At 55.1% G+C, this 61,831-nt stretch overlaps 4 protein-coding genes across 11 annotated transcripts; 2 read left to right on the forward strand and 2 right to left on the reverse strand.

The window, feature by feature from the left end:
• Positions 1-5,230: 5,230 nt before the first annotated feature.
• Positions 5,231-9,904, forward strand: Mad2l2 (mitotic arrest deficient 2 like 2). Its single transcript, XM_090335821.1, has 8 exons — positions 5,231-5,311; positions 5,410-5,528; positions 7,450-7,521; positions 7,983-8,083; positions 8,346-8,440; positions 8,658-8,731; positions 9,123-9,215; positions 9,408-9,904. The coding sequence occupies exons 1-8, from the start codon at positions 5,272-5,274 to the stop codon at positions 9,447-9,449; spliced, it is 636 nt and encodes a 211-aa protein (XP_090191947.1). The 5' UTR covers positions 5,231-5,271; the 3' UTR covers positions 9,450-9,904.
• LOC150062511 (F-box only protein 6-like) lies at positions 9,210-18,128 on the reverse strand. Of its 7 annotated transcripts, none has more exons than XM_090335819.1 (9): positions 17,814-18,128; positions 17,099-17,239; positions 16,792-16,863; positions 14,843-15,131; positions 12,422-12,548; positions 11,356-11,451; positions 10,518-10,653; positions 10,182-10,417; positions 9,210-9,772 (listed from the first exon to the last, which is right to left on the reverse strand). In XM_090335819.1, the coding sequence occupies exons 4-9, from the start codon at positions 15,105-15,107 to the stop codon at positions 9,766-9,768; spliced, it is 867 nt and encodes a 288-aa protein (XP_090191945.1). In that variant the 5' UTR covers positions 15,108-15,131; positions 16,792-16,863; positions 17,099-17,239; positions 17,814-18,128; the 3' UTR covers positions 9,210-9,765. The 7 variants fall into 7 exon arrangements, with proteins under 7 accessions (XP_090191945.1, XP_090191941.1, XP_090191943.1 ...); XM_090335815.1 differs by having other exon boundaries at positions 16,792-16,883; XM_090335817.1 differs by having other exon boundaries at positions 16,961-17,239.
• Positions 18,129-18,897: 769 nt separating this feature from the next.
• Fbxo44 (F-box protein 44) lies at positions 18,898-24,784 on the reverse strand. 2 transcript variants are annotated; one of them, XM_090335824.1, is made up of 6 exons: positions 24,697-24,784; positions 23,748-24,032; positions 21,740-21,866; positions 21,511-21,606; positions 21,268-21,403; positions 18,898-19,797 (listed from the first exon to the last, which is right to left on the reverse strand). In XM_090335824.1, exons 2-6 carry the CDS (start codon positions 24,010-24,012, stop codon positions 19,645-19,647), a joined length of 777 nt encoding a protein of 258 aa, XP_090191950.1. In that variant the 5' UTR covers positions 24,013-24,032; positions 24,697-24,784; the 3' UTR covers positions 18,898-19,644. The 2 variants fall into 2 exon arrangements, with proteins under 2 accessions (XP_090191950.1, XP_090191949.1); XM_090335823.1 differs by having other exon boundaries at positions 21,740-21,869.
• A 373-nt stretch (positions 24,785-25,157) lies between these two features.
• Fbxo2 (F-box protein 2) lies at positions 25,158-31,224 on the forward strand. The gene is made up of 6 exons (XM_090335822.1): positions 25,158-25,296; positions 28,575-28,952; positions 29,180-29,309; positions 29,385-29,480; positions 30,521-30,659; positions 30,905-31,224. The coding sequence occupies exons 1-6, from the start codon at positions 25,275-25,277 to the stop codon at positions 31,037-31,039; spliced, it is 900 nt and encodes a 299-aa protein (XP_090191948.1). The 5' UTR covers positions 25,158-25,274; the 3' UTR covers positions 31,040-31,224.
• The last annotated feature ends 30,607 nt before the right edge of the window (positions 31,225-61,831 follow it).

Below are 61,831 nucleotides of genomic sequence, written 5' to 3' on the forward strand. Positions count from 1 at the left end.
AAGGACAGTTCTCAGGCCCTGAGTTCAAGCCCCAGGACTAGCAAGAATAAAAATAAAATAAAATATGGAAAGGAAAACCCAATAGGTGCAAAGTTTATAAGGCAGGGGAGGCCTTGATGTGTGTGAGGAAGGCACAGAGCTGGAGAAGTTCAGAGAGGAAACTGGCATGGCATCCAGTGAGAACAGTTTACAAGAATACCTCCACTTCCAGATTTTTGCTGGTCAGTTGGAAATTTGGTTTTTTTAACCTTAGTTTTGTCTGCCTGGGCTGGCTTCTGTGACCCTCTCTTGGGGGCCGAGTAACCCCATGTCTAATAACTTTCTGCTGAGACAAGGCAAGGCGCAAGAGACAGGGTGCAAGACTTGATTACCATTGGTTACAAATGTGTTATTGTTTATCACTCTCTGCTGGGACCTAGAGAGAGGGTATATTAGCTGGAGGGACTTCCTCAGGAGGGGGTTTTTTAGAGAGAGATTTTCCTGCCTTGATGAAGCTGTGTGGCGTCTCTGTTGGTGCTCTGGGGAAGGAAGGCTGAGTGCGGGAGGACAGTGTGCCCTCTCCTCTTGCAGCTTGGACTGGTCAGGGTTTGTTTTTCCCCATCCCTCCTACTAATCGAGAGGGACGGGGGACGAAGGACCCCAACAACCCTCAGACCCCTGCCTCTGGAGTAGCTAGGATTTTTATGAGCAGGAGCCCCAAGCAGCCGGCTGGGTTATGTGATCTTGGGTGAATACACACATGGGGCTGGGGCACCAATATATGCCACGATTTAGATGACCCTTGAAAACTTATGCCAAGTGAAGCTGTCCAGGCATAAGAGGCCCCAAATGGCAAGATCCTGTTATGTAACACTTTCAGAACTAGCCAGAGTAGAGATATTAAAAAGATCGGGGTGGGGGAGCGAGCTCCTGAGTGTAGGGGTTCTCTTTGTAAAGTTTTAAGAATGTTGTGGAGGGGGAGTGGCATTGTGGCTCAAGTGGTAGAGTGAGAGCTTTGAGAAAGCCCAAGGATGGTGCTGAGTTCAAGCCTTGGGGCTGGCAAACATAAAATGAGCAGTGTGCGGTGGCTCATGCCTGTAATCCTAGCTACTCAGCAAGCTGAGATCTGCCAGCTCAGGCACTAAAGACTGTGAGACTCTTATCTCCAACTCACCACCAGAAAACCAGAAGTGGTGCTGTGGCTCCAGGAGTAGGGTGGTAGCCTTGAGCTGAAGAGCTCAGGAACAGCGCCCAGGCCCAGAGTTCAAGCCCCCTGACTGACAAAACAAAACAGAACAAAAAAACATGCTATGGAGGGCTTAATAGTAGAGTGCTTGCCTAGCATGCATGAATGAAGCCTTGGGTTGAATTCCTCAGTACCCCATAAACAGAAAAGGCCGGAAGTAGTACTGTGGATCAAGTGGTAAAATACTAGCTAGCTTTAAACAAAAGAAACTCAGGGACAGGGCTCAGGTCCTGAGTTCAAGCCTCAGGACTGGCAGCAGCAATGGTGGCAGTGACGGCTACAGAAAAAGAAAAGGCGAAGAAGAAGGGGGGGAGGAGGAGGAGGTTGTGGAAATTGGGAGGCTGATGGCTCATGCCTGTAATTCTAACTACTCAGGATTTGTTTTTGGAAACAGCTCTCAGCACCCTCACCTACAGCCCCCAAACCCACGCTTCTTGCCCAGACCAAGCTAGGATTCAAGTGGAGTCAGGGAGACTGAGCCTGATCACAATGCACTGAAGGATTACCTCCTCCATATTCTTTTATTTTTGTGCCTATCCTGGAGCTTGAACTCAGGGCCTAGGTGCTGTCCCTAGGCTTTTTTGTTCAAGTCTAGTGCTCTACCATTTGAGGCACAGCTCCATTTCTGGCTTTTTGGTAGTTAATTGGAGACAAAAGTCTTCCCAAGGCTGGCTTTGAACTGCAATCTGTAAATCTCAGCCTCCTGAGTAGCTAGGATTACAGGAAGGAGCCACCAGCACCCAGTTCTCCATATTCTTTATTCAACCACTTAACATACATTCACTGAGAATCTGAATGTAACTAGGTGTGGGTTGAGTTGGATGGTGAGCAGAAAGAATGAGGCAGAGTCTCTGCTCAGGACTCTGACTACGTGATCCCTGAGAAGCACCAGTGAGATTTGTGCACACCCCCATGTGTGTGCATCCTGAAATCCCTAGGCAGAGTGGAACAAACTACACTTCTTAGCCAGGGCAGTGGCTCACACCTGTAATCCTAGCTACTCTGAGGATTGCAGTTCAAAGACAGACAGACCAGCACTAACTAAAGACTTTGAGGCATGAACCACCGGCACCCAGCATACCACATTTTTGGAAACTGGTTCTCAGGCTTTCTTGTAGTATCTCTTCTCCACATGTCTATTTCAATGTCTCTTGGGCGTGAGATTCCCTCTTGTCTCAATGCAGAGCCTTTGGGATTGCTCCAATAGGCCACTAAGAGCCCTCTCCTCAATATCCATCTTCCCTTCATAACCCCTCTCCTCCATGTTGATATTATGGTGAAAATCATGGAAATAACTTTGGGAAAAAGTCTCCCAGCAAACGGCTATTCCAAAATGTAGTAAATTAACCCTGTAATGTAATCTGGGCCTCCCGGGACCATCCATCATGCCGATTGGATTAAGACATGGAAACCAGATGTCGCTGAGCTCCAGGCAGAACTCCCAGAGTCCCTCTGCCCTTGCTCCTGTCCTATCCCCAAGGAAATGTCCCCTTGCCATGGCTTTTGCCATGTCACCAATGAAAAAGCTGCTTGAGTAAAAGCTGGTGAGGGAAGGGTGGGGTCCAGGGGGAGGGGGAGAGGAAGATCCTGGACTTCCCCCAAGTAACCAGATGACCGCCATGATGAAATCTCAAGGCACCCAGATCTACAAGCCAGTTAGCACTTTTACACACTGGTTCTGCATAGAACAATTCCTGTCCTACATGGTGAGCTGTGGGCAGGGTCCCTAACTCCTTCCTTCCTTCCTTCCTTCCTTCCTTTTTTTTTTCCTTTGAGGTGCCATTACTACGGTTTGAACTCAAGGCCTGGATGCTGGGCCTTAGGTTTTTCCACTCAAGGCTGGCACTCTACCATTTCAGCCACAGGTCTACTTCTGGCTTTTTTTGCTGGCTAACTGGAGATAAGTTAGCACAGGTTAGTTTCAAACTTCCATTGTCAAATCTCAGCCTCCTGAGTAGTTAGGCACGAACCACCGGTGCCCTGCTCTCAATTCTTTTTTTTTTTTTTTTTTTTTTTGGCAGTTGTAGGGCTTGAGTTCTTCAGCTCAAGGCTACCGCCCTACCCCCAGAGCCACAGTACCACTACTGCTTTTCTAGTGGTTAACTGAGATAAGAGTCTCACAGTCTTTAGTGCCCAGGCTGGCTTTGAACCATGATCCTCAGATTTCAGCCTCCTCAGTAGCTAGGATTACTGAAACCGGCTCCTGCTCCCAATTCTTGACAGGAATTGCTATGCCCCAAATGTGCTGCCAGCTACATCAGTTCTTGACACAAAATCATCCATTATTTTGGGTTATGCACTGACATTTTACAAAATGCAAACAAACTACAATGGCAAATCCCACATTCCCCTGGGGAGCTTGTTAAAGGGCCAGTGCCCTGCTGTGCATCCTGAGCTGGCAGCTGGACAGCCAAAGGTTTAATAGGTTCCTTGGGGATTCTGATGCAGATTTCCTAGAACTGCATTTTTTGAAAAAGGACTGCATTTTAAAAAAATGTCAATGGAAGTTGACATTCCTGCCTTAATCCTCCTGTTACCCTTTCCCATTAGATCTGTGCAAATGCAAGTTTGAAGGCATCAGGGACAATGGTGCAGGCACCCCAATAATGAGCTGTACACAGTCAACATTCCAACTAGATCCATATACAGCTCAGTATCTGGAACTTCCCACAGTCTCTGGCATCCCTTAGAGGCCAAAGACAGAAGTCATCTTGGTTCTGCTCCGGACTTGTCATCTGTACCTCCACACCTGCTTCTCTGATCTTGGATTCCTCATCCGTAGCATATGGTATTATAAGAAAGTTAAACCTCAATGGGTGTGGCGATTCACACCTGTAATCTCAACTACTAGGGAGATACTAGGGAGATAGAGATTGAAGGGATCTCCATTCAAAGCCAATAGGGGCAAAAAGTTGAGACCCTAACTCAATCAATAAGCCAGGTGTGATGGTGTATAGTGGTGTCCCAGCCGCCTGACTCCACCTCTGTGCCAGCAGTGCGACAGGAGAGGTTTCTTTCCCCTCTCTAAACCTCGTTAGGCTTATCTGCAAAAAGAGGGGCAACGGGATAAGAGTTACTTCCGAGGATTCAGTGGTGACAGCCCACAGGCACATTCAGCCCGTGCCCAGCACCAGGCTACAGCTTACAAAGATGAGCTTTTACATGGTTATTATTATTATTTTTAAATTGAGGTGTGCTGGGGATGAACTCGAGGGCTTTCGTACACACTTAGGCTGCACCCCAGCCTTCCCTCATCCCCGCCCCAAGACGACGGATGCGCTTTCGGTTGGGCGGCTGAGGATGGTGACGTCTGCGAGTAGCAGCACCAGTTGCAGTCCGTAGTTCCGCACCAGCCTCTTCCCGCGCCCCTAAAGCGAGAGAAACGCTCTGGAGGGGAAAATACAGGTCGATCGGAGGAGACTAAGCTGTCAGGTGTTGCACCCGCCAGAAGTCAGACCGCGGCTCACATCCGGGCGCCGCGCTCGCTGACAGCCAATGCCCGGCCCCGCCCACTGCCCGACACGCCCACAACCCGATCCCGAGGCCCTGGTTGGTCCGTTCAGGGAAGTGGGCGTGGCTAGTCGTGGCGCTAGGCCCGCGGGAGTGCGGCGGACGTCACCAAGCGGCGCCGCGGTCGCGGGTGGCGCGGGGCGCGAGGCGTGGTCGTTCCCGACCGCGGGCACCGAGCTGCTCCCTGGGGTGAACGGAGGCTGGAGCTGGCACCGGGAGAGGAGTCGGGAGGAGCGATCTGGCTGGGCCGAAGGCCGGACTTCGTTCTCCTGGCTGCGTTCTCCCGTCGTCCTGCCCTGCGCCCCGGGCCCTGCGCGTCCGCGGCCGTTTTTGTCCGAGGTGCGTGGGGAGCTCTGGCGTTTCCCGCGGACGGCGCGGGCGGCCGGGGGAACTGAAGCTTCAGATCGCGGCGCGGCTGAGGCCCCCGAGCGTGCGGCCGGGGACGAAGCGGGCCCGAGGCTGCGGCGGTGCCGCCGAGGGAAGGGGCGTCGGGGCCGCCAGAACCATCCCCTGCCCGGCCCCAGGCGGCGGGAAGGATGACCACGCTCACCAGGCAGGACCTCAACTTTGGTCAAGGTAGGGAGACGGGACCTGCAGCGCGAGTTTGGGCGGGCGTCCTCCGGGAGGGGGTCTGGGCCGCGCGGAGAGCCCACGGGCTTGCGCCTCCCCTGCAGTGGTGGCCGACGTGCTGTGCGAGTTCCTGGAGGTGGCCGTGCACCTGATCCTCTACGTGCGCGAGGTCTACCCGGTGGGCATCTTCCAGAAGCGCAAGAAGTACAACGTGCCGGTCCAGGTGAGCCCCCAAAAGCTCAGTGTAGAGGTCGGGTTTTGTAGTTGTCGTTCCTGGGCTTGAACTCTGGGCCCGAGCTCCGTCCCCGAGCTCCTGTGTGTGCCCAAAGCTTGAGTCACAGCTCTACTTCCGGATGTTTTGGGTAGTTAATTGGAGATGAGGCTCATGGACTTTCCCGCCTGGTCTGGCTTTGAACCGTGATCCTCAGATCTCAGCCTCCTGATAGAGGTGGCTTTTTCAATAACGAACCCTTGCTGGCCCCTTTCGTTTCCCACAGCCTCTGGTTGCTAGATAGGCTCCTACTACTCATCCCTGCCTCCTCTTTGTCCGCTCTTCCATCTGAAGGAAATTCAGCTGGGGAGAAGTGAAGGACTCTGAATTAGAGTCCTCTGCCTCCCATTTCACACCATGAGTTGCATGCATGTGTACATGCAGTGGGGTTAGAACTTAGGGCCTTGTGCTTTTGCCTGGTGTTTTTACTCAGGATGGCACTCTATCACGGGAGCTACAGCTTCTCTTCCAGTGCTCACAGAGCCAAGTACAAATACCTGTAATCTTTGCTACTCAGGAGGCTGAGACCTGAAGATCATGGTTTGAAGCCAGTTGGGGCAGGAAAGTCCTATGAGACTTATTTTCAATGAACCACTAAAACTCTGGAAGTAGAGCCAAGCACCAGTGGCTCACGCCTGTATCCTAGCTACTCAGAAGTCTGAGATCTGAGGATCAAGGTTCAAAGCCAACCAGGGCCTGAGATTCTTATCTCCAATTAACCTCTAGAAAACAGGAAGGGGGCCTTGTCTCAAGGTTATGGCGGCAGTCTTGAGCTCAGGGGTTCAAGCCCCATGCCCACCCCTACCCCCCTTTCGCCCCCCCCCCAAAAAAAATCTTCCAAAAAACCTGAAAGTAGAGCTGTGGCTCAAAGTGCTACCCTTATATAAGCAAAATAGCTTAGGGAAAGTGCCTGGGCCCTGAATTCAATCAAGTACAACTTATCTCCCCCCCACCCCTCCAATTTGTGCCAATATTGATTGGAGCTTGAATTCAGGTCCTGGATGCTGTCCCTTAGCTTTTTCGCTTAAGGTTGTGACTCCACCATTTGAGCCTCAGCTCCATCTTTTTTGTGCTTTAGCTGGAGGTAAGAATCTCATGGCCTTTCCTGCCTGGACCGACTTTAAACCCCTGTGTTCCGATCTCAGCCTTTTGAATAGCTATAATTAATCACTTACAGTTGACCAGTAGTGCTGAGTACTTAATACTATATATATATTTTTTTTTTTTTTAATTTTAATGTTTTGCCAGTCCTGGGCTTGAGCTCAGGATCTGAGCACCATCCTTGGACTTTCTCAAGGCTAGAGCTCTACCACTTGAGCCTCAGCACCACTTCCGGCTTTTTTCTATGCATGTGGTATGGAGGAATCGAACCCGGGTCTTCGTGCATGCTAGGCAAGCACTCTACCACTAGGCCAAACTCCCAGCCCAACTTAATATTTTAAATGCTAATGTTGAGCCAGGTTCCACTGGCTCAGGCCTGTAATCCTAGCTACTCAGGAGGCTGAGATCTGAGCTCTCCATTCAGAGCCAGCTGTGAGACTCTTATCTCCAGTGGACCACCAGAAAACTGGAAGTGGCACTGTGGCTCAAGGAGTAGTGCTAGCCTTGAGCTGAAGAGCCCAAAGGCAATGCCCAGACCCAGAGTTCAAGCCCAACGGACCACAAAAACAAAATTGCTAATGCTGAGATTTGATTTTTGTCTGTGAAGTTCTCTTCACCTGGGTAAGTTGTTAGACCTGTAGCTCTGAGTCTTTAAGGCCCAAAGTCCTAGGGAGCATCTGGGTCTTTGGGGCCAAAGCCAAAGGTAGGGTGGGAGGAAGTGGTGATCCCCACTTGTGCCTGGAGCCTCAACCATTCATGGGGTTCTGTGTAGATGTCCTGCCACCCGGAACTGAACCAGTACATACAGGATACGCTGCACTGCGTCAAGCCGCTGCTGGAGAAGGTGAGAGGCTGCCAGGCCCTTCCTGGCCCCAAGTCCTTCCTTCCATGCTCCCCTTCCCAGTCAGTGGAGTAAAGCGAGGACCATATGGGGTACCTAATTCCCCAAAGCCCGTTTCTGCACTCTGGAGACTATCCAAGCCAGTCACAAGACCCAGGTGTGTGAGCCCTTTGTGTAGTTCCTTGGGCCAAGCCAGGGACCTGGGTTAGATGGGCTGGCTCAAAACAGTCTGGATTCTTTTCATGTGCTATTTGACAGCTATCTGGGCTCCTATCCAGTCCAGATTTCACCTCTGAGACTTGCTAGGAAATGCTGGGGCCCTGTTTCCTCTCCTTCTGGCTTGACCTCTGCGGCCTGATATAACAGCAGTCAGCAGCTAGAGAGAGAAGCAGGGGCCCCTCGCCTCCCTACCCTTTGGTAGGGCGTGGACCCTGCACTCAGCGCTGGAGTCCTTACCTTTGCAGAATGATGTGGAGAAAGTGGTCGTGGTGATTTTGGATAAAGAGCACCGCCCAGTGGAGAAGTTCGTCTTTGAGATCACCCAGCCCCCCCTGCTCTCCATCAGGTACCCCCACCCCTTGGGGAATGCCTTCACTGGCCTGCTGATGTGCCTATGGTTAAAGGAGGCCACTGTAGCCAGCCCTGCTTTATTCAGTGGCTGTGTGGCATAAGGGAACCCTGTCTCCTCCAGACTTTTGTCCTGGGTCTCCCCCTCCATCCTGCCTGGGGCATGGGGCTGGCTGGACCTCAGAGGTACTGTGGGAGCTGAGGGCCCAGGGCTGCTGGGGAGGGCCATGGTGAGATGGGAGTCTTGCTCCCTTTTCCAGCTCAGACTCCCTGCTGTCCCACGTGGAGCAGCTACTCCGAGCCTTCATCCTGAAGATCAGCGTGTGTGATGCTGTTCTGGACCACAACCCCCCAGGTGTGCTCATTGCTGCCCTAGGCCTCAGCTCTTCCTTCCTGCCCTTCAGAACCCTGGGTCCCCCTCCAGGAAGCCTCTCAGGTTGATTCCACCTAGCTCCAGCCTTTCAGACTGGGACTCCCAACTCTTGGTTTACAGTGCACTCTGGGGCTTGCTGGTAGGGAAAGAGGGAGGGAGGGCAGATGGAGATAGAGGCAGACCACGCTTTCCTTTCCAGGCTGTACCTTCACAGTCCTGGTGCACACGAGAGAAGCTGCCACCCGCAACATGGAAAAGATCCAGGTCATCAAGGTGAGGCCACAGGCCACGGGGTTCTGTTCTAGGCGCTCTTGGTGCTGTTCCTGACTGCACAGCACCCAGCCGCTCCCAGCTGCTAACTCCTGGCCACTGGACCAGGCCAATGCTGCATCTGAGCATCCAGAACCTCTTACAGGAGCCCAGTGAAGCCACGGTTGCGTTACCAGCTCATCCTGGCTGTGTAGAATCAGTGGGGTGGGCCTTGGCCACCTGCTCCAAAACAGCTCAGGGCTAGAGGGTCCCTGAGGAGAAGACTGGAAGGAACATGTCTCCCTCTGGAGTCTCAGGACCCACTCTGCGGTGGTGGAGGGAGGGGGAGGTCACAGAGCAAGAGCTGGCCTGGCTCTGGTTCCGTCCCCCACCCCTCTGTCCTGTCTGCTCCCAGGACTTCCCCTGGATCCTGGCAGATGAGCAGGATGTCCACATGCATGACCCCCGGTTGATACCTCTCAAAACCATGACATCAGACATCTTAAAGGTGAGCTACGGGGGGATGAATGTTTATTTGGGGGATGCTGGGATGTGGCCAGGGCTAAGGCCTGTCACAGGGCTGGCTGTTCAGTTATGGAAACACTGTTGGGGCCATGGCAGCTCTTCCCAGGCCTGTCAGATATCTGGGCCTGAAGAGTTGGCTCCTGGCTGTTCCCCAACCCTGGCTTTCTCTCCCTAGATGCAGCTGTATGTGGAAGAGAGAGCTCATAAAAGCAGTTGAGGCTGCCCTGCCACTCACGGATGTCACAGCTGTGTCACTGGAGCCCCAGCACAGTGCAGGGACCCTGGCTCCTTGACTCCAAGTGCTCTTATCAAGCACCCTTGTATCCTCCTGGCGGGGCTGCTCAGGTTGGCTTGCCATGGTGAAGAGGGGGGTGCACTGAGGGATGCTGGGACTGCAGGTTCTCACTTCCTGGGCAGGCAGTGAGGGATGCTGGGACTGTAGGTTCTCACCTCCTGGGTGGGCAGTGAAGGATGCTGGGACCGCAGGTTCTCACCTTCTGGTGGGCAGTGAGGGATGCTGGGACCGCAGGCTCTCACCTCCTGGCGGGCAGTGAAGGATGCTGGGACCGCAGGTTCTCACCTCCTGGGGTCCAGCTGTCTACACTGTGCATCTCAACTACTGTTCTGTGAGGCATTTTAATAAAGGGCCCCAGGGGCTGACGGGCTGTGTGTAATGCGCGACAGGGCCGGTGTAGCCATGTTAATGGGGGCGCTCCTCCCATGGAACCCAGTGACCCCCCCCCACCTCACTGCAAATGCAACCCAGGCTGGGCTTTATTACAACAAAGCATCAGTAAAGCACCAAAGCTGGGCTGGAGGTTTCCCACGCTGGATGGAGGCAGGGCTCCAAGCAGGGAGGCCCTGCCGAAGTCTTGGCACCTGCCTGGAATGGCCTTTGGCTGACTAGGACAGGATGGAAGAGAAGATGGTGGATGTGGCTGTGGCTCACCAGGGCCTGAGGAAGCGCGGCGGGAAACGTGATGAGCTGCCCTCCATTCCTTGCTGCAGCCTCTCGGGAGGTGGAGGGGCAGGAGCCGGGTTCCTGGCAGGTTTGTGGCTAATGACGATGCTGCTGTTGGTGACACGAGGGCCATACCAGCCAGCCCAGAACTGGGTGTCGTGCCCCCCATGCTGGAAGAGGATGTGGCGGACACCTGGAGGGTAGTCTGAGAAGGTGTGGGAGACCTGGGGTGGGGGGGAGAGGGGAGCAAGTGAGCACGAGAGAGGGAGTCCACGAGAACTGGCTGGACTATGCCAGTCCCAGGGCAAGCAAGGGAGGCCTCACCTCTTTCCATGTGGCATCGCTCCATTGTTTTATGGTCACAGGCGGGGGCTCGAAGGATGCCAAGACGATGTAGTCAGCCGAGGCCAGCTGCACCCGGAGGTGGTAGGTGCAGCCACAGTCTGCCCGGGCAGCAAACCTGGCAAGGGCAGGGCTGAGAGCTGCATCTCCCTACCCTAAGTCTGCTCCCCGTGTCCTGCTGGGCCCTGGCTCTACCTATGTGGTCCCGCCGTCACTCCATCTGAGAAAGGGATACCCTTTGGATATTCAACTGAAGATATGACCTCATATAGCCCATCTATATTAAGACAAAGGCATGAACTGTACAAGCCGTATTTCCTCAATGCTTGGGATCATGGGGGGCAGTACACAGCGGGGCTCAGATACATGGGTCGTAGGGCTCTTCTCAGAGATCTGTGCACAGAGTAGGGCCCCCAGTTTTTTGGACAAGCTCTGATGCAGGTTTAGCACATGTGCAATCCTGGGTTTTATCCCCTGCATGACGGCAGAGATTCCTGGGATAACTGGAGAAGGCTGGGAGGCAGCAAGGAAAGTAGGTTTTCAGGAACCCCAGAGGACCAGTTCTGTCCATGATGACCCCTGGTCAGCTTCTATCCCAGCCCTGTACTGGCTAATGTATCCTGCTGACCACCTCGGGGTGTGGGGAGGTACCAGTGGAGGAGCAAGGGCTGGGCATGGGGCAGCGTGTGTGCAGGACAGCACTGGTCAGGTGGGCACTCTGGGTTCTCTGAACCAGTGGCATGCGTGTGTGCGTGCGTGCGTGCATGTGTGTTTTGGGGGGTAATGTAGAGTTGGGAGTCCAGGCAGGAACTCTACTCACCAGTCTTTCACCACTATGTCAGGCCGCACTGTATCCATGAGCTCCTCCCAGTAGCCCTCAGCCTTGAGATCCACCAGCTGGGACTTGAGGCACATGCTGAGGGCAGAGGACAAGGCTTGTGTTTCCAGCTGAGTGAGGCAAGGCTGTTACCATGCTGGGGAGGCCTTTGGGGACCAGGGAGGCAGTTCCAGGGGACCGGATGACCCCTCCCCAGCTTTCACTACTACAGGACAGGCACTGGCTGCAGTTTGCTGTCTTTCTTTGGAACTCAGCCACAAGAAACTTGTATAGAAAATCTGGACCACCTGGGCCACCAGAGAAGTTGATCCAGGCCAAAGCCTCCATGTCCAGGGGCCACCTGCCATCCCTCTGTGACTCAGCCATATCAGGGACATCTGTGGACACCCTGTCCTACCGTAGCTGCCTAGTGCCCTCCTGACAGCCTGCAACTCATGTCCCTCTCGTGCCAAGGATGAGGGACCAGGTCTAGGGGGCACTAGCTGAACCACCTTCCTGATTGTCAGGCCTTGATTTACCTATGACAAGGCTAGGTATCCTTGCACTCTGCCCTCATTTTGAGGTGTATTTTGTTGTGGGGCTTAAACCCGGGCACTGGGCACTATCCCTGAGCTTTGTTTTTTTTTTTTTTCTCTCGAGGCTAGTGCCCTACCATTTTGAATTACAAGCACCACTTCCAGCCTTTTCTGAGTAGTTTGTTGGAGGTAAGAGTCCATGGGGGACTTTGCTGCCCAGGCTGTTAAAAATCACAATCCTTAGGTCTCAGCCTCCTGAGTAGCTAGGGTTACATGTGTGAGCCACCAGCGCCCAGCTCAAATTTCTTCTTCTTCTTTTTTTTTTTTTTTTTGCCAGTCCTAGGCTTGAGCTCAGGGCCTGAGCCCTGTCCTTGGACTTTCTCAAGGCTAGAGCTCTACCACTTGAGCCTCAGCACCACTTCCGGCTTTTTTCTATGTATGTGGTACTGAGGAATCGAACCCGGGTCTTCATGCATGCCAGGCAAGCACTCTACCACTAGGCCAAACTCCCGGCCCCTCAAATTTCTTCTTACTCAAAGGATGTGACGAAGTATTTCTTGACTTTGGGATCAGGAAAGTCCGTGCCATGGGGTCCCGGGAGGCTCTCCACTTTCCAGTGGTCCCCCCCATTGGAGTCGATTCGCCATGACATCATGTCCTCTAGGAAAGACAAAAGTCTCGTTTAATATTTGTACTGGTCCTGGGGCTTGAACTCAGGGCCTGGACACTGCCCTTGAGCCGTTGTGCTCACTTAAGCCAGACTTCCACTTCCAGCTTTTTGGTGGTTAATTGGAGATGAGTGTCAGATTTTCTTGCCTGGGCTGGCCTTGAACCATGATCCTCAGATCTCAGCTTCCTGAGTAGCTTGGATTACAGGTGTAAGCCACCTATACCTGGCCTATGATGCTGTTTTAAAAAATAATTTTCATTATTTTTCAGCTCTGGGGGTTGGAACCCCGGGTCTTACACATGCTCAGCAAGTGTCTGTCATTGAGCACCAACCGCAGCTCTCCTGGAAGCATGGCAAAGTGAGCAATGTTCACTGGTCAGGTTTCTGGGGTTGTCGTCTCCTAGAGGTTAGCCTGCTTGCTCCTTCCAAAAGACCCTATGACTGACCTGCTACCTCTCCTGCTCTGTGTCAAACTGGCCTGATTCCTAAAGTACAGCCAAATATCATCATCATCATCACCACTATTTGGCAGTACTGGATTTGAATTCAGGATCTTGCTAGTTAGGTTCTCAGCTTGAGCTTCTCCTCCAGCTGTGTAGCTAGAGACACAAATAGAAACCCCAGATTCCACTTCTTCCCTTCCCTGTTGGCCTTGGGGCAGAACTAAACAAGGGTCTGAGCTGGAGCTGAAGGGGCTGTTTTCCCACACACCTATCACCTGCTCTCTGGTGCCCCCCAGTGTCCAGAAAGAGAACTAAGATTCCTGGGCTGAGACTTGGCTCCCCTTTGACAGGTGCCCTCTTCCTGGGTGGGTGTCAGGTAGGGTTACTGGAATATCCTGGGCTGATGTGCATAGCTGGTAAGAGGCTTAGGATGTCCTGTTCAGGCAGAGCCTGGTTTACCCCAGAAACAAGTTCATTACCAGATTCATTTCCAAACCACTCCACTCATCTCCACACTTACTTCCTTGTTCTCTGGGAGTTTTCCAGTAGAATTCCAGAAGCTGAGTTCATCAGCATTTAGGCTGGGGAAAGGTATAGCAAGGTTTGGACAAAGTATAGTGCAGTGCAAGGCTGGGCTGCAGCCTGGATCACAGAGCTATGACCAAACCAGGCAGGCACCTACTCCATGGAACCAGGGTCAAGGAGGGACCTTCTCCTAATCAGCCAGGACCAGATCTCTGCATATGGCTCTCTGGAAAAGTCATTTGCACAGATGGAGCATGCTTTTGTAGCTAATGGAGCTCACTCTGTCAAATGTCATCAATTCCGGGGAGCACTGGGATTAAAAAAGGAAATTGACCAGAGGAGTCTTGAACACACAGCCTAGGCCTTGTATTCTGCACTGCACAGGACATAGTAGGTGCTAAATGAAGAAGGGAAGGGAAAAATAGAGAATATTGGGGGGGACAATCACCTGTCATTTCTCCCTTCACCTAATGTGACACAGGAGGTTGGGAGACTGCATTATGCTTTACATCTGTAAAGCCTCAGCCGAGAGCCTGGCACAGCAGCCCAGGATAAACTCCAGGCAGGCAGGAGGGGGAGTGGCTCATGCTTGAAATCCTGTGACACTCTTATCTCCAATTAATCACAGAAAAAGCTGAACGTGGTGCTGTGGCTCAAGTGGTAGAGCACCAGCCTTGAACAAAAGGAGCCTAGGGACAGCACCAAGATGTAGAGTTCAAGCCCCAGGATTGGCACAAAACAAACCCCAGGCAGCTTGGACTGAACTGAGACAGGTAGATCTGTGCTATGCTTTGTAAAACATTCTTGTCACTCTGTGGGGTGACAAGATCCAAGGTGCTTAGAGAATGTGAGGTTTGCAGCAGAGGGGAAGGGTAAGCCCAAATTACTAGCAGTGTCAGCAGTACTGTTACAGAGGCGGGAGGCACTGTTTTGGATGAGTGGTCAGGGTAGGTCTCTTAATTGAGACCTAAAGAATTCAAGAGAACCGGCCGGGAGTGGCCTAGTGGTAGAGTGCTTGCCTAGCATGCATGAAGACCCAGATTTCACTCCTCAGTGCCATGTACATAGAAAAGTCGGAAGTGGTGCTATGGCTCAAGTGGTAGAGGTCTAGCCTTAAGAAAGCCCAAGGACAGTGCTCAGGCCTTGAGTTCAAGCCCCCGGAAGGGCAAAAAAAAACAAAAAACAATAAAAAAAAAACCAAATAAGGGAGAACCCAGGGAGCTTGGTAGGAGTGAGGAACATGAGAAGATGCCAGAAGGTGCAAAAGGCCTGAGGTTCAGGAAAGAAAGGACCCGTGCTGTAGCAATCCACCCCACCTTCAGCACAGGGGTTTCGCAGGAGATTCCTTTGCAGACTGCGCAGGAAGTAGAAGATCTTCCAGTCGGCCACGGGCTGGTCCCAGTCCTGGGTGATGAAGCCATCGTGCAGGCACTTGCGCTTCCAGAGCGTCATCAGGTCGATGAGGTCCCGCCAGAGGCTGCAGACCGGGCGGCAGTGCAGCAGCAGCTGGCGGGCGGGCACGTGCGTGAAGAGCTCCAGCAGGATGTTCTCGGGGAGCTCGTTGATGTTGATCCTGGCCATGGTAGGGGGGGTTCTCACTCAGGCCTGTGGGGACAGCAGCAGTGAGCCCAGAGCAGGGAGGGGACAGCAGGGACAGTTCCCCCCCCCCCCGTTGTTTTGTGTTGGTCCTAAGGGCTTAAACTCAGGGCCTGGGTGCTATCCCTGAGCTTTTCTGCCTGCTCTATAACAATTTAACCACAGCTCAATTTCTGGCTTTTTCTATGATTAATGGAAGATAAGAGTGTCATGGCCTTTGCTACCTGGGCTGCCTTCCAACTTTGAACCTCAGATCTCAGCCTCCTGAGTCGCTAAAAGGCATGAGCTCTGCGCGCGCGCGCGTGTGTGTGTGTGTAAGGCTGGAGCACTACTGCTTGAGGCACAATTCCACCTCTGGCTTTTTGGTAATTAACTGGATGTGAGCATCTTCTGGACTTTCCTGCTCGGGCTGCCTTTGAACAGATATTCTCAGAACTGCGCCTCCTGAGTAACTCGGATAACAGGCATGAGTCACCAGCACCTGGCGTTTTCCCCTCTTTTATAACAGCAAGAACATTTCATGGTCTTTCCTCAGTACTGGAGTAGGAATGTAGGGCCTCTGGCATGGGGGTAAGAGCTCCTCCACTGAGCCCTAACCCAGACAAGGGAGCATTCCAGAAGCTTTGCACTCCAGGGAAGGTCTAAAGCCCACACATTTTGGCACACACAACACAAATACGTTGGGACAATATGGTACCATGGTCTGTCCTATATACCCAGCTACCTCTGAGACTAAGATCTGAAGTTTGCAGTTCAAAGCTGACCTGGGCAGAAAAAAGTCTATGAGGCTTGAGCAGAAAAGCCAAGCAAGAGCCTAGGGTCCTGATTTGAAGCCCCAGTATATAGATGTGTGCATACACACACACATTCCAAATTTTAACAAAAGATCAAAGTCTTTAGGGTCAAGTTTTGGGGCTTTTGTTTTGTTGTTGTTGTTATATGAGGATTTGAACTCAGTGCTAGACAAGCAACTCTTATTTCAGCTACTCATCCAGCCTTAGAGCTAAAAGTAGGGTACGGTCGCTCACACCTGTAATTCTAGCTACCCAGGAGGCTGAGATCTTGGTTCAAAGCTAGCCCAGGCACTAAAGACCGAGAGACTCATCTCCAATTAACCACTAGAAAACCAGAAGTGGCTAAAGGGATAGGACGGTAACCTAGAGCTGAAGAGTTCAGAGATAACGCCCAGGTCCAGAGTCCAAGCCCCATGACTCACGAAAAAAGAAAGTCTTAAAGCCCTTTCCCTATCCTAACCTGGTATAGTGGTATAAGCCAGTAATGACCAGCCCTTGGGAGGCAGTGGCAGGAGAATCAAGAGTTTAAGGCTAGGTGAGATTACAGGAAGCTCCAGTTTTTAAATTAAAAGCAAAGCAAAAACAAGTTGGGTGGCCTGTCATCCTAGCTACTCTGGAGGCTGAGATTGAAGAATTGCAGTTCCAAGCTAGCCAGCATTAGAAAGCCTGCCAGACTCTTAGCGCCAATTAACTACCCCCAAAAAGCTGAAATGAATCTGTGTCTCAAGTGGTAGAATGCTAGCTGTGAGCAAAAAAAGCCCAGGGACAGTTCCCACCCAAGCTCTGACTTCAAGGACCAGGACAACAATAACAACAACAAAGAGAAAACAACCCACAAAACAAAACAAAAACCCAAACAACCACAACAAAAACACCTTTTGAAGCTAGTTGGGAGACTATGGAAGACGGGTAAGATCTTCCAGAGGTGATGCAGTGGGGTGCAGTTCCTGTGGGTTTGGTGATTTCACTGTCAGAATACAAAAGGCATGAATTATCGGGTAAGGGGGCTGGTATGGAGAACACGCTCTCTCCCCCATTGCTCACCTAGACAGAGATCAACTTCACTTTCCTGCAAGGGCCAGGAGTGTGGCTTGGGAGCTGAAGGTTCTACCTCAAGTTCCAGCTTCTCACGTTTGGGATGTAGGGGGGACAGGAAGCAAGGTTTTATCCCAACGGTTTTACCTGTGTCGAATGTAGTCCACCTCTGTGGCGCAACACAAGCTTTGCCTGGCTCCTCTGAGGGTGTGGAGACCAGGCCCAGGGGCAGCTTTGTCTTGTCACCCTCCTGGTCCAGGAAAAGGATCTTCGGTTCCTCTGGCTACGCTAGGGAGGGACATTTTGAACTCAGCAGAACAAAAACCAGGAACCTGGTGAAAAATGACTTGCTAGGAAAACACAAAATCGAAAAGCAACAGTGCCCTGTGGCCGGCGCTTGTAAGATGTGAGCTCTAACCCCTCTAAGAGGTTGACGGCAAAAGGATCGGGCGGCGCGTGCCTGTGACTCTCACTTCCTCGGAAGGCTGAGCCAGGAGGATCACAGTCAGCCTGGGCAGGAAAAGTCCATGAGATTCTTATCCCCAGTTAATCACCCGAAAAGCCAGAAGTGGAGGTGTACGTGGCTCAGGGGTGAAGCACCAGCCTTGAGTAGAAAGCCCGGGCTCTGAGTTCAAGCCCCAGGACCGGCACAGACACACACACACCGGTAGAACCAGCTCTGGGTCGCAGGCCCCAGGGTGCCAGGCTGGCCGCCCCGTCCGTGCCCCCTTAGTAAGCAGAGGTCCCACCGGATGCCGCCCCCGGCCGGCTGCCCGGCCTGGAGGCGGCCCAGGGGCCGGCGGGGTCACAAGCCGGCCGGTCCCCTCCTCCTCTCCCCTCCTCGCCCTCCTCCCGGCCTTACGGGGCCCAGGCTGCGGGCGATCGCCGCCGTCCGCGATCCGCTATCCGCGATCCCCTGGCGCGCGGGGGCCCGAGGTCTAACTACGGCCCTCGGCCCAGGGCCGGGCGCAGACGGCGCGGGTGGGGCCTGCTGGGACCCGCGGGCTGGAGGTCGCCCGCCCCGCCCCACCCCGCTCCTCGCTGGGCTCAGCTTAGCCTGGAGCGACGACTCCTCCGCCGACTCCTCCGGTCCGTGACTTGGGCCGGGAGCCCAGAGCCGGGGGAAACACCGCAGTTCCAGTGGGCTTGGACCTCCGCCCTTCTGCCCACGCTCGCCCCGCCCCGGCCGTCTGACGTCACACGCCCCGACCCGCCCCGCCACACGCCCCGCCCCTGACAAACGCGTCACACGCCCCGCCCCGTTACACGCTACGCCCCGCCCCGCCACACGCCCCGCCCCGCCACACGCCCCGCCCCGCCACACGCCCCGCCCCGGACAATCGCGTCACACGCTACGCCCCGCCCCGTCCCACGTTCCGCCTGGGCCGCGCGTTGCGGCCCGGGAAGCTGAGCTCCGCGAGCCCTCCGGGCCCCTCCCTCCGGGGACTCGCCCCCCCTCCGGGCGAGCGGCCCGATCCCTCGGGGTCTGCGCAGACTCAGACTTTGAAGGAGGCAGAACTGACTTCTTGCTGCCACCCTGGGGTTGGACGGGCTGAGCACTCAGTTCCAGCCAGGACTGCTGGGGGCGGGGGTCCCTGCTCACCCCGGCCCTTGGCCTTACACAGACGATGGGCACCGTTCTGGAAGCTCGGGCCTCCCCTGCGGTCACGCAGGCTATGGGGAAAGTGTGTCCAGTAGGAACTGGTGCCAAGGCGCGAGAGATGGTGCCAGGGAAACCCACGCGCGGGGCCCCCAGCCAGAGGAAGGGGCCGCGGGACGACCCGCAGTGGGGCTGGAGAAGCGGTTCTGTTGGTTAAAAGTACCAACCAGGGAAAGGAAGCATGAGGTTCGGAGAGGGAGAGGGGCTGCCTGCGGTCCGGTGCCGGCCACCCCTCCCTGTGTGGAGCACACCACAGTTCCTGCAGGCACAAACCACGGACACGGCCGACTGCCAACACCTTTCATTTGGCCGCATGCAGCAGGGCGGAGCTAGCGTGGAGGGCCCGGCTGGTGGGCGGGGAAGGGATGACAGCCCCTCTGGGGACTTGGGACTCCTGGCCTTAGTTTGTTGGGAACCCTTTACCCTTTTGATGGCTGCCACCCTGGTGAAGGATTCCCTGGCTTCCTGGGGAAACCCTGCGTTCAGCCAGCACTAGTCTGGCCTCTGTAAAGTCCCAGCCAAGACCCTACCCTTACTGTGCATTTCTGAGCAAGTCTGATCACCAGGAGGGAGAGGGCTCTGTGGGACAGAAGACCCCCAGATCTGCCTGAGGTACAGGCTCACCGGCCAGCATCTGCACTGTCGAAGCCAGTCTCTCAGGCCTGCCCTGTGTCCTGCTTGTTCCTGTCTCAGGGGCCCCCAAAGAGCACAGGTCCCTGAGTAGGGCTGGGGGCCAGAAGGCGGCACACACTTGGGTGTGGGCCGGTATTCAGGATTCGAGACCCCTCTCACAGCAGCTTGCGGGGCATCTACACTTCCCTCCTGTTTCACCTCTGAAGAGGGCCTGCTTTAGGTCGGGACCTTGGTGGAGAGTGGGGTCTCTGGCATTTGAAGGCTGACAGGCTCCACAAAGAGGGAGCTGGGGGAAGGACTAACCAGGAGCTCCAGGGGATGGCTGGCTTCTATTGTGCCTTCCTAAGCCAGACCCTTCTCTGACAGCCATTTCCCCTTTCAGGGCTCAGTGGATGGGGATTCAGAGGGTGTCAGAGCAGCAAGGGCTGATGGTGATGCTGCTGTTGGTGACCCTTGGCCCGTACCAGCCGGCCCAGTAGTGAGTGTCTACACCGCCATGCTGAAACCAGATGTAGCGGACTCCAGGTGGGTAGTTGGAGAACGTGTGGGAGACCTGGGAGCAAGAAGAAGGAGAGGTCAGGTAAGCTGGCCCCAATGTGGTAAGTACAGTCCAAGGGACCAAGGGAGCAAGAAAAAGGCCGTGTCCTCCAGGCTGGACGAGCAGGTACAGTTTGTGGCCTAGCTCTGTGGTTGTGGGTGGATCATTTTGGCTCTCTGTGCCTCAGTTTCCTCATCTCTAAAATGGAGCCATTACCAGGCATGTGCATGAATTTAAGTTAAAAGGAACTAAAATTAGCTATTAAAAAATATTATTGGGGCTGGGAATGTGGCTTAGTGGTGGAGTGCTTGCCTAGCATGCATGAAGCCCTGGATTCCATTCCTCAGTACCACATACACAGAAAAAGCCAGAAGTGGCACTGTAGCTCAAGTGGTAAAGTGCTAGCCTTGAGCAAAAGAAGCTCAGGGACAGTGCCCAGGCTCTGAGTTCACACCCCAGGACTGACAGGGAAAAAAAATCTAGTATTTGGTCATTTTAGAAATTACTGGCTTTAAGTGGTGCTGAGGCTCAAGTAGCAGAGCTCTAGCCTTGAGAAAGTCCAAGGACACTGCTCAGGCCCTGAGCTCAAGCCCAGGACTGCCCTACTCCTTGAGCCACAGTGCCACTTCCAGTTCTCAGGTGGTTAATTAGAGATAAGAGTCTCAAGGACTGGCTTTGAACCAGGATCTTCAGATCTCAGCCTCCTGAGTAACTAGGATTACAGGCGTGAGCCAATGTGCCCGGCTTATAAATAAAATTTGTTGTCCATTTGCTCACATGGAATTTAAAGCTGCTATCATACAATAATAGACCTGAGGATTAAGTAATAGTGGCACAGATAGTAGGACCTAAAAGCATATGACAGTTGTACTGAGCCTTTGAAGTTGAGTCTAAGATATTTGCTCCTAGACTCAGAGAGAGAGAGGGAGGGTGAGGGAGAGAAAGAGAGAGAATATGAGTGCTAGTCCTAGGGCTTGAACTCAGGGCCATAGTGCTATCTCTGAGCTTTTTCTACCTCTTGAGCCACAGTGCCACTTCTGGCTTGTTTGGATGTATATTGGAGATAAAAGTCTCAAAGACTTTCTTGCCTTGGATGGCTTGGACCTGAGATCCTCAGACCTCAGCCCGAGTGGTTAGAATTACAGGTGTGAGCCACTAGCACCTGGCCTGTGAGCACTTTTTAAAACACATGTTTACTTCTCTCCACACACTAAGGACTAACCCCCAGACCTTGCTAGTCAGGTGGCCTACCCTGGAGCCCCAGCTCCAGATCCACTCCCTGCTCTGTCAGCATCTCGTCGCTGGCCTCCGGAGGAAGCCTTATTCCCAGTGCACAGATGAGGTGAGCCAGGCTAGGAGAGGGAAGGGACCCACGCAGCAGTCAGCCTTGAGAATCTGCCCCGCCCACTCCGGGCACGCCCCGCCCCCTCTGTCTCATGCCACGCCCACTCCATCTGCCCCGCCCCTCCACCGGCTCCCACTCACCTCCCTCCACTTGGCATCGCTCTTCTGCTGGATCATCACGGGGTCCGGCTGGAAGGTCCCCAGAGGTGCGTGTGCCGACGACAGGAGCTGAACGCACAGCTGGTACTTGGACCCGCAGTCTGGCCTGGCTGCGAACCTGCAGGCAGAGGGAGGATCTGTTGGGGCCTCTGAAATGGGGGCAGGCAGGGGAAGGGGTGCGAGCAGCATGGCCCCTCCTCCCCCCACCCTCACCCCAACACTCACCAGTCCTTGACCTCGATGTCTGGCCGGGTGGTGTCCATCAGCTCCTCCCAGTACCCTTCAGCCTTGAGGTCCACTACCTGGGACTTGAGGCAGGTGCTGGGGGCCAGGTGGAGGGGCATGGGACTGGGGCTCAGCAGCGGGAACCAGGATCTAGGCTGCCTCCCCAGGCCAGAAACTCTTGGGATGCCCTAGGCATTCCCCCACCCCACCCAAGACTCCCAGATCTTACTAATAAGATGTCACGAAGTATTTCTTGACCTGGTCATTAGGAAACTCCTTCCTCTGGTCTTTGGAGAGGTCTTCTACCTTCCACTCATCTCCTCCGTTCACATCCAGGCTCCAGAACTCAAAGCCCTCTGCTGGGAAGGCAGAGTTCACCATGCAGGACACCTGCACACACCTCTTCCTTCCCCTCCTCTCCAGAGGCCTCAGCAGCTGCCCTGTGCTGTGTATGCTCCTGCAGTGACAGGGCCTGCCTCCACATCAGGTGTTTCCTGTATCCTGGGCACTGAGGATAACTCCCAGGCCCCTTCTGCATGGGGAGCACTGTCATGGGCCAGATTGACCCGAGTGTCTCACAGATTCCAACAATAATGGATTGTGTGTCCTTAGATAAACTCCCTTTCCTCTCTGGGCTTGGGTTTTTCATTAAACAGAACTAGAAAACTTTTGTTACCAAGTGCCATAGGGATTTAGCTTTTGTGGACCACATAGCTCTATCACAGTTTTGCCTCAACTTTTCAGTGGCATTGGGGCTTACACTTGCCAGGCAGGTGCTTCACTACCTGAGTCATGCAGCCAGTCCCTTTTTCCTTGAGGTTATTTTTCAGATAAGGTCTTCAGTTTTTGCCTGCACTGGCTTGAGACGCAGATCCTCCTGCCTTTAGCCTCCTTTTGAGTAGGTGGGATGACAGCCAGCCACTATACACCCCACTTGTCACTGGCTTGAGGTAGGGTCTCAGTAACTTTTTTGTCTAGGCTGGTCTCAAACAAGGATACTGTTGATCTCTGGGATTACAGATGTGAGACATCCCAACTGCCTTTGTTTTTTGCTTTACAACCCTTTTAAAAACATAAAACTATTCTTAATCCCAAGGGTAGATCTGGTTGGTGGATGATAGTTTGCAAAATGTCGCTGAAGAGCTCGGGTGCTGGGGAATCCAGGAGGCAGATCCCTAAAACTCTGGGACAGCTCGGAGCTCTTTTCACCTTTATTTATTTTTGTTTTGTTTTGTTTTTCACTGTTCACACTAGAAGGAAGTCTTGGGTTTCCCAGAAGCCAGACTGCCCTCTGGGATAGTCTCAGTAAGTCTAACCCTGAAGTCTGTGAATGAGGCCAGGTCCTGGTGGCTCATGCCTGTAATCCTAGCTACTCAGGAGGCTGAGATCTGAGGATCACAGTTCAAAGCCATCTTGGCAAGAAAATTTGTGAGACTATTTCCATTTAAGCAGCAACAGGCCAGAAGTGGTAAACACTAGCCTTGAGTAAAAAGCTTAAGGACAGTGCCCAGGCCTTGAGTTTATGCCCCAGGAGTGGCATAAAAACAACCCCCCCTTCCCGCTCTGATTTATGTTTTGGGCATTCCCTACTCTAGGAAGGACCTGGGAAACCTAATCTTTTTTATTTTAGCTGGTGCCAGGATTTGAACTCAGAACTTTGAGCTTGTCTGGCTGGTGCTTTATCACTTTTGAGCCATGTCTCCAGCCTGGCTTTGTTTTGCTGACTATTATGGGGATGGAGTCTGAAGTCTGGCAGACTATTCTTCCTTGCCTGGCTTCAAATCTTAATCCTTCAGCTCTCAGCATCATGAGCAGCTAGGGTGACAGGTGTGAGTTACCTGTCCCTGGCTGGGAGAACTAATCCAAGAGTGAAGTAAGAAATCTCTCCCTTGGACTCAGTCTACCCATCTGAAAAATGGATACACTAATGAGTAACCTCTAAGTTAGTGTGATAGGATCAAACCAGACAAAGGACCTGGCCCACCTTGGTGTTCAGAAAATGTTAGCTTAGGGGCAGGGAGTTTGGCCTAGTGGTAGAGTGCTTGCCTAGCGAGCGTGTGAAGACCCGGGTTCGATTCCTAGGTACCAAATGCATAGAAAAAAGCTGGAAGTGGCGCTGTGGCTCAAGTGGTAGAGCTTTAAGAGCCTTGAGAAAGCCCACGGACAGTGCTCAGGACCCAAGGCAAGCCCCAGGACTGGCAAAAGCAAAAAGACCCGCCTAGCCCTCCCCACCCCACCTTCAGCACAGGGGTTGTGCAGGAGATTCCTGTGCAGGCTGCGCAGGAAGTAGAAGATCTTCCAGTCGGCCACGGGCCGGTCCCAGTCCTGGGTGATGAAGCCCTCGCGCAGGCACTTGCGCTTCCAGAGCGTCACCAGGTCGATGAGGTCCCGCCAGAGGCTGCAGACCGGGCGGCAGCTCAGCAGCAGCTGGCGGGCGGGCACGTGCGTGAAGAGCTCCAGCAGGATGTTCTCGGGGAGCTCGTTGATGTTCCCCACAGCCATGGCGAGGCCGGGCGCCCCCGCTGGGGGAGGGCAAAGCCGTGAGACGCCCCGCGCCTTCCGTCCCGGGAGCCCAGGCGGGGCGGGCACAGTACCTTCCTCCCGGCTCCCGAGGAGGGGCACCGGGCAGGTGAGCAGGGACAGGTGAGCTCCGACCCCAACCTCCCACTGGCGCCTGAGCTCAGCCTTGGAGGAGCGGCCCAAGGTCACGCAGACCGGCGGAGGGAGGAGCCAGTCCCGGGGCGAGAGCCCTTCTCCGCCCTGTAGCCGAACGCCCCCACGCCCAGCGCCCTCCCCAGCCCAGAGCTGGGAGATGGGAGGGCGCGGGGGTGTTGTCGAGGTCTCTCCAGGACGAACTCCGACCCCGCAAGGTCTGGACAGAACGCGATCCTCCCACCTGCAACTGGGCCGCAGGTGGGCGCAGGGGAAGGGCCCGCTCTCCCGGCCCGAGCCCCCGCGCGTGCCCTCAGCCTCCCACGGCCTCGCTCGGACCCCTACACGCCGATGGCGACGCCCAGCCCGGGTAGCCGGCCGCCGCGCAGCAGCCCAGAGCCCCGCGGCTCGGGCCTGGTTGGCGCCGGACCTCCTGGGGGCTCCCCGCACTGAGCGGGGTCCCGGAGCCCGTCTGGCAGGACCCGGCCTGCGGCGCCCCCGCCCCACGCTCCCCACCCCCCCCTCGAGCATCACCTGCGCTCAGCCTGCGAGGCGAGATCCCGCCGGGCCGCTGGGCTGCAGTTGTCACGGCCTGGGGTGACCAGGGATGCGGCCAGGCCCCGCCTCCGGCCCCGCCCCTCAGCCTGCTCTCCCTTCCCGCGGGACGCGCCCCCAATCGAGTCCAAGGAAAATTACCCGAGGGGGGGGAGCAGGGAGAGGAAGAAGCCACCTAGCCCTCCCCCCAACTCTGCCTAGGCCGGCGCCCCGCATCCTCCGCTAGGCCCAGGCGCCCTTACTCGCCCCCCTGCAGCCACCCCAGGGGTCCCCCGCGTCGGGCTGCCCGCACACCATCGCCAGTTTCAAAAACCGACTCCTGACTTTTCCTGACCTCCTGGTTCTTCCCGGGAGCCAGCAGCCTCGGGGGTGCGCGGGTGAGGGGGTGCGGGGCGCGGGGCCGAGGGCGGGGCGGGGCGAGGCGGGCGCGGGGCCTTTAAGAGGCGCGGCCGCCGGGACCCGGCCAGACGCGGGCAGCGCCTGGGACTCGTCGCCGGCCGGCACTCGCGGTCCGCAGCGCTCGGCTCCTCCTCCTCTAGCGACAGCGCTCCGCAGCGATGGACGGAGACGGGGACCCAGGTAGCTGCCGCCTGGATCCAGTCGCTCCGGTCCGGAGGGGAGACGGGGCAGGCGGGCGAGAGCCCCCAAGAGGGTCCGCCGAGCGTGTGGGTCCCCGAGATCCGGTGCGCAAACTTCCATGCGCCCAAAGCCCAGGACGCAGCCCCCGGAGCGCAGGCTTCCGTGTGGTGTCGCGGTCGGGCGGGTGGCTGAGAGGCGACCGGCTGGAGGGAGGACTCCCGGGTCCCACAAATGGCACCCGAGGCCTCACGCGGGCCGGCTTCCAGAGGGTGCGGGCCCCCCCCCCCGACGACGACTGGGATGGAGATGCCTGCAAGCTTTTACTTCCAGCAACTTCTTCCGTACGCCGGCTCCAGTCCCTGGGCGGCTTGAATTCCTGCAGGCTTTGGGATTTACTCCCGGCCTCGAATCCCCCCTCCCAGTCCCCTTCTTCTGGGCTTTCTTCCTCTGGAGGGGCTGCCCTTAGGCTGGGTGGCGGGATGTGCAGTGGGGGGACCAGGCTAGGGGTGAGGCGCAGTCCGGGCTGGTCTCGTTGAGTGCCCTGGGCTCTCGGGACTGCCCAGTCATCTTTTCTGGCACCAAAGACCCCTTCCATCTCTCTCTGGTGGCCCGCCAGGCCTGCTGAGTCAGGGTGAGGACAAGACCAGCCTGCCCATCACCCACACCCCTTCTTTCCCAGCCCCAGAGATGCACATTCAGGTAGCCAGCCCTTTTTTCAGTCCTGAAACCCCAGCTCCTCCAGTCTTCCCGCCACTCAGTCTGGCCCCCATGCAACTGGGGCGCCAGAATGGGCTTGTGATTTTTCCCAAGGCCTAGCTATTCCCTGGACTCCCGGGTCCGGTCCGATCCAGGTAAGTGAATCATCCCAGAGGCCGCTTTCAGAGCCAGATAACTTTCCGACAGCAACAATGTGGGGACTTGTGTGGGCGAGAGTGGGGGCTGGGAGCTGTAACTGGATCTGGGGCCTCAGTGCCAGGCCTGGGGGCCAGGAGGGGGGACTGAGTGAGGTGCACCTTTTGGGGAGCATCAAATGTCCAATGGGGCCAGGGCAGGGCAGGAGTGGTGTTGGAAAGAGAGGACACTGGACCTAGGTCCCCAGAGAGTTGTGAGCAGCATTTCCCTCCCAGCCCAGGGTCTGCCTCCTGCCACCTCCCCAACTTCCAGACCTGCTTCTACCATCCCCGTGGCTGTCCAGGGCCCCCTGAATTCCTCTTCTTGGGACTGGGAGTGAGGGGTACCTCCTAGGCTACCCAGCGTGGCCCTGAGTCCTCCCCTCAGGCTCTCCCTTCTTCTGAGATACTGGTAACTTGGTATCTGTTTACTCAGGGCTTAGATGGCCCAGATGAGGTGGGCTGGAAGCCAAGAGCAGGTCCAGCCTGCGCAGACATCAGCCCAGGTCTTGGAATCCGAATGGCCTTGCCTTTTCCTCTGGGGACTTGAACCACAGCATCATTCCGATGCCCTAGAACAATGGTCACCCCCTGTCGTAGATGAGGAAACAGGTTTGTGTATGGGAGAAGGAAGGAGTGAAGTATTCCTTTCTCAAACACCTGTATTTCTCTTTTTGATAGATGACTGCTTCCTGGCTCCTGAGTCACACAGAGTGGCCAGCTGGGGACAGTTGGGACTTCCATTTTTCTCCTCATTTCTCTCCAGTCTTTAGGTCCTCTTGTCTCCTTCCCTAATGCTGGCAGGTCAAACTTTTAACAAATCACTTCCCATCTCAGAGCCTTAGAACACTTTCATCTACACAATCAAAACCATAATCATACCTAGTAATTCAATGGTTTACTTTTAGTTGCATCAGGGCTTGAACTTGTGGCCTTCCATTTGCTTGGTTTTCTTCCTGTCCTGGTGCTCTACTACCTGAGCCATGCCTCCAGCTTTACTTTTTGGTGATTATTTTGGAAATGGAGTCTAGTGGGTTTTCCTGTCCAGGATGGCCTCAAACTGTGATCCCCTGTATTTCAACCTCCTGAGTAGCAAGGATGTCAGGCACGAGCCCCCTGTGCCCAGCCTCAGTGAATACTTTTGTTGGCACTGTGACAAAGTTGGCCTTGGAGCCAAACTCTTCTGGGTTCCACTGTAGACTCCAGCTCAAGTTTTGTGGCCCCTTATCCTTTCACCTGTCTGGCCTGTTTCCTCACTGATGAACACAGGGACACCCTGGAAAGTGGTGCGGTATGAGGAAGTGAGGGGCAGTTGAAATGCTTGGAATGGTGCCTCAAGCTTGCTAAGTGCCCAGTCAGCACCCTGGGGAGGGAGCAGTTCTGACCTCGAGATCAGGCTACCCCTCCAAGACCAAGGCATTTATCAAAGGACTGCACCCAAGGACAAAGATAGGAAGTACTTTAATTGCCTTTGAACCTGGACTTGAGAGCCTGTGGCCTGTGTGTGTGTGTGTGTGTGTGTGTAGGGGGGTGCTGGGAAGGCTTCCAGAGGAGGAGGGGGGGGGGAGTAAGTGCCTTGAAGGATGGAAGTATCAGAACAATGCTTGAGCCAGACACCAGTGGCTCATGTCTGCAAGCCTGGCCCGGAAAGTCTATGTGACTTTTTTGTGTGCGTGTGTGTGCGCATGCACCAGTCCTAGATCCTGAGTTCAGGGCTTGGATGCTATCCCTGAGCTTTTGTATTCAAGGCTACTGCTCCACCACTTGAGCCACAGCTCCCCTTTCAGCTTTTTTGGTAGTTAATTGTGGAGATAAGTTTCATGAATTTTTCTCCTTGGGCTGGCTTTGAACCATGATCCTCAGGTCTCAGCCTCTTGACGAACTAGGATTACAGGTATGAGCCACCAGTGCCCTGCTGTGGTGAGACTCTTCTATCCAGTTAGTCACCAAAAAAGCCAGAAGTGGACCTGTGGCTCAAGTTGTAGAGGGCTAGCTTTGAGCACAGAAGCTGAAGGACAGTGCTGAGACCCTGAGTTCAAACCCCAGAAATGCCCCGACACCCCTCACCCCCCAAATGACAACAGTGCTAGAGACCTCTGCCATCATCGAGGTGTGAGTTCTTTCTGTGGTGTGGCCTGGGAAAAGCCCTGGGCCTTAGTTTCCTCTGCCAAGGTCTGGGGCTTGCCAGATCTACCGGGGAAAGGCAGTTGAGTCATTTCTTCAGAGGAGGGGGTCCATCTGAGGGTGGGCTCCCTGGGCACTGGTACACAATAGCAGAATCTCTGGCTCGGCTGTGGTTGTCCCGGGATGGGGTGAGGACGGATCTGGGGTTTGGAGCGGAGCCAGGCTCGGGGAGTCAGAACCTCCCCCACGCTCCTCTTTCCGCAGAGAGCGTGGGGCAGCCGGAGGAGGTGAGCCCGGAGGAGCAGCCGGAGGAGGCGGAGTGCGCGGAGGGGAGCGCGGAGGAGGAGCAGCCGGGGGAGGAGGAGGAGGGGGAGGCGGCCGCGTACCTGGAGGAGCTGCCGGAGCCGCTGCTGCTGCGCGTGCTGGCCGAGCTGCCCGCGGCCCAGCTGGTACAGGCCTGCCGCCTGGTGTGCCTGCGCTGGAAGGAGCTGGTGGACGGCGCCCCGCTGTGGCTGCTCAAGTGCCAGCAGGAGGGGCTGGTGCCCGAGGGCGACGCGGCCGACGAGGAGCGCGACCACTGGCAGCTCTTCTACTTCCTGAGCAAGCGGCGCCGCAATCTGCTGCGCAACCCCTGCGGGGAAGGTGAGGCCCGCCGGCCGGGCCCGAAGCGCACGGCCCGGGGCCCAGCAGCCCGTCGTTAGCGCCCGGGCACCTTTGCCGGGGAGCTGGGGCAGGGCAGGCGCTGGGGACGGAGGCCCAGGAGGGAGACTGGGAAGGGCCCGCCCCGTCGTCCAGGGCTCCACGCCGCGTGCACGGCGAGGGCCCCCGAGGGCCCCGGTGACCAGGCTGGGCCTGTCACGTCCCCGCAGAGGACTTGGAAGGCTGGAGCGACGTGGAGAACGGCGGGGACGGCTGGAGGGTGGAGGAGATGCCTGGGGACAGCGGCGTGGAATTCGCCCACGACGACAGCGTGAAGAAGTACTTCGCCTCCTCCTTCGAGTAAGGGGGCCGGGGAAGGGGCGTGGGGGAGCGGGCGGGGGGCCGGGACCCCCACCCTGACCCCAGCTCCTGCAGGTGGTGTCGCAAAGCGCAAGTCATTGACCTGCAGGCCGAGGGCTACTGGGAGGAGCTGCTGGACACCACCCAGCCGGCCATCGTGGTGAAGGACTGGTGAGGGGCTCTGGGGGCGGGGCCAGGGGCGATGGGGGCGTGGCCACGACGGCGGGGCGGGGCCACGGCGACGGGGCGGGGCCGGGCGGTGGGGGCGGGGCCACGGCAGCGGGGCGGGGCCGGGGGCGGGGCCAGGGCGTTGTGGGAGAGGAAAAAGTGGACATTCATCCTCTCTTCTGATATTTATTTATTTATTTTAATTTTCTTACTTATTTCTGTGCCGGTACGGGGGCTTGAACTTAGGGCTTGGACACTGCCCCTTCCTTAGCTTTTTCACCCAAGCCCTGTTTTTGTGGTCTATGGCTTGAACCACAGCAACATTTCTGGATTTTTGGTGATTCGTTTTCTTGCCTGGGCTGGTTTCGAATCCTCAGATCTCAGCCTCTTGAGTAGCTCGGATTACAGGTGTGTGCCACTGGCTCATGCTTCTCCTGCATTTTGAATGTTAGCACATACATGTGTGAGTGTGTGTGTGCGTTTGTGATTAGTCCTTCTTCCCAACAAAACGTGGTTCTGTGCCTTGACTGGAAGTCTGCATCTTGGGTTTAGTCCTTGAGTCTGGATCTTGGACCCAGTCGTTTCTTCTTCTGACTTTCTTTCTTTCTTTCTTTCTTTCCTTCCTTCTTTCTTTTTTTCCTTTCCTTTTTTTTTTTTTTTTGGTAGATCGTGGGGCTTGAACTCTGGGCCTGGGCGCTGTCCCTGAGCTCTTCAGCTCAAGGCTACGTCCCTGCCCCTTGAGCGACACCGCCACTTCCGGTTTTCTAATGATTAATTGGAGCTTCGAGTCTCACAGATTTTAGTGCCCGGGCTGGCTTTGAACCTTGATCCCAGATTTCAGCCTCCCAGACAGCTCGTATTACATTGCTACCGCGCCTGGCTCCTTCTGATTTCTTTATCTGTGAACTGGAGTCATTGGTTGAACGTTGGCCGGTTAGAGCTGCTGAGCTGAAAGGAGCTTAGATGGAGGGCAAGTCCCAGAGGTGCTCAGCAGGTGCTGCTTCATCCTCCCCTCCCCTTCTCTCCCTTCCCCTTCCCCCCAGGTACTCAGGCCGCACCGATGCCGGCTGCCTGTACGAGCTCACGGTGAGGCTGCTGTCGGAGCACGAGGACGTGCTGGCCGAGTTCAACAGCGGGCAGGTGGCGGTGCCCCAGGACAGCGAGGACGGTGGCTGGATCGAGGTGAGACGGTGGGGCCTGGCGGAGGGGAGGAGCTGGCGAAACCACGCCCACAAGCGTCGTTGGGGGCGGGGCCTACACGCGAAGGGCGTGGCCTCGCTGGAGGCGGCATGGGGGAGGGCGTGGTCTTGCAAGGGGCGAGCCTGGGTGGCGAGGGCGTGGTCTGCGGTGGGGCGTGGCCTCCACGGGGCGTGGTCTCGGGACCCCTGTGGTTGACTCGCCCTCTCCTCCCCTCGCCCCGCCCCCAGATCGCCCACACCTTCACCGACTACGGGCCGGGCGTCCGCTTCGTCCGCTTCGAGCACGGCGGGCAGGACTCGGTGTACTGGAAGGGCTGGTTCGGGGCCCGGGTGACCAACAGCAGCGTGTGGGTGGAGCCCTGAGCGCCCCCGGCCCCAGCCGCCCCGGGGATAGGCCTTGACTTAGTCGGTAGTGCACCCTCCCGCGCCCCCGGCGCCGCCCGCCCGCCCCGGCGCCCGCCCCGGCGCCCGCCGCCGGGCCTGCTGCTGAACCCCACGCTCTAGCCGCTGCCTGCCTGCGGGCGGGCGCCCAATAAACGCTCTTTGTCCACGGGATGAGTGAGTGAGTGAAGGACGGCTGGATGGGCGCCTCCCCTTCCCGCCCCGTCTCGGAAAAGTACTTGGTGGGGTTCCAGCGGATCTCGTTTCCAGGGGCCCCGGGCCTGGTCTGGGGCCAGCGAGGCCTGGGCAGGCCGCACACAAAGGCTGGGGTTGTGCGGCTGAGGAGGGGGGAGCTGGGCCCGGCGCCTGCCCGGCACCGAGCTGCCCCGACCCGGGCTGGGGGGGGCACCGGGGAGGCCGGAGGGTGGTGGTGGCCTGGGAGGGAGACGCTGTCCCGGGGCCCCTGGGCTGGGTACTGGACCCAACAGGAGACATTAGCCTTGGGCGTCGTGGGTCATTTCCAATCCCTGTCCAGAGGCCCGTGGCCTGGGGGGCCCTGTGCCAGGCTATGTGCCCAGCCACTTGCTTCCTGGAACCCCCAACGCTCAGTGACAGGGGTGGAACGAGGGGTGCCCTCAGACCACCTTGGAACTCTATGAAATAAGGCCCAACCTAGTCAGGGGGCCCCTAGGTGCTGGCCAGGCAGGGTGCATTCCTCCTCTCATTTCCTGGTGGGGTCCTGGAGTGAAGGCTTCTGTCCCAGGAGAGTGAGCAGCCTGGCCACACAGAGGCTGTGTCCCCCCCCCCCAGGTGTCCCCCTGGTCTAATGGGGCAGAGGCCTGCTGTGGGCATCCCAACCTGACAGCGAGGACTAGCTTTGTTCTCAGGAATCCACAGACCAAAGCCAGGAAGGCAAAGCCCCTGCCCCAGGACCCTGCTGTGCCTTCTCCAGGATTCCAAGTGACAGGTGTCACTGGAAGATGGTGCTTTCAGGGGGTAGGGGTAGGCATTGGGGGGGTCATTCCTTGCGTGTGGAGAGGACCACTGGGCCCACGGAGGAGGCTGGACTTACAGCATGGGGAATTTAGAGTAAATCTGTCCCAGGCCTGGATGTCTGGGCAGAAGTGTGGAAGTGCTGCAAGTGGGGGGTGCATCTGAATTTGAGGTCCCCATGGGCAGGGAGGGGAGCTGCCAGGACTCCAGCTGGAGATGGCCTGCAGGAGCCAGTATGCGGCTCTTGAGAGGGGAGGGACAGGGCTCCCCACAGCCAGGTAGGCAGGGAGGGTGAGGTAGGTGTGAGCCTGCCCCCAAATAGCCACCAGAGGCTGGGTGTTATGCCCCAAGGCTGCCTGGCCACGCCCCTCCTGCTGTCAATCAGAGATGGGGACGGGGAAGGGCTTCACCATCAACCCCACTCTGCAGGAGGAGACTGAGGATAAGAGACACTTGTGGCTAGGGACAGAGTCCTCAGGGAGGCACAGGTCCCAGTGTAGGGGCATCTGCTCCACCTGTGCCCTGAACCCTTGACTGTCGTGCCTCCCATCCACTGCTTTACAGAAGACCGAAAACAGTGTCCTTTAAGGCAAAATCCCCAGCGTTGTCCAGCAGAGGGCAGCCCCGAGCTCTATCTGATAGACAGCCAGAGGCCCAGGGGCCAGTGTGTTCCCTGGGCCTCCTCCTGACTCATTAATAGTTACTGAGCACACGCTATGGAATTTACAGTTTAGAAGGAGAAATGTAAATACAAGAAATCAAAGTTAAAAGGCACAAGATGAAAAAAAAACCCACAATTACCTACATGATATAGCTCTAATCTACAAACCAGCACCACTCTAAGGTTATAAATACATATATATATATGTACTCATTCATGTGTCACAATAACCTTAGGAAACACATACTGTTATATTTTTCTGTCTTTACAGATGAAATAAAAAGCACAGAGAGATAAAGCACACAAATCTAGGTAATCATTCATATAAGGAGTTAGAGATCTGAGGATGAAGTTCAAAGCCAGCCCAACTCAGGGAAGTCTAGGAAACAACTTGCTCCAATTAACCATCAAAAAGTCAGAAGCAGAGCTGTGGCTCAAAGTGGTAGAGAACCGGCTGTGCACAAAATCTCAGGGACAGTGTCCAGGCCCTGAGTTCAAGTCCTCGGGCTGGTACAAAAATTAGAAGTAAAATTCTACTCATGCAGGAACCTCTACAGTAGAGTAGAATAAACAAAGGAGACATGAGGGGGAACAATATTTCCTGGTCAAGGTGACCAGACCTATCTGAAGAGTTGACACTAGGGTTGGATGGTGAAGAGGAATCAGATGAGTCAATCTGTGGAGTTCTTCAGGAGCAGCATGTGCAGAGGCCCTGGGGCCGGAATGACTCTTCTTTACAGATCAGAAATGCATGGCTGGAGCAATGAACTTGGGGACGGAAACAGGCCACCCAGAGAGTCCCTCGAGGACCCACTATGGGCTCTGCTCTCTGGTGTCAGGGCTGTAGGAAGTAGACGGTGTCAGATTCCAGGAGGGACAGATCTTTGCAGGTGGGGAGGGCTGACAGGAGTCTCCTGTAGTAAGTGCTTGTGCTCATTGCATCTACTCAAGGGTCCCCTCTAGGGGGCAGAGAGGGAACCATGTAGGTGTTAGAGCTCATGCAATGAAGAGGCAGCTCAGGTGTGAACCAGGAACAAAGATGGCACCTGGGGCCCATTGAGGGGGGGAAAGGGAGGGGCTCTCAGGAGAAGAATAGAGGGCTGGAGAGCTGCAGGTGAAGGGGGCGGGGTCTTCTGGGCCATTATGTCTCTGGGGCTGGGGAGGTAAAAGCTAGTCATAATAGATTCCTTGCTGGGCACCTTTGTTTTACCACTTGGTTTAGCTGTTGTTTAGCCATGTGGTAGGGGACGAGGTCCTTTTGCACCTGTTGGGTTGATTTTCCTCCCCTGAGAACCTGCATCTGTCTAGCTGGTGCTAGAACTCAGGGCCTGGAGCCCTCACTCAGCTTTTCTGATTGGCCTTTGTGCTCAAGGTAGGCGGGCAGGTGCTCTACCATTGGAGCCACACCTCTGCTTCTGTTTTTTGGTGGTCAGTTGGAGAGAGAAGAGGCTCCCGAATTTGCCTGCCCTGGCTGGCTTTGAACCACAGTCTTCAGATCGCAGCCTCTTGAGTGGTGCAGGTGGCAGGCCAGAGCCCCTGCTGCCAACGCGGTTCCGCTGTTGACCACGAGGTGGCAGTGTTGTCAAGGCGCCCTCCCCCCCCCCCACCCCCAGGCTCCCTTCTCAGAGGCGAGATTCGAATCCGGGCCAGGCCTGTCCTCCCGGCCTGGGCTTTGCAGCTTCGCTTAGCCCCAGGGTCTTCTACAGGACAGGGACCGGCTGGCTGGTGGTATTCAGCCCTGCACACCCTGGCCGATCGGATCCTGCACGTCTGGTGAGTAATGACTTCTCTATTTTTTCCTCCTCCTGTAAATTAAACCTAATCTTGTGTTGACTCTGCAGAACAAGGAGAATAATGCAGAAGATTAAGATGAGATGGTATTCGTTCTCCAACAAAAGCCAATTAATCGTCAGCAGGATTATCTCCCTGAGCCAGCCTCTATCGGCCGTGTAGACCAGGCAGGGGAGGGCGGGGTGGGAGGAGAACCACGGGCTGTCTCTGATGCTTCAGCTGGAAGCCTGTGGCAAGGCAGCAGGAAAGACTGCAGAGAGATGCAGGGAGGGACTTCCTGGATGAGGACCAGGTCTGGAGCCAAGGAAGGAAATGGGAAGAGTGCAGATCCACCACTCACATCATGCTAGAAGGCTTGGGGAGGGGGTGGGGGGCCCTGCACAGACACACAACACACTTGCAATCTCACCTGACAGCTCGGGTGATGGGGTCACACCCTTGCCTTTTGGGCGTGAGCTTTGGTCAGTGGAGCTGAGTGCTGGGGTCTCCAGACTCTTCCTCTGGTTTTCCTCTCCTAGGGGTGGAGTGGAGTCTCTCCCGGCTTTATCTGGCTTCGCCCCTTGTCCTTGTCTGCAGAAGTGGCTAGGGCCATTGGATGCTTCTAGAGGCCAGCAGGCCTGGGGTCCCAGCCCTGCCAGACTGTGGGGGCCCCAGGATGGGGGAGGAAGGGGAGGTCTCCGGACAGATCTCCTTTCCCTGTGCTTTGCCTGCTTACTCCAGCTGTGCAGGAGCAAGGCCGGGCTCAGAGCTTTGGGCCGCCTGCCACCTGCAGCCCAAGTGGGATGTGAGGCCCCCCTCCCGTGTCCCAGCCCACCCTCCTGGGGGCGGCACAGAGTCCCGGCTGGCCCAGGCTGCTTCTAGCAAATCTCTGTTTCCAACTTGAAGCAACTCTCAGAAGGAGGTGGGGGGCTCATGATTTTGGGGGACCCCTGCCCCCTACCCAGAGCTGCCTTCATTTCCTGGGATCCCTAAGCTCTGTGCCTCAGTGTCCCCTGGCTCCAGTCCCTGGCGAGGAGTTTCACCTCGGCTCAAACCAGCAGCACAGAGACTGCATGTGGGCCACAAAGCAAGCACCACGGCAAAGCCGGGGCCCCACTGAGGCCTGTTGCCCCGGAATTGGGGCCAGGGTACTGACACGGCGAGGAGAGCAGGGCCCTCACAGACCTGCAGCCCCGTGAATGCATTCCACAGGCTTGCCAGACCCTGTGCAATTCTCTGGAATGCAGAAGTGGGGCCTCGTCCCCCAATTACTCACAGAGGGAATGGGTTTCCAGCACCTGTCTCCTTGTCTGTAGGAGCTCGGCCAGGTGGCCTTGGTTTCTTCGTTTGTCCTGTGGAGACACCCTCCCTGCGCTGTGGCAAAGAGCAAATGTGTTACTCTTCATCTGGCCTTTATATGAGAGGTGAGTTGTGGGCAAGGTTGTGAAAGAAAGGAAGGAAGGCTGGGCACAGTAGCTCATGTCTGTAATTCTAGGTATCTGGAGGCAGGGAGTGAAAGGATCACAGTGGGAGACCAACTCGATTACGAAGGCCCCCATCTCAATGAGCCAGGTGGGGTGGGGTATATCGGTAGCTTTTGCTACCCGGGAGGCAGAAGTAGCAGGGTGGTGGTGTAGGTCAGCTAGGGCAAAAATGCATGATCTTAGGCCAGGCGTTGCAGCTCATGATTATAATCCTCGCTACTCAGGAGGCTGAGATCTGAGGATCTCGGTTCAAAGCCAGCCCAGGCACTGAAGTCCATGAGAGTCCTATCTCCAATTAACCACCAGAAAACCAGAAGTGGCGCTGTAGCTCAAGGGGTAGTGTATAAGGCTTGAGCTGAAGAACTCAGGGACAGCGCCCAGGCCCAGAGTTCAAGTCCCACCACCACCACCACAACAACAAAAAGCATGATCTTATTGAAAAGAATAAAGCACAAAAGGGCTGGTGGCAGGGGGAGTTTGTGTGTGTGGCTCTTGTTGTAGAGTAGAGGTTCTGAGTTCAAATCACAGTACTGCCAATAAAAGGGAGAGAAAGAAAATAAATGGAAGAAATAGACAAATCTGGTGACAATGGTGGGATAGTAAGAGAGAGAGAAGGGAGTCTGGGTTTTGGTCACCTAGACTTGGGCGGGCTTCCTGGAGGTGGTGGCAGTGAGCTTGGGCTGGAGGGAGGAGGGCAGGGCTGCCTCGGGAGCCCAATGCTTCCTGTGAGGGCAGAGGGAGCCACAGGGCCCTCTGTCCTTCTGGGCTGGGGTCCGCAGGACCAGAGCCTCTCCAGAGCATAGGGCACTAGGCAGGGCAGGGGAGGGGCCAGGATTACGGGCCCTCCTGGCTGCCCCTAGACAAAGATGTCTGGCAAAGAGAAAAAGCCAAAGGAAAGCAGGCGGGGAAAATGATTTTCTCGGCTGGTGTTTCTAGGGGAATTAAATCTTGTTTTTCGTCTCCAGCGAGTGGAATAATCCAATATAGGAAGGCAGGAACTCCCTTCTATTTATTGCCTGACTCTGACCTAGCAGGCTCCCGGCTGCATCTGAAATCAGGCCGTGGGTCTGGGGAGGGAGAGGTGTGGGAGGGAGCCACAGCTCCCCACCCCACTCCCCCAGATCAATTACTCTCCTCTCCAATACTGGAAAAATGAATTATTCCCTGAAAAACAGGCTCGTGGACTGAAGCGTCCTGCACTGCAGAGCCGGCCAGCCTCCCAGATTGGATTTGGTCTTAGAGACACATTGACAGCCAGGTGTGGTGGGCGTCAGTGGTGCCTGGCAGGGGGATGGTAGGGTGGGGGTTTTGGGGTGCCCTGGTGCTCAGTCCTTTGGGTTGGGGTACAAGGAAGCAGTCTTGGTGTGGTGAGTGTTCTTTGTTGGGTCTTTTTTTTGGTGCAGGTCTTGGGGCTGGAACTCAGGGCCTGGGTGCTGTCCCAGAGTTGTTCTGCTCAAGGTTGGCACTCTGCTATTTGAGTCACGGAACCAGTTTTGGAGTGGTCTATTGGACTTTTATGCTCAGGCTGGCTTCAAACCTTGATCTCAGATCTCAGCCTCCTGAGTAGGATTATAGGCGTGAGCCTCCAGTACCTGGCAAGAATCCATTTCTGTCCGGACAGTGTCTCCCCTTCCCCTGCTCTCTCCCAGTCTTTCCCTCCCATCCCCACCCACAAGCTGTACAGTTAATTCTCAGCCAAGTGTGAGTACCACTGCTGCATTTGTTCACCCTCGGTCTCTTCTTTTTTTTTTTTTTTTCCAGTCCTGGGCTTGAGCTCAGGGCCTGAGCACCGTCCTTGGACTTTCTCAAGGCTAGAGCTCTACCACTGAGTCTCAGCACCACTTACAGCTTTTTTTTCTATGTATGTGGTACCGAGGAATTGAACCTGGGTTTTCATGCATGCTAGGCAAGTACTCTACCACTAGGCCAAACTCCCCACCCTTGTCTCTCCATTTTTGTTCCTCCCTTGCCCTCCCAAACAAGACAGAAAGAAAACAAACACAGAAACAAAAAATCCTCATTTTCATTTCCTGGAGTTTATTTCAATAAATTTTATTTTATATGATTACATTGCAGTCTTTTGAGTGTTAGTTCTCTCCTGGGCCCCCTTGATCCCTGGTGAGTTTGCTTGAGGCCTGCTGAAGGGCTTTCCATGTGTTTTTTTGGGATGGAGAGGAAGGGCCAGGCCCTAGGCTGAAGAATGGGAGTGACCGCTGGCCTGGGGGGGCGGGGGATAGGAGGACAGACTACACATTTGCTCGGTCCAGCTATTCGAGGCTTCTTCAAAGCTGGACCCTCAGCTGGGACCTCAGCCCAGACTCCTGAAGGAAACTGGGGAGCAATCTGGCCCGTAGGAGGGGGACCAGGGGATGGGCGGGGCAGCCTGGGCATCTAGAAACTGAGAAGTCTTCAGAGCAAGCTGGCTAGGCCAGGCCAGGCCAGGCTGACGGTGTGTTTCAGCACCGGGGACAGCGCCTGCCCTCCAGAAGAGCATGGCCCACAGGCAGTTTTTATCTTCATGATCTCAGCACCCTGTGGTCATCTCCCGCCCCAACCCCCCCACCGCTGATGCCAGGGCCCAGGATAGGCATACGGGGGGGAGCCAGGGCTCTTGTGCAGCCAGGTGGACCTGGTGCCTCAGCCCCTTCTGGAAGAGCCCCATATCCACTGCCGGCCCCTCCCCTTTCATCTTTCAGAGAACAAACCAGAACCGATAGCTAAATTAAACCCACCAACGGTGCCTGTTTAATTGAAAATGCCATCTGTAATTTACACGTCAGAATCGGGCGGGTTCTTAGGGTCCCCTTGAACACAGGGGATTGTTCGAGGGGCCTGCCTGCAGCATGGTGGAGAGATTAATGATGTTTCTCCTCCCCAGTCTGGTTCCAGCCACAGCCCCAGGGTGGGGAGGAAGAAGCTAGGGGTGCAGAGGGTGTCTGGGTTCAGTCTGGGCTCGTCTAAGTCCCTAGCCTCACCCCTCCACACCTCTGCACCTGCCTCACAGCCTTGCCAAGGGGCAAAGCTCATTTTGTCCCTGTTCAGGGTCTCTCCAGCCTTCTGCAATGAAGGGCTTAACCCGGCATCTGAAGCCTCTAGAGGCAGGATACTGCTTTTCTATTCATTCTTTTTTTCATTTTTACTTCTTCCTTCTCCTGTTGCTGCTGTAGATACCCTGGGCCTCCAGATCTTTTCACCAGCAGAAGCTTTCCCAAGAAGACATTACTTCTGTGGTTTACCACTTGTATATATGACCAGCCCCAGTGTCACCACTTCCAGGAAGCCTTCTGAGAGTGCCCCATGCCTGCCTAGAGCACTAATGAGCCAGGTTGAGTGCCTCCCCCGTCCCCGTTCACAGCTGCCGGCTCACCACAGCTGATATACTTGTAGAATCTATTTCCCTTCTTGTCTGAATTGCTGGGAGCTAGCAAGGATGAGTATTTACTATGTCAGGTCTTCACACTGGTCTCCTTTAGAGATGGGAAACTGGAGACATGGACATAACTTGGCCTTCAGGGCTGGAGCTGGAGCCTGGATGGCAGCATTGGCCTCCAGAGGCCAGCGTCTTAGCTACCACCCTGCAGGGCTTGGTGCCCGCTGGCTAGCTGAACTCTCAAAATCCTCTTGGGTTGTGTCCTGGTCACTTGTCTTGGGACCAGGTTCTGTAAAAAAGCAACTGGCGGCTCATACCTGTAATCCTAGCTACTGAGGAGGCTGAGGTCAGAGGATCAAAGTTCAACACCAGTCCACAGCCTCTCCTTTCCTGTTCACTACCAAAAAACCTAGAAGTTTTGAGGGGGGAAAAGCTAAGCAAGCCGGATGTTTATACACACACCTGCATACCCAGCTACCCAGGAGGTGGAGAATTGAGGATCCTGGTTCAAAGTCAGCCTGGGTGGGAAAGCCCAAGCGACTCTTATCTGCAATGAACTACCCAAAAAAGGGGGGGGGTAGAGCAACTAGTTTTGAGTCAAAAGGTTCAGGGACTGAGTTCAGTGCTGAGTTCAAGTCCCAGGATTGAACTCAGAAGCAAAAACAAAATAAAAACAAAAAACTCCAAGTAAACAAGTAACCTTGATCCCTCACTACTTGTTTTTTGTTTTTGCCAGTTCTGGGGCTTGAACTCAGGGCCTGGTCACTGTCCCTGAGCTTCGTTTGCTCAAGGCTAGCACTCTAACCTTAGAGTCATAGGGTGCTATGACTTTTGGCTTTTTCTGTTTATGTGGTACTGAGGAACTGAACCCAGGGCTTCATGTATGAAATGAGATGAGTCTCAGACTTTCATGCTGAGGCTGGCTTTGAACCGCGATCCTCAGATCTCAACTTCATGAGTAGCTAGGATTACAGGGGTGAGGCATCAGTGCCTGGCATGTTTTTTTTTTTTTTTTTTTTTTTTTGCCAGTCCTGGGCTTGAGCTCAGGGCCTGAGCACTGTCCTTGGACTTTCTCAAGGCTAGAGCTCTACCACTTGAGCCTCAGCACCACTTCCGGCTTTTTTCTATGTATGTGGTACCGAGGAATTGAACCCGGGTCTTTGTGCATGCTAGGCAAGCACTTTAACCACTAGGCCAAACTCCCGGCCCCTGGCATGTCTTTTTAACTTCTGTGTAATCTCAGTGGGGAGGCAAGTCCACCTTGGGGGGGCCTTTGAAACCCTAAGTAGGAAGAAGTTTCTCCAGGCTCACAGCTTTGTCCTGTGGCGTCTGGGGACTCTACAATCCTCACATTCTGTCCACTCCCTGCTCTGCTCTGCCAGTCAACCTTTTCTTTGTCCTGCAGCCATTTGTCTCTTGGGCCAAGAGAAAAGTAGAACAACGAGCAGGTAATTGGGGCGTCTTCTGTCTCCGGGTCTTCTCTTCCTACACATCCTCCACTTGTTAGAGGAAACCGTGTATTGATCTGCATAATCCAGGCATAATTAGAAGAGATTTTGTTGGAGTGGCAGGTAGTGGGTTGTCTCCTCATCTCCTGCGGATCCTGGGGGAGGTAGGGGTCCTTCAAGTCACCCACAGGCTCAGGGCTCTTATTGTTAGCAAAGCTTATAGACATTGGCACCCCAGAACTTGATGTGTGTGTATGTGTGTGTTGGACTTGAACTCAGGACCTGGGCACTGCCCTGAGCCTTTCTGCCCAAGGTTGGTGCTCTACCCCTTGACATACAGGTGATTGATTAATTGGAGAAAAGAATCTCATGGACTTGTCGGCCTGGACTGGCTTTGAATTGCGGTCCTCAGATCTCAGCCTCGAGTAGCTGGGAACACAGGCTTGAGCCATGGGCCCCTGGCTCAATCTGGAATCTTGACCCCGAGCTTCCTACTCCGCCCCTGAGATACAGAGAGATGCGACGTCCCCAAGGGGCTGCCTGGCTCGTGAACTGCACCTTGGGGAGATGGACTGGGGGCATCTGGGGGACAGCAGGAAGAAAGGAGAGACTGACCAGCACCTAAAGGAAAAGACTGGGCCGCAGTGGGAGCTAGTGAGTTACAGCATGGCAAGGTTGAGAAATGACAGGGCAGCCGTGGAAAGATTAGGGCCATAACGAGGCAGAGAAGGATGGGAGAGAGGTTGCCACGCAGCTGCTCTCCGCAGCCATTGCTCAGGCCTGTGTTCATGCACAAGTATTTACTGAGAGACTATTAGGTGCCAGGCAAATAGGAAAAGAATTAGGTGTTTAGGTTGGGGAGATGGTGGTGATCGATTACCATAATTAGTGGAGAATTGGCTTCCTGCCGGCCCCAGCCTGGAGGCCTGCACTCCCTCAAGGCTGGGGTCTTGGATTGGAGGGCCAGGCGTTATACATGGGTTCTGGAATGGACCATTGCCCTGGGGACTCAGAAAGGATGGGGGGGTTAGAAGGCAGGCTCCTCTAGGGGCACCCCAGTAAGGTGAGCCCCAGGGGAAGTGGGGTGATGGGAAAGCTGTGCAACATACCCTCATCCTGACCTCCCTTCCTCCTGAGCCCCTCAGTACTTCCACAAAGCCCCCAGAGTGGTTGTGACAGAAGCCCTGGGGAGCAGAGGCGGGGCAGTGGCTACAGGCTGCGGAGTTTTTCCCTTCCTGTAGCTTCTGGCTTTGGGTAGCAGGGCTTCCTCTGGAAGATATTTTCTAGAACATTCTCTTTGTATGAACGATGAGTTGTGTTTTCTTCTCTCTTCTGGTTTGTGCTTAGTTGTCATCTTCTTAAGAGGATCCTGGTTATCTGATCTCTCTCTCTCTCTCTCTCTCTCTCTCTCTCTCTCTCTCTCTCTCTCACTCTCTCTCTCTCTCTCTCTCCCTCTCCCTCCCTTCCTCCCTCCCTCCCTCCCTCCCTCCCTCTCCCTCTGTTCCTCTCTCCTTTCCCTCTTCCTCTCCCTCCCTTTCTACCTCTCTCCCCTCCTCCTTCAGCTCCTCTGGCGGCCTCTCACTAGTCTGCAAGCTCTAGGCTGGGAGGCAGAGAGGGCTGAGCAGTTACCGGCTGTGGATTTGTCTTATCTCGTCACTAATTTATTTGATTCAGGGTCTACATAGCCCAGGCTGCCCTTGAACTTACGTTCTCTTGCTTCAACTTCCCAAGGCTGGGATTACAGATGTACACCACCACCAAGCCCAACTGTGGGTGTGGTCTGAGTGCCTCCCACAAAAGCTCCGTCCTCCGTTATATGAAGACTGAACTGGGCACCTCCCCAGTCTCCAGCTTCCTGTCTCCCTCTGTGATTCCCTCCCCCACTGCAATGCTTCCTCTATGAAGCCCCCAGCAGAGCCAAGCAGAGGCCAACCCCGCACTTTCCAGTCTCCAGAACTGAGCTGGATGGACCTCTCTATTCTTTTCTTTTTTGCCAGTCCCAGAGCTTGAACGCAGGGCCTGAGCCCTGTCCTTGGACTTTTTCAAGCCTGGAGCTCTACCACTTGAGTCCCAGCATCTCTTCCAGGTTTTTTCTATGTATGTGATATGGAGGAATCAAACCCAGGTTTTTGTGCATGCTAGGTGAACACTCTGCCTCTAGGCTGTGCTCCCAGCCCTGGACCTCTCTTTTCTTTTCTTTTCTTTTTTTGCCAGTCCTGGCTTCACCTCAGGGGCTGAGCACTGTCCTTGGACTTGCTCAAGGCTAGAGCTCTACCACTTGAGCCCCAGAACCACTTCCAGCTTTTTTCTATGTGGTACCGAGGAATCGAACCTAGGTCTTCGTGCATGCAAGGCAAGCATTCTACCACTAGGCCAAACTCCCGGCCTGGACCTCTCTTTTCTAGAAAGTTACCAGCACAAATCATGGCCACCAGCCTGGGAGGGTTTTATCCCCAGCTCAGCACCTCAGTGGGGAGTGGGGTTGTTGTCTTTGTGGTCTCATGACCTGGTTTTGGTGCTGTGGCATCTTAGGGAGGGCCAAGGAAGGCTTGGAGTGAATGAAGTCCACTTCCTGTGGCCCTGACCCCCAGTCCTCTGAAGCCCTTAGTCCAGTCCTGGGAACAGTTTTCCCAGACAGTATAAGACCTTCCCTTCCTTAAATATTACTTTTGTTTGTTCGTTTTAGGTGCCGACTTTGGGGCTTGGAGTCAGGGCCTGGGCACTGTCCCTGAGCCTCTTTTTGCTCAAGGATAGTGCTCTACCACTTGAGCTACAAGCACCATTTCTGGCTTTTTCTAATATATTGGAGATATGAGTCTCATGGACTTTCCTACCTGGGCTGGCTTCGAACCATGATCCTCAGATTTCAGCCTTCTGAAGTAGCTAGGATTATAGGCGTGAGTCACTAGTGCCCAGCAAAGATTCACTTATGATGTTATAGAGTGGTTTTTATTGGAGAAAATTTCAAGGAGGGAGAACACTATGAAGACAGAAAATAAAAGCTATCTTTTAGACCCAGGCATGTGGGGCTGACAGCTTCCTTTTCTATTCCTGACTTAGCCCCACCCACCTGGGCCCAAGGCCCGCCTCCTCCAGTAATTACAAGTAACATTAAAACTGCTTGCTGGACCAAGTTATTACTTCCAAGAATAATAGTCTCTGTTACTACAAGAAACTAATTAACAGCATGCAATGAGGGGGAAAAATTCAATTAATTAGTGGCTTAAGAAGTGCGAGCAATGATTCTGGCTGGGCTTGGGCCTTGGGGTACACAGGATGGAGGCCCTAAAAGAGGGGTAGGGTGGGCTTGAAAGTGGGGTGAGATCAGGGCTTGGGCTTGGGTGGAGACCAATGAGCTTCTGAGAGCTCAGGTGTGTCTAAGGGACAGCCCCTGCTCCTGTCTCAAGAACTGCTGAAAGCCAGTGCCCTACGCCTGTAATCCTCGCCACTCAGGAGGCTGAGATCTGAGGATCACAAGTTCAAAACCAGCTCAGGCAGAGAAGCCTGTAGGACTCTTATTTCCAGTTCACCACCAAATAAGCTGAAAGGGGAAGTGTGGTTCAAGTGGCAAAGTACCAGCCTTGAGTGAAAAAGTTAAAGAATAGAGCCCAGGCTCTGAGTTCAAGCCCAGTACCAGTACACACACACACACACACACACACACACAGCCAAAAACCCCTGATGTGGAGCAGGCTCTGTTTCTCTGGTCATATTTGGGGGCCCCACTGCTGCTGGGGGAGCTGGGCAGTGTGGGGAAAGGCGAGCCTTGTCCTTCTCTGTCCCTTGGGCCTCACCCTTCAGTCCTCCCTGGGCCCTGCCTTAGCCTGCATCTCCGGATCTGTCGGTGACTCTCCACCTCCACAGCCCTGATCCTGCCACCACCCAGCTGCCCTGGGCCCCACAGCACCTACCGTCCACCAGCCCTACCCATCCATCCTGTCCTGCTGCCCCTGGGGCACTGGGCCAGGTCAGCCGTGCAGCCCTGGGCTGGAGTGTTGAAGTGGGGGCATCAGGGTGGGCCCTCAGTCCCCAGCCCATGGAAGGAGCATGTGGGAAGCCAGGCGCCGGCTTCCTCAGTTGAGGGTTCTCAATATAGATCTCTCCTGAAGAAAGAAAAATTATTAAGGTGTGGTAGGCGCTTAATATAAAAATATTTTCCAGGGATCAGGAGCGTAGCCTAGAAGTAAAGTGCTCACTTAGCATGCATGAAGCCCTAGATTCAATTCCTTGGTACCATGTTCTCAGAAAAGGCACCGGAAGTGGCGCTATGGCTCAAGTGGCAGCACAATAGCCTTCAGCAAAAAGTGCCCAAGGACAGTGTGTAGGCCCTGAGTTCAAGCCCCAGGGACCGGCAAAAAGAACCCAAACCCTATATTTTGTAATATGTCAGCTTTTAAGAATATCTTTTAGAGCTAGGCATGGTGCTCAAGCCTGTAATCCTAGCTACTCAGGAGGCTGAGATATGAGGTCATAGTTCAAAACCAGCCTGGGCACTAAAGTCTGTGAGACTCTTCAATTAACCACCAGAAAATTGGAAGTGGTGCTGTGGCTCCAGGGGTAGGGCGGTAGCCTTGCGCTGAAGAGCTCAGGGACAGTGCCCAGGCCCAGAGATCAAGCCCTGTACTTGACGCCCCCCCAGAAAAAAGACTATCTTTTTAGTAAATTTGCATTCTGAATGAACCTCAACTTTTTTTTTTCTTTTTATTTTTTGCCAGTCCTGGGCTTGAGCTCAGGGCCTGAGCACTGTCCTTGGACTTTCTCAAGGCTAGAGCTCTACCACTTGAGCCTCAGCACCACTTCCGGCTTTTTTCTATTATGTGGTACCCAGGAATAGAACCCGGGTCTTCATGCATGCTAGGCAAGCGCTTTAACCACTAGGCCAAACTCCTGGCCCGAACCTCAACTTTTATACCTAAATTTCCTTTTTTTTTTTTTTGGCCAGACCTGGGGAGTGAACTCAGGGCCTGAGCACTGTCCTTGGGCCCTTGGGCTTTCCTCCTCAAGCCTAGCGCTCTACCAGTTGAGCCACACCACCACTTCCAGCTTTTCTATATATGTGGTACCAAGGAATTGAACCTGGGTATTTGTCCATGCTAGGCAAGCACTCCACCACTAGGCCAAACTCCCGGCTCCTGCATTATTATTTTGTGTGTGTGTGTGTGCTGGTCCTGGTATTTGAAGTCAGGGCGTGAATACTATCCCTGAGCTATTTTGCTCAAGACTAGCACTTTACTAGCACTTGAGTCACAGTTCTACTTCCAGTTTTTAGTGGCTAATAGGAGATAGCAGTACCTGCCTTTAAATATACAGCTTTTTTTTCTTTTTGTTTTTTTTGCCAGACCTGGGCTTGGGCTCAGGGCCTGAGCACTGTCCTTGGGCTTTCTCAAAGCTAAAGCTCTACCGCTTGAGCCACAGTACCATTTCCAGCTTTTTTCTATGTATATGGTACGGAGGAACTGAACCTGGGTCTCTGTGTATGCTAGGCAAGCACTCTACCACTAGGCCAAATTCCTGGCCCCAAAATATATACCGTTCTTAAAAAAAGAGCTGGGTGCTAGTGGCTCATGCCTGTAATTCTAACTACTCAGGAGACTGAGATCTGAGGATCGAGGTTCAAAGCCAACCCAGGAAGAAAAGTCTGTGGGACTCTTATTTCCAATTAACTGCCAGAAAAGTGGAAGTGTGGCTCAAGTGCTAGAACACTAGTTTTGAGCTGAAGAGCTCAGGGATAGTGTGCAGACCCAGAGTTCACGCCCTATAACTGATTACAAAAGAAAAGAAAAGCCATATTCTTTTCCCCTATCACCTAAGTTGGATAAACTTCAAGGCTCATGAAACAAGAATCTTCTCTGCCCCGCTCCAGGGCCTTTGCATATGCTCTTCTTCCTCACCTTTTTAGTTCATCCTTTAGAACTTAGCTAGAATTTGGGGTCTTCACTTAGCGTTTGCTGGGGACTTCTTGTTCATGGCTCCTCTGTAATTATGCCCTCCCCCAAATGTCAGCTCTGTATCTTGCCCCTGCTGCTCACTGAGGTTTCACTGGTGACTAGCATGGAGTCTGGCATACAGTTGGCACTCAATAAGTGCACACGCAATGTCCAAATGCAGGGCTTTCCATGCATCACAGTGTACGTTCTAGGTCGGTGCCATTCGACGGGTCCCCACACGGGGGTGGCAGCCAGTACAGATCCTCAGGCACAGCCCTGGTGCAGAGCTGGACTGGGCTGCAGCGTGGGGTCCTGGGAGCTCCAGCCGCTGCCCTGGTGTGGCCCCGTGGGAGTTTTCCCTGCCATGCGGCTGGCTGCCTGTCCTTGTGCAGTGTTCTAGAAGGGGCCTGGGGCCTGGCCGCAGGGGTCTGCGGCCTGCAGCTGAGCTTGAAGCTCTTGGTACACAGAGGGAGGTGGACAAGGCAGCTACGGAACTTGTGATTTTAATTTATGACAATTCTAATCCTATTATGGGTTTCCTTTGTCTGCAGCTGTACCACAGTGGAGTTTAATCACCACAGAGAGAGGGTGGGAGGAGAGAGAGGGAGAGGAGAGAGAGGGAGAGGAGAGAGAGGGAGAGGAGAAAGAGAGGGAGAGGAGAGAGAGAGGGAGAGGAGAGAGAGAGGGAGAGAGGGGGAGAGAGAGGGGGAGAGAGGGGGAGAGAGAAGGAGAGGAAGAGAAGGAGAGAGAGGGGGAGAGAGGGGGAGAGAGGGGGAGATAAGGAGAGAGGGGGAGAGAGAGAGAAGGAGAGGAAGAGAAGGAGAGAGAGAGGGGGAGAGAGGGGGAAGAGAGAGAGAGAGAGAGGGAGAGAAGGAGAGAGAGAGGGAGAAAGGAGGAGAGAGGGGGAGAGAGGGGGACAGACAGAGTGGGGAGGGTTCCCTGCCCAGGGGCCTCCCCCTGGCTGCGGGGAGTCTATCTGTCTGTCTGTCTGGCGGTCCTGGTCCGCCCAGGGACCTCTCCCTGGCTGCGGGGAGTCTGTCTGTCTGTCTGTCTGTCTGTCTGTCGGTCCTGGTCCGCCCAGGGACCTCTCCCTGGCTGCGGGGAGTCTGTCTGGCTGGCTGGCTGGCGGTCCTGGTCCGCCCAAGGGCCTCCCCCTGGCTGCGGGGGAGTCAGTCTGTCTGTCTGTCTGGCGGTCCTGGTCCGCCCAGGGGCCTCTCCCTGGCTGCGGGGAGTCTGTCTGTCTGTCTGTCTGGCGGTCCTGGTCCGCCCAGGGACCTCTCCCTGGCTGCGGGGAGTCTGTCTGTCTGTCTGTCTGTCGGTCCTGGTCCGCCCAGGGGCCTCTCCCTGGCTGCGGGGGAGTCTGTCTGTCTGTCTGTCTGGCGGTCCTGGTCCGCCCAGGGGCCTCTCCCTGGCTGCCGGGGAGTCTGTCTGTCTGTCTGTCGGTCCTGGTCCGCCCAGGGGCCTCCCCCTGGCTGCGGGGAGTCTGTCTGTCTGTCTGGCGGTCCTGGTCCGCCCAGGGGCCTCCCCCTAGCTGCGGGGAGTCTGTCTGTCTGTCTGTCTGTCTGGCGGTCCTGGTCCGCCCAGGGACCTCTCCCTGGCTGCGGGGAGTCTGTCTGTCTGGCTGGCTGGCGGTCCTGGTCCGCCTAGGGACCTCTCCCTGGCTGCGGGGAGTCTGTCTGTCTGTCTGTCTGTCGGTCCTGGTCCGCCCAGGGGCCTCTCCCTGGCTGCGGGGGAGTCTGTCTGTCTGTCTGTCTGGCGGTCCTGGTCCGCCCAGGGGCCTCTCCCTGGCTGCCGGGGAGTCTGTCTGTCTGTCTGTCGGTCGGTCCTGGTCCGCCCAGGGGCCTCCCCCTGGCTGCGGGGAGTCTGTCTGTCTGTCTGTCTGTCTGGCAGTCCTGGTCCGCCCAGGGACCTCTCCCTGGCTGCGGGGGAGTCTGTCTGTCTGTCTGTCTGTCGGTCCTGGTCCGCCCAGGGGCCTCTCCCTGGCTGCCGGGGAGTCTGTCTGTCTGTCTGTCGGTCGGTCCTGGTCCGCCCAGGGGCCTCCCCCTGGCTGCGGGGAGTCTGTCTGTCTGTCTGTCTGTCTGTCTGTCGGTCCTGGTCCGCCCAGGGGCCTCTCCCTGGCTGCGGGGGAGTCTGTCTGTCTGTCTGTCGGTCGGTCCTGGTCCGCCCAGGGGCCTCCCCCTGGCTGCGGGGAGTCTGTCTGTCTGTCTGTCTGTCTGGCGGTCCTGGTCCGCCCAGGGACCTCTCCCTGGCTGCGGGGAGTCTGTCTGTCTGGCTGTCTGTCTGGCGGTCCTGGTCCGCCCAGGGACCTCTCCCTGGCTGCGGGGAGTCTGTCTGTCTGGCTGGCTGGCGGTCCTGGTCCGCCCAGGGGCCTCCCCCTGGCTGCGGGGGAGTCAGTCTGTCTGTCTGTCGGTCCTGGTCCGCCCAGGGGCCTCCCCCTGGCTGCGGGGGAGTCAGTCTGTCTGTCTGTCGGTCCTGGTCCGCCCAGGGGCCTCTCCCTGGCTGCGGGGAGTCTGTCTGTCTGTCTGTCTGTCGGTCCTGGTCCGCCCAGGGGCCTCTCCCTGGCTGCGGGGAGTCTGTCTGTCTGTCTGGCGGTCCTGGCGCGGTGCGCGCATGCGCACAGGTGTGCGCGTGCAGCGCGCTGGCGCTGGCCGAGGTTGCAGCCCCGGGGCTGCAGCAGCTCCTCGGGGCGGAGGCAGGGGGTCAGAGGTCAGGGGTCAGGCCTGCCCACGAGTCCCTGAGCGGCCGGGTCGCGGCTTCCCCAGGGGGCCGGCGAGCAGCTCCGTGGGCAGCGCCGTGAGGCAGATCTGGGCGCGGGCCTGGTCCTCCTCCCGGGCCCGCGGGGACGGGACCCGCGGGGGCCGTGGTCAGGCGGCTCGGGAGGGAGTGCGGCCTGGGGCGGGCAGGAGCCCCGCAGACCTGCCGTCCCCCGTCCACGGTGACCGGCGAAGGGAGCGGCGAAGGGAACGGGACAAGGCGAGGCAGGGACGCCCAGGCCCCGGGCGCGCACAGGTGTGGCGAGCGGGGCGGGCGCCGGCTCTGGGCCTGCGGAGCGCCGACAGGATGTGCGCATGCTCAGAACCCGGGTCGGCCCCGCCCCCCGCCCTCCCCTTCCCCCCTCCCCCCTGCCCCCCGCTCCCGTCACCTCACCCTCGCGCGATGACCGCATGGTGTGACCACGTGGCCACCCAGCCACCGCCTTTCTGATTGGCCTCGCCGTGTGACGTCCCCTCGCCGTCACCTCGCCGTGACGTCACGGCGTCAGGGCGTCGGGCGGGTTCCTGTCCCGGCCCGCGGTCCCGGCCTGGGGCTCACGCGGAGGAAGCCCCAGCCGAGGCTCGCGTCCGGTGCGCTGGCGGGGAAGGCTGTCGCGCTGGGGGACATGCTGACCCGGCCCCGCCTTTCCCCCGTGGGGCAGCGCGGGACCCTGCGTGGGACTGGGGTCCGAGGACGGGGGGTGGCCCGGCCTGGAGGCCCGGACCTAGCGCTCCCCTCCCCTCCTCCCTGCCCAGCCTCCCCCTGGGCTCCCGCGCCATGTCCAGTGAGGCCTGGGTGTCCTGTCGGAACGCAGGCAGGGACGTGAGGGGCGTGCTTGTCCCCTGCCACCCACCGGCCTGGCTGTGCAGGCCGCAGCCCGCCGCCCCCGCGCCGCGGCCTTCCGCCCTGCCTCTGCTCCTCCCGTGGTGCTCGCGGCGCTGTGAAGTGCAGAGGGCCTTTGTGCCGTACACGTCTCCAGTTATGAAGCAGGACACTGGCTTACACGGGAAAGTCGCCTTTCTGTTTACATTCGGGTGGTTCTTTTGCTGTTTGGGAAAAACAAGTGTGGAGACAGGGCTCTTGGGCCATGCAAGTGATTAATCTCAAGTGGGGCCCTCAGCAGGCAGATGAGCGGGGGCAGGGAGAATGGTGGGCTGCCCTTACGTTCTCTGGGTGGAGAAAAGCTTCCATGTTGGTGGATGGGCCAGGCAGGAAGACATGGAGAGTCACCGCTGCCTTCCGGGAGGCCTGAGAGGAAGTGGGCCCAGAGAAGGTGCTTTGCAGACGAGCTATGGGGTCCTGAGCTGGAACCCCGGGACTCTGGGACCTGCCATTGCCTGGGTGGTGAGCGGGTGTCCTCAAGCCAACACACGGAGCGCTTGCATGAGGAAGAAATGATGACCTTGGCGTGAGGCGGTTAGTGCCTGCCTGTGGAGGCTGCGTTTGGAGGAGGCTATCTGAGGCTGAACCACACTGTGGGGCCATCCCTGAGCACTGGCCAAAGCAGAAAGGCAGGGAGGCGCGACTCAGCAGGGTGCCTGCCTGGCAGGCACAGAGCCCTGAGTTCAAGTTCTGGGAGTGCTGACGGAGGGATGACGAATGACCAATGGTGACTATCGGAGGAAGTCCGGTTAATTGCCTGATTGGAGTTACTGCATAATGTCTGCTTGTGTCTCATCCTTACTTCCTGGTGCAAGGATGGGAAAACAAAAGCCGGACATTGTGGGAAGGGGTAAGAGGCCCCTCTCTGTAACACAGAGCCTCACCCCTCAGTGGCCCCTCACCAAGGTCCTGGGGTGAGGGAAGCCATCTCGTTTCTACTTTGTGTTGACACCCACCTTTTCTGTTATTTACTTACTGTTTTTTATTTCCATGGACTCACTTTAAACTGAAATCTAGTTTAAGGAAAACCTTACATTACAGCCGTAAACAGAAAACTGCCATAAATTCAAAGCTACATAAAAATAAATACAAGACCATTAAAATAAAAAATGTCCATTCACGCTGCCCCACCAGAGAGTAGCTCCCACTCGGCCCCAGCTGCTGCCCACACTGTGTGTGCGCAGGCACAGATGCAGGCCCCTGGGCTTCCTGGCTTTGGGGCCTGGCCGCCTCTGGTCATGGGAGAAGTGAGGGTGAGCAGGTGGGCCCCGGCATGAAGCAGGGGTCGGATGGGGGTGGGGAGAGGGGACCGAACTGGGAACAGGGTTGTATTATGACATGTAAATGAGCTCAAGTGAGCTCAGTTGTTTGCCTTTCTCCTGGTTTCTCAGGGGGCCCAGCTTGTGCAGCAAGGGCAAAGGTTGTGGGGGCTCCATAGCTGCTGCATTGCTGTGTGACCTTGGACAGACCCCAGGGCCTCTCTGGACCTGGGTTTCTTTGGTTGACATGAGGGGGTTAAACATTGGTGACAGTTAATATTATGTATCTGTCTGATTGGACCGTGATGCTCAGATGTGTGCTTAAATATCACTCCAGATGCTTCTGGAATGAGATTAACATTTAAATCTGCCGAACTTGATAAAGCAAAGGGCTCTCCAGAGCGTGATGGAAGAAAAGATGAATCTCCCTGGAGAAAGGGAGGATTCGCAGGAGGCGACCTCCAGACTGGAGCTGCAGCATTGGCCAGGTCCCTAAAGCAATGCCTGTCCGTTTGTCTGTCTCCTTCCTCTCCCCTCCCCCTTCTTTCTCCATGGGCACACACAGGTATAACAGTCTCCTTTCATGCTAGGGAGAAGCTGATAGCTGGCAGCTTTTCTGCTTGTCTCTACAGAAAAAAATCTCACTTACAGCTTAGCTCAAAGTGGCTGGAAACAAAGCAGACGTATCAGCTCATATCTGCATCCGGTGATAAACCAGCCTTGGTGGCTGTTTGACTCAGCAGCTCCCGAGTGTCATCTGGGGCCCAGTTATTTCTCCATCTGTCCACTTTTTTATGTCCCTGCTATTAATTTTGACTTCCCTCATGATGGCAGTAGGGCTGCATGGTTCCAGCCATATTTCCTGGTCCAGAAGGAGAAAGATGTGTGTGTCCTAGAACCCTAGTGAATGTCCTCACCCCCAAGGTGGGCACGCTGGCCCATGTCAGGCAATACCTGTCATAGCAAAAGGATGATGAGTGGGCCAGCACAGACTTGGTTTATCAGGCCGATAACCATGTTGAGTGGTCTGGGGTGGTCTGCCCGCACTCCTCACCCTACTTAACTGGCAGATGAGCCTGTCTGGCAGGGCCAAGAAGTCCTGCCAAGGCCAGCCCAGCTCTTGCCTGGGGCTGGGAGCCCAACAGGGAAACTGAGGCCCAGAGGTTTTGCCCGTTGTTGGAGGTCACCTTGGAGGTTATGAGGATCCTGAAAAATAAAAAATAAAAAGGTCTGAGACCTTAAAATATCTATTGGCTACCAAATGAGAACTAACAGTGGAAATGAATAAATGTTAAATGTCTGCAAAATGTAACATTAGGTCAATTGCATTAATTACTTCACTTGGTATTCATAAAAGTGTTGTTAGCTGGGAAAGCGATTTGTCTTTCACTGGTGAGAATCCCTGAGCTAGTTAGGAAATGGGTGGGGGTGGGGGACAATGCCAGGTAGAACAGACCCAGCGCTTGGAGCCCCCCCAAGTCCAACAGCAAAATGAGAAAAATCCTTTCGCAAATGGCTATGCCGAGCAGGTGATGTGGAGGGCTTTGCTGGAGGACAAGGAAGGCTTCAAGTTCCTCGTATTGGGCCTGGCTAGGGCTGAGACCACTCTGTACCCTTCAAACCTTAGTCTCTCTGGCACCTTTTATTTTGTATTTTTACCCATCCTGGGGCTTGAACTCAGGGCCTGGGCCCTGTTTCTTAGCTTTTTCACTCAAGGCTGATGCTCTACCACTTGAATCACAGCTCTGTGTTTCTGGTAGTTCACTGGAGTCTCATGAGGTTTCTGGCTAGGAACTGGGATCTTCAGATCTCAGCCTCCTGAGAAGCTAGGATTCGAGGCGGGAGTTGCTGGATCTTAACTGCTCACATGGTCCAATGTAGTTCATGTGTGTAGAATAAATGAGTCAATAAATCCATCAGTCGGCTTTCCTGGGACCTCAGACTTGGTGATGGCAGTGCTCATAGAAGATCTAGAGTTCCGGTTCAGCCATGGTAAACTCAGAAGGGGAGGCCTGAGAATTCCCGTCCCATCTCCAGCACAGTGCTTCCCCCTGGAAAGGTGGCTCTCTCAGGGTTCTTTCTTGCTGTGTGACAGGCCACACAGCCCTTTTCTAGTGGGCAGTGACCCTTGGATATTAACGCTCCCCTTTCTGTGGGTGCCTGGTCTCAGCTGAGTGAATGTCTCTTGCGATCGATCTCTTGTGTCACCTTAGCTAAGAGTCTCATGGACTTTCCTGCTGAGGCTGGCTTAGAACCTCCATCCTCAGATCTCCATTTCCCTGGTAGTGAGGACTACAGGTGTGAGCCACGGGCACTCAGCTTCTGTGATCTAGTCTGCAGAGGCATGTCACGCACCTAGCAGGTTCTGCTGGTGAGAGGCACTGCGGAGGACAGGTGTTGCACAGGATGTGCAAACAGGAGGACATGTGGGAGGGTGGGCTCTGCTCCGCAGGGTGGGGTGAAGAAGAGACAGGTGGCAGAAAGGTCTGTCATCCTAGCCTCTCAGGTGGCTGAGATCTGAGGATCACAGTTCAAAGCCGGCCCAGGCAGGAAAGCCCCATGACCTCCCTGCCCCCCCCCAAAAAAAGAGGAGGGTCTGTGATAGGAGTCAGAAGGCCTGACCCTGAGGGTCACCTTTACCCAGGTCATTTCAGGCAGACTCTGCTGCCCTGTGGGCCTCTGGGGGGCTGCTTCCAGTGCCTCCCTGGAGAGCCAGGATCCCCTGGCTCTGAGTCCTGAGCTCTGGGAGAAACCTCACCTCCCCAGCTGTCCCCCAGTGCATTATTCATGGCTTCATTACTGTTTAATTTAATCACCAAATGTCATCCGATTGCAATTTACTCTGCCTGCTCACCAGAGATTTACCTATTTATTTTACATTTCAAATGAATTGTTCATTATTCTGTCATTGGGGCCTTTGTTTCGTAATTTATCTGGTGAATTGTGACAAGTTGGAAATGACGCTGTAGTGAACGAGGTACCCTCAGACCTGCTCGAGGGTGGGGCTTCCTCCCTTGAGGGAGACCCCGGCCTCCCTTCCTCCTCAGAGGCCTGCCTCAGCCTCTCCACCTCCGTGGTGGCTTACCCACAGAGTTTTCTTTCTTTCTTTTTTTGGTTGGTTTTAGGGCTTGAACTCTGGGCCTTGTGCTGTCCCTGAGCTCTTCAGCTCAGGCTACCATCCTACGTCTTGAGCCTCAGCCCCACTTCCAGTTTTCTAGTGGTTAATTGGAGATAAGAGTCTCACAGACTCAGATCTCAGCCTCCTGACTACCAGGATTACAGGCGTGAGCCACTGTGCCCGGCCAGGGCAATAGCTTTCTAACAGCTTCCTTTTTAATTTGTGCTAGTCCTGGAGTTTGAACTTAGGGCCTGGGTGCTGTTCCCTGAGCTTTTGTGTGCAAAGCTAGTGCTCTACCACTTGAGCAACAGTGCCTCTGGCTTTTTGGCTGTTTATTGGAGGTAAGAGGCTCGTGGTCTTTCTTGCCTGGCTTGACTTCAAACCAGGATCCTCAGATGTTGACTTCCCGAGTAGCTAGGATTATAGGTTTGAGCCACCAGGCTCCAGCCTTTCTCCTTGTTTAAAAGCCAGTTATATGATAGTGATGCTTTTATTTGGAAATATTAGAGTTTGAATTCAGATCCTCACACTGGCTAGGTAGGCTCTGTGGTACCTGCACTGTGTCCCCAGCCCTTTTCTGCATTGGCTGTTTTTAACATAAAGTCTGGTTTTTCTCAGAGGCTGGCCTCAGACTTCTACCCTCATACCTGTACTCCTAATACAGCTAGGATTTACAAGATCTACTATTATGCCCAGCTTTTCAGTGGAGATGTTGTCTCATTAACATCTTCCTTGTACTGTTTTGGAACCATGATCCTTCAAAACTTTCCCTTCTGAGTATTTGGGATTATAGACATCAGCTACCAAGCTCAGCCTTTGAATATTGATTATTAACTATTGTGTAACCAACCAAACTTCCCAGCTAACAATTTGTTTAGCTGAGTGGGTCAGGGAAACGCTTCTGTGAATGTGCCTGAGTTTGGGTTCTACTTTTGTCACTTGGCCTTCGGCCCTGAGCTTTGCCTCTCTGGCAAATGGCCGTACTAGTGGAGCCTCAGTGTCCTCACCTGTGAAATGGGATGGTAATGGTGTGGGTGTTACCAGATTGTCGTGGTGGGTGAGGGCTGGCCTGGCTGCTGAGCTTGGAGTCCTGATCACCCATCAGGACTCTGGTGTGGTTCTGGACAGCTTACAGGCTGGGTTATCCTCAGCAGCTGCCTTCCCAGATTGAGTTGAGTGGGGTGAGGGTGTATTTGTGTGTGTGGGGGTGCTGTCAGGGGACCCAGAACAATTGCTTTTTGGATGCCAGAACTTCCCTGGCTTCCTAGAGTCTTAAAAGAATTTACTGGCTTTTCTGATTATGTGATCAATGCCTGCGCAATGCTGGAGATTTGGATGAAAGACCTAGAAAAGCCCACAGGCAGGGGAACGGCACAGTAATCCTTCTTGCTTGGGACGCCGCGTGCTTCCGGTGACTTAGTATGTTCTCTGCACGGGTGTGCATCACTCGGAGGTGCTGCTTCATGTGGCACTGTGCTAGCTGGCTCTTCTGGCTGAGGAATAAGAATGGTGCTGGTAAATTTCCCTAGGGAGGAATTTTTCTCCCCCTGCCTCCAGTCCCCATGTCACCATCCCCCCTGGGACTGGCTCCATGAGTCTTTTTTTTTTTCTGCCTTTACCAAATTCACAGCCAGCGTTTTTCGAGTCCCTGTCCTAATACAGGCTACTGGCTTCCTCTCTCTCATCAAGTGGTTTCTTCAGGTTCTGTCTTGTTTCCTGTGTCTTTCCCTGCTTCCCCCATGGCTAGCCACCTTTTCAGTATTCCTTTCCCGACCCCCAAACGCACGCTCAGGCCCCTCTTTGCCCCTGGGATGCTGGATCGGAATCGATGGTGGACCACATGTGGAATTTTAAACGTTCCTGCTAGTCATGTCCAGAAAGTAAAAGGAATCAGGAGAAACAATTTCATAGCAATCTGCTTTAACCCAGTGTATCTCAGAGGTTTAACATTTCCACTTGTAACATCCAACAGAAAAGCCACGAATGGGCTGTGTTATCCTTTCCCTTTGTATTTGAACCAAGACTGAAGAACTGGGTGCATTTTTTAAAATAAAAATTATTATAAAGGTGATGTACAAGGGGTGTGGATTTTATTTGCACCTCTATCACATGATAATTCAAACTAAGAAAGTTCTAGGTAGCCGTGATGTGAGAGGAATGTGGGCAGGAGTTTTAACTATCTGGTACCCCTTCTTCCTGCCCCCCAATTTTTGGGTCAGTATGGCCTCTTCTCATTTCAGCTTCACACATTGTAGCTTTGTTTTTGTCACTTCTCTAATGCCAGTGATGCAGCACATGTCTGCCAGAAAATCTAGCTATTATGAGCTGGATTTCATTCTTTGGTGGTCTGGGGGATTGAACCTGGGACTTCACAGTGGCCAGGCAAACATGCTACAGCCAGCCTGCACCCTCCACCCCACACTTAGAGGTCTGAGATATGCTCCTTGTAGAGTTTTCTCCCCTCACACCTCTGTGGTCAACCTGTCCTGGTAGCAGAGGCTCATTTTCACATTGAGATTATGGCCAGGCGCAAAGAGACTGGACTGGCCAGTGGATAGCAACCAGACGGAAGGCCTGGGAGGAGGCTGGGTTGGAGCAAGAGGAGAAGGGGCCCTGGTGTACATTCTCTCCCCAGGGGAAGGAGGTGAAGACACGGAGGCATTTCAGGACAAGGAAGGGGTGTTTTTCAGGGTCTTCAGTTAGAAAGGAGGAGGATTCTACCTTTGGGAAGTGGACAGGAATCAGACATCGGCAGATTGGCCTTACTGCACAGGAAACAGAGCTGGGGTTTGCTGCGGTCGGCCTGGGCTACTGGGCCAAAACACCCAGGCTGGCTTGAACTGCATTTATTTCTCTCTCGTCTGCAGGCTGAGGAGTTCAAAATCAAGGTGGTAGCTGATTTGGACCCCAGGGTGGCCTCTTCCTGGCTGGCAGAACGCCAAGCCTCTTCATATGAGGACTCTGGTCCCTCATGAGGCAACCTGGTGACCTCCCTAGGCACTGGGGCTTTGGACAGTAACCTGATGTTGGGGGTTGAGATTTCAACATAGAATTTTTTTTGGGGGGGTGGTTAGGGAGAGACACAGTTAAGTCTATGGCAATATTTTAAAAACTATGAGATTATTGAGTTTGCCAAGCCACAAAGGAGCCTGGGAAATACAGCAGTGTCACTTTGGGCATTGCAAGGGTGGGGCTCATGGTGAGGCATGGCATTGCAGGGGCCAGGTGTGGTGAGGGTATTGTGATGGTGATGCAGGGGTGGGATGTGAGGGCAGGGAGGGGGTTTGCAGGGGTGTGGTGTGGTGAGGGTGGGGTGCTGCAAGGTGGGGGTGATGGCTCTACTGAGGGGGGACTAGGAAGGCATCACAGGGACCACCCAGAAGCTGAACTCACCCAGGGACCCTCACCACGTGCCACCAGGGGTATCCCTGATCGGAGGTGGCTGGGCTGTAGTTCCTGCAGACTGCTAATACAAGATTCGGGCTAAGCCCCACACCAACCAGGGAGGCCTGGGAGGCCCTCCCTCCCAGCCCGAGGGCTCAGTGCCTTCGAGACCGCCCCGTCTTCTCATGCCCGTCAGTGTCCTGCCACCCATGTTAGCGGCTCCTTCTACTTCACAGTCTGGATAAAATCATAATTCATTTCACCAAATACCCATTGTTGAGATTCTTTAGAACGGATGTCATTCCTAATTTTCTCCGATAGAAATAGAATTATAAAGCACTGATTTCAGAAGCAAAATGTGTTTGAAAGCAAACAGGCCCAGCTGTGCCGTCTGAGATGTCTCTGGGTCACCACAACCGTGACATGCTCACAAGCAGCGTGCCTCGCACAGGATTGCAAAATAAGCCAGAAGTGGGGCTGTGGCTTGGATGGTAGAGCGCTAGCCTTGTGCAAGAGCACCTAGGCTCTGAGTTCAAGTCCTGTTACCTGAAAAACTTAAATTGTTTTTCCATTTGGTAGTAAATAATCTCCCCTCCTTACCCTACCATGTTCACATTCTTGACCTCTGGTCCTTTTCTGCTTAGTTGGCTCTTTGGAAAACTGGGTTCAAGTTCTCTTTCCCAAGTGTCTCCCAACCTTCTCCACCCCCGCTGCTTGCCTCTCTCCTTCCTTCCTTTCTCCGGCATGCACATACCTACATAGCCAGTGTTCCCAATGGCACACCTTTATGGCGAATCAGCGTGTCACCACCACTGCGTCAGGACTTGAGGCTCCCTCAGCCCCCCCCAGGGGTCCTGAGCGTCCCGGCTCTGACAGACACCACAGCACCTGCCTGCTATGCCTGTTGCTCCCTCATTCGTCGCCATCTGTGTTCCCGCAGTGCTGGTAGCAGAGGAAAATGGCCAAGTGGATGGCCCCTAGGCCTTCGGAGAGCCAGGTTGTGGGACACTGAGCCAGGACCCCCTGCCTGCAGCTGCCCTGTGTTGTTCCTGCCGTCTGCACCAGTGAGGCCCTTGGGAAGAAGTGCTGGACGAGTGAGCCACTCCGTGGGACATTTGAAGGATGCAGAACGAGGCTCAGAGCCTCGTAACTTGCTCAGGGCCACACAGCCCAGAGATGGCAGAGAGGAGACTGAATCACAGGAGTCGGGATCCACGGGGGAAAAGGCCCAAGAATCGGAGGCTGAGCCTCTGCACCCAGCCCCCACCCACTGTGCCTAGTTCTGTGGTCCTTTTTTTTTTTTTTTGGCCTGTCCTGGGGCTTGAACTCAGGGCCTGGACACTGTCTCTGAGCTTCTTTTGCTCAAGGCTAGCGCTCTACTACTTGAGCCATAGCACCACTTCCAGCCTTTTCTGGGGGTGTGGTACTGAAGAATGGAACCCAGGGCTTCTGCATGCTAGGCGAGCACTCAACCACTAAGCCAGCCCAAGCTTCATGTTCTCTTCCCATGTCTGGGTCACTCAGAACCAGTGTTTGAACCCTCAGCACCAAGCATTCCTGCTGCCTGACAAGTCCATTATTAAGGGCCAGCCGGCATGAGGTGTCCCTTTCCCTCCTCCTCCATGGCCTCTCACCCTGGTCTCCCTGTCCCCCGGGGTGGACATGAAGCTGCAGCAGTGAGCTGCTGGCACAGCTGTATGAAGCCATCTCAGAGCACCCGTGTGTATTAATTGACTCTAACTGTAAACAAAATGTAATTAAAGTGCTCAACACACCAACTAAATCATTTAAACAACAAAGTAAGTCTGGGCTGGGGGCTAAAGCGTGTCCAACCTTTGGTACAAATGGAAGAAAACTGGGTCAGTGATAATTAGGCAACCATAAGGGGCTGTTTAGAAAGGCAAGTTTGGAAAGCGGGTCAGGGCGGGATTTTGTACAAATTAGTTAGTTTATTTAGTGACTTTTCTCCAGCGCGTGGGTGGAGGCGTCAGCAGACCCCCTCTTGATTTCCCCAGGACTCTGGCTGAGCTCACAGCCTTGTGCCAGGCTCTGAGGATGCTGCTCTCAGAGCCCCTCTGTCCCCACACGAGCCCATCACGGAGGCAGGGAGATCTGGGGTGTGTGAGGAGACGGGGGAGTGGGGGAAGCAGAGGGTGCCGCTGAGGAGCGGGGCCTCGTCCCATTGCTGGCTGCACCTGTCGGCAGGTGACCTCATGGTCAAGGTTACGTCAGCCTCAAGGGTGGCCAGGCCACCACTGCTGCATGGCACAGGCGCAGAACTGGAGCTTCCAGACCAGGGCTTGGCCAGTGCTTTCTACCAGCAGCTGTGTGCAAGCAGAGCAAACATGGCGGGTTGTGCATTCTCTGTCACAGCTACCCCACTCTGCCCTTGTCCTGTAAAAGCTGCCGTAGAGGGTGTGCAAGCAAATGTTGGTGGCTGTGTCCCAATAAAGCTTTATTTATAAACACAGGTGCGGTGGGCAAGTGATTGACGTAGAGTTCTGTGGATGGCAGGCAAGGAGGACATGCAACTCTCAAATTTGAATCTCTCCTCCCGTTGCTGTCAGTTGACCCTGGTGGATTCCATACCTGTTCCGTGCCTGTTTCCCCCCTTTAGAATGAGAGCATTATTGATGCCTCATGACAGGGTTCTATGAGAATGGGGAGAGCCTGGCGCCCATGCACGGGGTGGGTTACGTGCATTCTGTAGGGTGAGAGAGCCCCGCTCCCCCGAGAGTCGTCTGCAGGCTGAGCGGGATGCCCCCTCAGTGCCCGCCATCTTCTCCTGCACAGACTTAACTTTGAGAACATTTAATTCAGAAATGAAGCCCGGCGGGGGGTTAACATCAGCAGTAATAAACTGGAACGATGATGACAGTGCTCTGTAATTAGAGTTTTTATGACTTGTGTATTCCTGGAGTTGTCTATTTAGTATCTTTGGACTGCTTATGACTGGAGCCCAGAGCAAAACAAAGGCAGAAGCTTATCCTGGGGGTGGGTGTCCCCCAGCCTCCCAGCCAGGCCCACGCCTGCCCCCTCAGCCGCTGCCCTGCTCCAGGAGCCTGGGTGCCACCGGCGGAGAGGGGCTGCTTGGCTCTCAGGACCCGCCCCCCCCCCAGGTCTTCTCCTTGAATTCTTCTGGGTACTTCCAAGGTGGGGCGTGGTTCTCCCCCCCCACAGAACTTGACCTTGGGCCCCAGGAGGCTGGGCCTTGGGCAGGGAAGGCCCCCATCTCACCCCCGCCTGGCCTGGCCTCAGCTATGGGTGGCAGAATGGAGCAAGCTCAGATTTCAGTACTTTTTTTTTTTTTTTCCTGGTGTAGATCTTGGGGCTTGAACTTAGCCCCTGGGTGCTGTCCCTGAGCTTTTTAGCTCAAGGCTGGTGCTCTGCCACTTGAGTCACATTCTTATCTGGGGTAGGTAATTAGAGATAAAAGTCTCAAACTTTCTTGCCTGGGCAGGCTTTGAACTGCGATCGTCAGATCTCAGCTTTCTGAGTAGGTGGGATGGCAGGTGTGAGTCACCGGTGCCTGGCTCCTCTTTGCTCCTATAGCATATACATTTTTTCCCATGCGTAAAAAACTCTTTGCCAATATCAGTTTTCATGGTCAGGTAATACTCCACCGGTGACCATGGGATTGAATCCCTGCCATTCTCTCCCGATGGACAGCTGGTGCAGGGCTCAGAGCAGGCAGCCAGGGCGGCAGGGAGCGATAGGGCTGGGG

The sequence above is a fragment of the Megascapheus bottae genome, chromosome 6 (assembly GCF_031878675.1).
Source record: "Megascapheus bottae isolate mThoBot1 chromosome 6, mThoBot2.hap1, whole genome shotgun sequence".
Classification (NCBI taxonomy): domain Eukaryota; kingdom Metazoa; phylum Chordata; class Mammalia; order Rodentia; family Geomyidae; genus Megascapheus; species Megascapheus bottae.

Excerpts from the sequence above, each read along its gene's own strand:
- Mad2l2 (XM_090335821.1), top strand. The coding sequence starts at position 5,272 with ATGACCACGCTCACCAGGCAGGACCTCAACTTTGGTCAAG. Across the intron at positions 8,084-8,345 it reads CCCCCCCTGCTCTCCATCAG|CTCAGACTCCCTGCTGTCCC; the intron begins GTACCCCCACCC and ends TCCCTTTTCCAG. Across the intron at positions 8,732-9,122 it reads AAAAGATCCAGGTCATCAAG|GACTTCCCCTGGATCCTGGC; the intron begins GTGAGGCCACAG and ends GTCTGCTCCCAG.
- LOC150062511 (XM_090335820.1), bottom strand. The coding sequence starts at position 15,107 with ATGGCCAGGATCAACATCAACGAGCTCCCCGAGAACATCCTGCTGGAG. Across the intron at positions 11,452-12,421 it reads TACTTCGTCACATCCTTTGA|CATGTGCCTCAAGTCCCAGC; the intron begins GTAAGAAGAAAT and ends CTCTGCCCTCAG. Across the intron at positions 10,654-11,355 it reads GACATAGTGGTGAAAGACTG|GTTTGCTGCCCGGGCAGACT; the intron begins GTGAGTAGAGTT and ends TGCCCTTGCCAG.
- Fbxo44 (XM_090335823.1), bottom strand. The coding sequence starts at position 24,012 with ATGGCTGTGGGGAACATCAACGAGCTCCCCGAGAACATCCTGCTGGAG. Across the intron at positions 21,870-23,747 it reads GCACAACCCCTGTGCTGAAG|CAGAGGGCTTTGAGTTCTGG; the intron begins GTGGGGTGGGGA and ends CTGCCTTCCCAG. Across the intron at positions 21,607-21,739 it reads TACTTCGTGACATCTTATTA|CACCTGCCTCAAGTCCCAGG; the intron begins GTAAGATCTGGG and ends CCTGGCCCCCAG.
- Fbxo2 (XM_090335822.1), top strand. The coding sequence starts at position 25,275 with ATGGACGGAGACGGGGACCCAG. Across the intron at positions 25,297-28,574 it reads GGACGGAGACGGGGACCCAG|AGAGCGTGGGGCAGCCGGAG; the intron begins GTAGCTGCCGCC and ends CTCTTTCCGCAG. Across the intron at positions 29,310-29,384 it reads TACTTCGCCTCCTCCTTCGA|GTGGTGTCGCAAAGCGCAAG; the intron begins GTAAGGGGGCCG and ends CAGCTCCTGCAG.